Raw genomic sequence first — 60,948 nt, forward strand, 5'->3', positions numbered from 1 at the left:
TGAAGGTTGAGGAGCCATCGGTGGAGGAAGTGAAGGTGGAAGGAAATGTGGAGTTTTCACTGGTGGAAGAAGTGAAGTCAGAGTTTCCACTAGTGGAGGAAGTGAAGGTGGATCTGCCACTGGTGGAGGAAGTACAATGGTGGTTGTTGAACAACCAAATCTAGAGATTCAAGACAAAAACTTGGCCGAAACAAGTGTCATTGCTGCTTATTGATAAGGGTAAAGTCATAGCGGTCGAGGAGGAGAAGAAGGAGAAGAAAAGTATCCACCAAAAGTCTCACCAAGAAAAATCGTTGATGCTATGGAGTTTTTACCTTTCAAAAAGAATGAGAGACTTTGGGGTGAGCCAACAAATCTATCCGTCTTGTTTGGTTACTGGTCATGATGGGATGCTAGGGTTTGTGCCATAAAGGTAATAAATCAAATTTAACATATGTTATTTTAATTTTATTATGGGTTGTTAATTGCACAACTCAATTTTTTTTATTGTTTGTAGTTTCCCGATAAAACGGTCCCTAAACTGAAACATCAACAAGGAAATTTTTGACCGTTGGATAAATAGCATTAAGATGTGGTAGCCTTAGTAAAAGCTTTGGGGTTATGGTTTGAAATCGAGGCTTTGCAGAAGACCTATGATGTTGTAACTGTTTGTGGGTTTTAAGAAAAATTTTGGCCGAAAATCATGACTTTTGTTACTTCTTTACATCCAATGAAGACATTCTTGGATGTTCCATTACAAGTACTACGTACTATTCGGTTTTGTGCGAGGTTCAGTTTTGTACTTGATTAGGGTCGAAGGAAGTAGCTACAAGTGATCAAATCAGAGATGCAATGAAAAATAAAATTAGCAAGGAGCGAATTGGTGAGGAAACTAGTCTCATCATGTCTGAGCTTATCCTCTGCCATACCGATGTGTTCCTTGAGTAGCTTTTACATGATAATCTTACACAAATTAAACAAAAACAAAAATTTAAGTTAGACTACCTCATTTTGTATTTATATCCTTAACCTACTACTTAAGACATTAAACTCACTGGAAACATTCATCACACTTCAAAAACCTAGAATTAGCAAGCAATTGACAGAAAAAAATAGAAATCTTCTACGCGTTTCGTCAAACAGTCTACATGTCTTCTTACGATTTTGACATTCAATCAAAATTACAACTAACGGAACACATAAAAAAATGGATGAAATCAACATACCTAACCTCTGTATTAGTGTATCTATTTCGTTAGAATTCATTAAAGAAGTTAGAATTCATTAAAGTGGGTTTAGCAGCACATTTCACAATTCGGAGGAATTACAAATTTCGGGATTTAATGCAAATCCATGGTATGTTCGGTAATTCAATCAAATACTAGATAATACTGGCCGGGCCTCACGGGTTTGATCAGGCTATATGTCATAGGGCTTTGCAAGATGACCCCAATTCAAAATTGGAAATCTCTATCATCAAACAGAACCTCTCCTTCTCCATCTCTCTCTCAGCATATCTGCTATGTGATTGAAATGAAGTTTTCGCTCTGCAAAATCGGTAAATGAATTACGTGTTCTTGAACGAGATATTGGTCTCCGGTGATACTAGATTCCCCGCCAGAATACTAAAATTTTCAATTTGAGGATGTGACAACCAGCAAAACTATTCTGGTCGGGCGGAGAGAAATACGAACTGGAGTCTGGTTACTAATCTCAAGAATTAACCTAGGATTTGCAGTCTCAGATTTGTTATTTGGTCGTAGATCAAAATTAACATCGATATCACTGACTTGACAAACAATAAATATATTAATCAATGATAAAATAACAAGATAAATAAATTTACATATCAAAATGAAATAGGAGACGATATACGTGGTTCGGTCGATTCGACCTATGTCCACGAAAAAATCCTTAAGAATTCGATTGTATTAATCTTAAGAGCTTGATCATTCTTGGATAGTTTTCTATTTACACTACACTTTGTATTTATAGTGTTGACAAGATATAAAAGATACTGTAGAATTGAATGTGAATAATTATCTATAAATATAAAATATTAGAAATTAATAACATAATATTTTTAGATTTATTCTCCTAATGATTATATCTTCACTTTACATTTACTACACGGTCACTTAACTTTCTACTACTCATCTTCACAATCAACTCGGTTCAGTGCACGAGTATGGACGAACATAATATTCCAATAGATTTGATGTGTGCTAAATTTTTTCAATTTGTTTGCAAGCAAAATCCTCATTGTTGGAAGAAGCAAAGTAATGAAGAATTGAAAACAAATGAAGGAATGTTATATCAAGGTATGTGTCTATTTCCTTGTCCCACCAAAGATTTAATTTTGATTATTTTGCAAAACCACGAGAAAAATGATGAATGAATTTCTGAGATAATGGGAAGAAAAAAAAAAACCTTATTCTAATTGATTTCATTTTGATTATTCAGGGTTTGCCTGATTACTATTTGTGTAAAGTTAGATTAACTCAGTTTAAAATCACTGTAAACATTCTTCCTATCAAACATTAAGATTAAACTAAGATGCTTCTGAGACACTCATTCAAATGCGCAGATGATCTTATCTGAGTCAGAACTGGTGTCTACTTTTTTGGAAAAGGTAAAACTGGTGAATATTAGACTATGAAATGTCCCATCCACAAAATGAAGGGTACAACAAGGCAACTGCACTAGGCAGTATCATCTTGACCATGTGTGTCTATTTATTTGTCCCGTCAAAGACTTGTTTTTCTTTCATTTTGATTATTCTTCATTGAATCATCAACTTTAGTCAACCATGCACAACCACAAAAATATTACTGATGACTAACATTGAAAAAAAAAGTGCTTATTCTAATACGGTGGAACACCAATATGTTGATTTCAAGGAATAAGGCAAATACCAATTTGGGTCTGTTATTAAATCACAATGACAGAACCTTGGATTTGGGCTCTGGAACTTGGTTTGTGCCAGCGCCTGCTCAGTTTTTTAATTTGTTTGTAGCTTGTAGGCGGAATCCTAGCTCATTTTTGAAGGATGCAAATAATCAAAGCAAAGAATAAATGAAAACAAATTAATAAGTTGGTAAATAAAGCCAACTGCATACACTAGGGCGGTGCATGTATATGTCTATTTCTTTGTCCCACCCAAGACTTGATTTTCTTTCATTTTGATTTATCTTCATTGAAATGCACACAACCACAATAAAAATGATGGATGACTTACATTTTATTGAGTCAATGCGGAAAAAAGTAATAAAAAAAAATGCTTACTCTAATTTCTTTCATTTTGATTAATCTGGGTTTGCCTTTGTGTAAAAAAGATGGATAGAATAAGAAAATATTCATGGGTTTTTCTTTGTGTTCTACTTAATGGTTTTGTCATGTGCAGTATACCCCATCATACAATTGCAGAGGATACAATCCCTGTAGGTGAATCTCTATCTGGAAATCAAAAAATTGTATCAAGGGGTGGAAGATTTGAATTGGGCTTCTTCAAACCAGGTAAACACTCTCAGAATCACTATATAGGTATTTGGTATAAATTCTCAGTTCAAACTATCGTTTGGGTGGCTAACAGAGATGCACCAATTCTTGATCCATTTGCTTCAATGTTTAAAATATTAAATGGGGACTTAGTTTTACTTAATAATTTAAGTCAAATGCCAATTTGGTCTACTTATTTAGTTTCAAATACTCTGAATGCAAATGAAGTAGTTCTTGGTGATGATGGAAATCTGGTTTTAAGAGATGGGTCGAATCCGACGGTTGTCATTTGGCAGAGTTTTGATTATCCAACTGATACTTGGTTACCTGGTGGAAAACTTGGGTTCAGTAAAAAAACTAATCAAAGTCAGAAACTTACATCATGGAGAAGTCGAGAAGATCCAGCCACAGGACTTTACAGCATAGTAGCAGATCCGGGACAAAATGGAAATAGTCAGTATCATACATATTGGAACAACTCTAAACCATACTGGAATAGTGGGAAGTGGGATGAAAAATCAAAAACTTTTCTTTTGGTTCCTGAGATGAGATTAAATTTTATTTTCAATTATAGTTATATTTCAAATGTAAATGAGAGTTATTTTACTTATTCAGTTTACAACAACTCTATTATTTCAAGATTTGTTATAGATTTTACTGGCCAAATCAATCAACTTAGATGGTCAGAGAGAACGAAAAAAGAGTGGAATTTGTTTTGGTCTAAACCCGAACAACCATGTGACGTTTATGGTATTTGTGGACCTTTTGGAAATTGTAACCAGGATACAGGAAATTGTGAATGTTTGCCGGGTTTCGTCTCTCAGTCTTCTGCAGATTGGAGTCTCAGAGATTCAACTGGAGGCTGTGTTAGGGAAACACCTTTGAAATGTGGGAACAAAGATATGTTTTTACCAATCCCAACATTAAATTTACCAGATAACCCTCAGTCTTCGGATAGGAATAGCTCAGAAGAATGCAAATCAGCTTGTGAGGATACATGTACTTGCAGTGGTTACACATTTGACCGTCAATGTCAATTGTGGGATGGAGATATAAAGAATTTCAAGTTTTTCAACCAATTTCCATCATCTCGCAAACAAGTTACGTTTTATCTCAGAAAAGCAGCTACGGATGTTCGCAGCCCCGACCCCCGCTCTACTACTGGAGGTTAGTAATATGTTATGAGAAGAAGATATATACCATCAATATAGACAATTCTCACTACCAGAGGGGGTTCCTTACTACAGTTTAAAAATTTTCAGGCAGAAAGATGCAGGCAATAGGTCGGAAGATTATCATACCTGTTTGCGTTTTGGTGGCAGCTATCATGGGCGTCTTAGGATACATTTATCTGTTTAAGAAAAATAAGGCCAACAAGAGAGGTAAATATACCTTTTCCTTTATTTTGGGAAGGATTACATTTATCTGTAATGTTGTTTGAAAGGTATAAATTTTATCTCCACTTTCTTCCTTTATTCATGAATTCTCAGGAAGATTGAAAGGTATCCAAGAGGTGTTGACTAATCTCTTCAAATCCAACACTCCAAATACAAGCATGTTTGATGATCGAGAAACACAGGAATTGCGAATATTCAACCTTGCCTGTTTAGTAATCGCTACAAATAACTTCTGCTTGAAAAATAAATTGGGAGAAGGAGGTTTTGGGCCAGTCTATAAGGTAAGCTGTGCTTGATTCCTTATATCACTGTTGATCAAATTATAACACAGTCTAAATCACTGAATCCTTAAATGTGCGATGGAGGACGGATTTTAGGGAAAATTGCAGAACGAGCAAGAAATAGCAGTGAAAAGACTGTCTACAAACTCTAGACAGGGTATTGAAGAGTTCAAGAACGAGGTTGAATTGATTTCCAAACTTCAACACCGTAACCTTGTGAAACTGTTGGGTTGTTGCGTTGAAGGAGAAGAAAACATGTTAGTTTACGAGTATATGCCAAAGCGAAGCCTGGACGCATTTTTATTTGGTTTGTTTCCTTTCTACTTTTCTATATGCAGACTTGCATGGTGACGTATTCTAAAAATTTCATTCCACTTAGTTCTAAAATTTATCACAAATCAAATTCTGACGCTGCTAATTCAAGGATACCTGTGCTGATGGCAGATCCAAGGAAGAAAGTACATCTAGATTGGGACACACGCTTTAATATTATTGGAGGAATTGCGCGGGGCCTTCTTTACCTTCACCGCGATTCTCGCTTAAGAGTTATTCATAGAGACCTGAAGGTCGGTAACATTTTATTGGATGATAACATGACCCCGAAAATTTCAGATTTTGGAATGGCACGGATATTTGGTGCCGACCAAATTATAGCTAACACTAACAGGGTTGTTGGTACATTGTAAGCTCCATATTTCCTTAACCGTGCTCTTACATTTCAATAACTCACCTTAGTTATCTATGTGATGTATAACGTGTCTTCACAATCAAATGCAGCGGTTACATGTCTCCGGAGTATATAATGGGAGGCATATTTTCGGAAAAGTCGGATGTGTTTAGTTTCGGAGTGTTAATACTAGAAATTGTGAGTAGTAAGAGAAATAACAGCTTTTACAATCCTGAACAACCTCTAAACCTCCTACTTTATGTAAGTATCTATATCCATCAACTATTCAAAACATTGTTTTTCTTTTTACTTGGTCAATTTTATTATTGATGTGTTATGAATTAATGAGAATTAATAGCTTAAATAATTTGATTTTTGTGTTTCAGACTTGGAGACTTTGGAATGAAGGCAAATGGACGGAAGTTGTGGATGAGGCTTTGGGTTATTTGTATTCTCCATTAGAAGTGATAAAATGCATACATATTGGTCTCTTATGTGTTCAAAATAGAGCAATAGATAGGCCAACCATGGCTGAAGTCGATCTCATGCTTAGTAGTGAAACTGATCGTCCAGCTCCGGAAGAACCTCCGTATAATTTACCAGCATCATCAGATAAGCTTGGTTTTCACTGCTCAAATAACAATGTCACTTTAACTGCTGTTGTGGGTCGATAGGATATTTTAAAAATTGACAGATATCCCTTATACGGTGGAATACGTTTTAAACTATAAGGTACTGAAAATATTTGAATCCATACATTGACATCTGGAGTTGTTAGATCCCACATTGAGAGAGCATTATTCAACAGATGAAGTTCTGAAGTGCATCCAAACTGTATTATTGTGACTTTTGTCTATTGCAGAACCTTTAAAACAATCTGCACCTTCATTGCTAAACCCTATACCAAACAATTAACAAGAATAAAATTTTGAACGCTCACCAGTTCAGTATCCAATGCAGGAGGGAATTACTACGATTTAAGTAATTTTGCAATATGTATTAGAGAATCCATTTAAACCTTTTCCCTTGTTGCTAGGGGAAAATAATCAGAGCACAGAAGCCAACTGCAATAAGGCGCCATATCGTCTAGAATTGCTAGCTAGATCCCACATTGATTGAGAGAACATTATCAGTTCACTCACACTACTCATGCCTGGCGTGATATGGAGATGAAATCCATGCCCAACCAACAGACGGAAGTATTAGTTGCGTAGATTAAAGTTACGCCTTACAACATGCGAACGTTATAACAGTACCCCACTTGGGTGGAGATTGTAACTACGCCTGTTGCGAATGTATTAGATGTCCTGTGTTCAGAGATGTAAGGGCAGTTGCAGTCTTCTTTTCGGCATGAAACATGATTACGGTTGTGGTGGATTTAGTTAACTCTGTAGTATTATCCTAATATGAGGCGTTATCTGGATTTAGCTAGCAGGGTTGTTGGCACATTCTCTGTTCCATGTTCCTTAATTATCCTTTTGAATTTTAATAAATCACCTTACTGATCAATATCCTTCTTTATAATTAGGACATTCCGGTCCTCGCCAGAACGGTCAATTTGATTGGTCCACATCATCGTACCCTTTAAGTATATAATGGACAAATCATCGATATCAAAGTGAAGAGGCACAATATCTCACGTTAGATCTCAATGGAGAAAGATCTAATACAGACACACAAACAAGAACTGGAAATTCTGAGTCGAGGACAAGTAGAAGCTCGTCAAGAAGAAGAGGTTCACGCCCGAGGGATGATGATGAAGGTAAAAGAGAGCGAAGAAGAAGACGACACAGAGAATAGAGAATATAGCGAGGAAAGATATTATGGAGAGTAATAAAAGAAAGCAGAAGAGAGGCAGAAAGGAGAGAGACGGAAAAAAAAGGCAAAAAGAGACGCTGAAGCGATAAGCGAAACAAGATGATGAAGCGAGATATGCTGATGGAACGAGGCAAGCCAACAAAGGAAACTTAGATCAAATGGTGTTGAATGAGTTGCGAGACATGAGATCGCTAATAAATAACTCACGGGGAGGAGAAAGGATGCAGTTGGCAGATGCAATAGAAGGGAAATCACCTTTTACTTACGAGATTCTGCATGTGAGAATTCCAGCGAAGTGTACATTACCAATATTTGGAAGCATATTTAGCGGGACTGAAAGTGCGGTTCAACACCTTAACCAGTATTCCCTTTCGTTGCTACAGTGGGGACACGATGATGCTGTTATGTGAAAATACTTCCCTGCGAGTCTGGCAGCAGAAAGTTTAGCATGGTTCGACGGCTTACCAGAGGGATCCATTTCAGCTTTTAAAAAATTCCAAAGGGTATTTCTTGTAAGTTGTAACGTACATAAGCAATAACTTGTTGAAGCCTAGGATTGAAATGTTATTTAATTTGAAGCGAATACCGAATGAAAGTTTGCAAAGTCTGGTAACAAGGTGGAGAAAAATCTGTAGTGAACCCGCTGGAAGGGTAGAAGAAAGAAATTTTATTCTCGCATTTGTTAATGCTATGTTTGCAACAGATCTCCTATACACTCAAATATTCAGACTAAAAGACACTTTACAAATGAAGGAGTTGAGGGAGTATCAAGAGGAATATATTTCTTTGGAGGAGAAGCTGGGAGAGATGAATGGAAGCACGATTCCATTGAAAGAAGGAACTTCGCGACTTCTCCCGCGAGCAACTAACGCAGTGGAAAATGTTTCTATGTTAGGAAAAGTCGAACCCTCATACGCTAATCAGTCGAAACATGTTGCAATGTCGAGTGGGGATATGAAGAATGGATCAACCAAGAATATAAACGAAATATGGAGAAGGAAATCAAGGGAGAATGTAAGAAGAACCAAGAGGGAAGAATTATGATCAGCGAGGAAATTACTCGGAAGATCAGCGAAGGAACTACCAGAATCAACAATATGGGGAACAAAGACTTAAAGCTCCAATGTTTGAAGATGTAACCCTCCCTCGGCTCAATATCACTGTGGAAAAGATCTGGGAAGCAATTATTTTAATGCAAGAAATCCATATACCCCCAAATATAAGAGTGGAGTCACCACCCTGAAGGAGTCACGAATTTTGTAAATATCATCACTTCCACGGGGACAATACAAATGATTGCCGGAACATCCAGAGAATCATACTTTGTCTGATTGAGCAAGGGAAACTGAACCATTTCTTGGAAAATCAAGCGTTGCCACCACCCCTACCACAGCAGACGATTCAAGATCATGCACAGTAAACATCACCACTATACCACATCGAATTTGCGAGAGATATACGACGCTTACACTACAATTCTGTTAAAACTTTGGTAAATTCTTTTGTTATTTTTATTCATAGTATTCCATAGATATTTATACATGACCGATAACTTGAGACTTAAAACTTTCCTAAGACACGGATTTGAGACTTTCCTTATAAGTCTCAAATTCATGACTTACATGGACAATCCTTTCCTAATATATTACCACACTTTCCTAATATATCACTTACCTTATCGGTCTCAAATTAGTGACTTACATGGACAATACTTTCCATAGACTGACCACTACGGTCTTGGAAAGTATTACGACATTTCCTAATATATCACTTTCCTTAATACCCCCCCTCAAGACGGAGCATGCAGGTCACAAATGCCCATCTTGGACAAAAGACCTTGAAACTGAACTCGGCCTAATGATTTGGTGAAGATATCCGTCAACTGCAACCCCGTAGGCGTATAAGGGGGAGAAATAATTTTCTGTACTATCGCATCCCTGATGAGATGACTATCACAGAGAAGACTTATTCCCTGTGTATGACAAACCCCCAAATCACTTAGTAATTGCTTGAACCACTTCAATTCACAAGTAGCTGCAGCCATAGATCTGTATTCTGCTTCAGCTGAACTCCGAGAAACTGTGTACTGCTTTTTGGTCTTCCAAGACACTGGTGAATCTCCAAGAAGCACAAACCATCCTGTCAACGATCGTCTAGTCAAAGGACAGCTTGCCCAATCTGAATCACACCAGCCTTTTAAACTTAGACTACTATCAGAGCGCAACAAAATTCCTTGCCCAGGATTCTTTTTCAAATATCTAACTACCCGAAGTGCAGCTTCCCAATGTTCTTGTCTTGGATGCTGCATAAACTGTGACAAAATATGCACAAAATAAGCTAGATCCGGTCTAGTCACAGCCAGATAAATCAATCTTCCGATCAGTCGTCGATACCTTTCTGCATGACTCAGTAACGGCCCTGTTGCCAAAGCTAGACGATGATTAGTTTCCATTGGAAACTCTGCTGGTTTTGCTCCTAATAACCCCGTCTCCATAATAATGTCCAATGCATATTTCCGTTGACAAACATAAATGCCTTGCTTACTGCGAGCTATCTCCAAGCCCAGAAAATATTTTAATTTTCCCAAATCTTTCATCTTGAAACACTGTCCCAAATATGTTTTAAATTTATTTAACTCTACTATATTATTTCCTGCAACAATCAAATCATCCACATACACCAAAACATTTAGTTGCATCTTTCCTTTGATCATAGTGAAGAGAGAATAGTCTGAATAAGATTGCCGAAAACCATAATTCTTCAAAGTTGTTGATAGTTTTGCAAACCAACAACGTGGAGCCTGTTTCAAACTATACAACGATTTCTTCATTCTACATACCATATTAGGATTACCTTTCGCAAATCCAGGTGGTATTTTCATATACACCTCTTCCTCCAAATCTCCATGTAGAAACGCATTGTGTACATCCATCTGATGTACTTCCCAATTTTTAACAGCTGCAAAAGCTAGAAAAGTGCGCACTGTTGTCATTTTTGCTACAGGTGCAAATGTCTCTTTGTAATCTAAGCCTTCCACCTGATGATTTCGAAAGATCACCAATCTTGCTTTCAAACGAACCAAATTCCCATTTTCATCATACTTCTCTGTATATATCCATTTACTTCCTAGTGCTCTCTTGCCCTCCGGCAATTCTTGCAAAGCCCAGGTATCTTGTTCTTCTAGTGCTCGTATTTCTTCTTCCATGGCTTTCCGCCATCCTGGATGTTTCATTGCCTCTTTAAAGTTGCGAGGTGCAGAACCCGCAGTTATAGCTGCAAGAAATTTCTTATACGGTGTAGAAAATTTATCACAACTAACATAATATGTCAAAGGATACGGCGTACCTGAGGAGATGATTGTGATGGATGAAGATGAGATGGACTATTTTCTCTAATGGTGTGCGTCACAAATCCCTTAAGCCTACTGATGGAATTTTCGTACGCTTTCCTTTACCCATATCACCTTCTACTGCAACATCAATGCCCGGACTCATAAGTTCAGCAGATCTCTCGTGAACTGCTACACGTTCTCCTTCGTCGCAGTCACATCTTGAACTGCTACCTTCTCCTGTTGTCGCAGTCACATCTTGAACTGCTACACCTTCTCCTGTTGTCGCAGTTACCTGGTATGCCTACAGCGTCTCCTGCTGTCGCTGTTACGCCTGGTACTGCCACATTTCTCCTGCTGTCGCTGTTACATCTTCATCATCACTCCAGTCAAACTGGATTCAACTGATCAGTCTCAGCTGATACACCAGTCACCTCGGTCTCAATAGAATGACCAGGCTGATCACTCTCGGTGCGAGTCGAAACTGTTGGCTGCTGCAACACAGATGTTTCATTCTTATATGGGAAACTATTCTCACAAAACTGGACGTCTCTTGACACTAGAAATTTTCTTTCATCCAAGTCATATACTTGCCATGCCTTTTTACCAAACGGATATCCAAGAAAAACACACCTCCTTCCTCTACTTGCAAATTTATCCCCTTTATTACTTTGATCATGCACATAACACAGGCATCCAAACACTTTCAACTGATTATACGGAGGTTGCTTTCCAAACAATATTTCATACGGCGTTTTATTTTCCAGAATAGGTGTAGGAGTACGATTAATCAAATACGCAGCTGTCAATGCGCATTCTCCCCAAAACCGTATTGGCAAGTTGGCTTGAAATCTCAAAGCCCTTGCCACATTCTATGTTGATGCTTTCTCTCCACTCTTCCATTTTGTTGCGGAGTGCCTACACACGATGTTTCAAAAACTATCCCATTAGTCTTAAAATATCCACGCAATGAATTAAACTCGGTACCATTATCACTTCTAACAATTTTGATATCTTTATCAAATTGTCGTTTCACAAGAGCAATGAAATCAAGAAACGTTCGTTCAACTGCCGTTTTATTTTGAAGTAAATGAATCCACACACCTCTTGAAAAATCATCTACTATTGTTAAAAAATATGTGCTCCACAAGACGATGTAGCCCTATAAGGAGCCCATAAATCTATATGAATCAACTCAAAAATACAACTGGATTTACTTAGACTACTAGCAAAGCTACTCCTATGTTGTTTCGCTCTTGGGCAAATGTCACAAACTTCATTATGCTTCTTCAATCTACTCACACCCGGCAACCTTTGCAATACTTTTTCTGATGGATGTCCCATTCGTCGATGCCACAGCTCGTATGATTCTCCACTGACTGCCATAACTTCAACTTGAGGCACACCACAGAAAATATACAGTCCACCTTGTCGTTCACCCATTCCAATCACCTTCTTCGTCAACCGGTCCTGTATAAGACATAAACTGTTAGTACATTGTACCGTACATACTAATTCATCAATAAGTTGTGTGACTGAAATTAGGTTACAAGTTATTTGAGGCACATAAAGCACATTATCAAGTCTCAAACCGCCCTGCAGAATAATAGTCCCTATTTTCTCAGATTGTGCATATTTTCCATCTGGGAGTCCAGCAGTACACTTCACAATATCTTTCACATCAATCATGTCATCTCTTCTACACGTGACATGATTTGTAGCTCCCGTGTCAATAATCCAATTTGGTTTAGTTTGCTTACCTTGAAGTTGGGACGTATTTTTCTTTGCATTCAAAAACTCAAGCACCTGTCTGAGTTGTGTTGCGGTTACTCCCATCAAATCTGAGCCGTCTGAGGAATATGTACCATTTGACTGCTTTGTCTCTGATATATTTAGATTATGTGCTCGAACTTGATTGCTCGTTCCTTGTCCTCTACCTCCTCTGCCATTCGCAAATCCACCACGACCTCTACCACCGGTTCTTCCACCTCGACCATATCCTCTTCCACTTCTAGGTTTATCTCCCCACCATTCAGGGTATCCAATAAGCTGAAAACAACCTTCATACGAGTGTCCTTGTCTGCTACAGTGCTTGCAATATTTATTAGGATCATAAGTGTTATTGAAAGTACGTTGATCAGATTGTACCTTGAACGCCATCACATTGTCATGAACTTCCGGTGTGGCAGCTACATCTCCTCTTCTGAGACGCTCCGAGTTTATCATTGTTTGATATGCTACATCTATTGAAGGCAGTGGATCTCTTGCCAACAATTGTTCACGCAAGGAACCATAGACAGCATCTAGTCCAATTAAGAAATAATGTAGTAAATCTTCTTCTCTCAAAGTACTAACCTGTGTTGCAATATCACACTCGCACTTGCCACACTTACACGTTGGTACCTTCATATATGTGATCATCTCATCCCATATCTTATTCAATCAACCAAAATAAGCAGCCACACTTTCTGTTTGCTTTTGTTTACACTCACTTAAAGATGTCTTTAGCTGGCATGTCCGTGTTCCACTTACAACACAAAACCGTCTCTTCAAGTGGTTCCATAATAAGTTGGCATCATCATAGTCTCCCAAACTCGATCTGAGTGATGACTCCAATGTGTTGCTGATCCAAGAGACAAGCATTGACTGAATTGCCACCCATTCTTCCAACTGTTCACTTTCTTTAGGTTCTTGGATTGTTCCATCAATGAAACCAAACTTCCTCTTAGCTATTAATGATCTTCTTATGGCTCTAGCCCATTCATCATAGTTATGTCCTTTTAGAACAACCGGTGTGATAATTATACCTGGACCATCACTTGATCCTAGGTGATATACTGGATTCTTCTTTTGCGTATCATAATATATATTCTTGTCTTTGCTTGATTCTCCATCACCACCCATTCTCAATGATTTTTTTATTTTTTCGGTTTTCAACTGGCTCGTGATGCCATGTTAAAACTTTGGTAAATTCTTTTCTTATTTTTATTCATAGTATTCCATAGATATTTATACATGACCGATAACTTGAGACTTAAAACTTTCCTAAGACACGGATTTGAGACTTTCCTTATAAGTCTCAAATTCATGACTTACATGGACAATCCTTTCCTAATATATTACCACATTTTCTTAATATATCACTTACCTTATCGGTCTCAAATTAGTGACTTACATGGACAATACTTTCCATAGACTGACCACTACGGTCTTGGAAAGTATTACGACATTTCCTAATATATCACTTTCCTTAATAAATTCCATTATACATTCAGTGGAAAATATCGAAGATTTTCATGATAATGTGTTAAGGAGAGTACACAAAAGAGATTTCAACGGAAACGGGATATTCAGCGTTGCAAAGGTTGCGCCATTGAAAGATTGGCAGAAGCGAGCAATTTCGTTTTCAGCCGAAAACGTACCCGACGGAGGAGCATCACATACTGACCCACTAGTGGTAACCTTGTCCATCGGAAGACATTCTCACTGGGATATTGACATACCTAAAGAAAGAAAGATCTGGGAAATAGGCAGGATTCTCGCGGATACAGGAAGCTCAGTGGGTATCCTCTTTTATCATGCATTTAAAACTATGGGATGTTGGTAGGATGGTCAAGCACTAGATTAGGAAATCTAGTTGGTTAAGGAAACCAAGTACGTGTGTCCTAAGTATGAAAGCTTAAGAGGTTTGTTCTTAGAACTAAGATTAGGAAACCCTATACTTGTAGGAAAGTATTCCTTGTTAAGGAATTTGTCCACTCCTATTGATGTGTATAAATACCCATAGAGAAAACTAGAGAAAACACACCAGAACTAAGTAAGAGTTCTCTTGTTCTCGTCTAAAGGCTTTGTATATTCCAACCTATACGGTGATATATAAAATTGCTTATTCCTTCCCGAGGATTAAACCTCGTTAAATTACTTGTTCTTCTTGTGTATGTGATTGTGTTCTTGGCGATATTGAGATACCTCGTAGTAGTGCAAACCTAACGCTTCGGAGGGCTTTGGCGCAAAAATTGGTATCAGAGCAAGGAGACACTCTTGGATACGGGTTACTCATATTGAAATTGAAGTGAAGGTATTTTTCTGAAGATTACTTGAGGTAATACTAATCTCAAAGGTTCTGTTTTTTTTATCTATATTTGGTTGTTTAAGAACAATGGTTGACGGAGATAAACCAGTTGATTCCAAAGATCTTTTAGGAGAACATTCGGAGTCCACAAGTAAAGATAAAGAAACAAAAGAATAAATACTTCATTCACATAGATCACAACTCAAAGTAGAAAAGTTTACAAGAACCAATAACTTTGGTTTATGGAGAACAAACGTAATGGATGCTCTTGTTCATCTTGACCTAGAAGAAGCTCTAAAAGGTCATCCAGTGGAGATGTCTGACGAGCAGTGGAACAAGATGAATAAATTATGTCTTGCTTCGATACGAGGGTGTTTAGCAACTGCAGTAAGAGTTAATTATCAGCACGAGACTTCAGCTAAGGATCTTTGGAGAAAAGCTAGAGAAGGAATACCTTGTAAAAAATGTGGCCAACATGATACATCTTAAAAGGAATTTGTATCGCTATAACATGAAGAGAGGTGCAGTACACTCTAAGAATAAAAAGCAAAAATATCATGTCCAGGAGAAATACCAAAACTTGAATGGAAGAAGAAAAAACATGCGGAAAATCAACTAATTGTGATAGGTGAAATCAAAAGTAGACAAAATCATGGCACCACTCGTAATTAAAATTGAGAGATCACACATATGTGGAGCAAACTTAACTAGTATGGTAGTACGATCACAGCAGGATTTAGTGTAGAAGGATATGATGGTTGAGAAACACAAAATATAGGTTTACAGAGGAACCCTCCCTCAAAGCAAAGACTAACAGAGGAGCCTAACCCTCAAACGATACAAGTGTGACTCTTTAGATAAAACACCAAAACGATAACTTCCATTGATAACACATATAATGTATATAGAGATTACATGAACCGTTTCTAGATAATAACTGACCACTAATAACATAACTGCACAAGTTCACCCTAACTTCTATTGATCCTGAACTCTAGCAAAAGCCTACAAACAAGGAACTGGGAAAGACTTAATAGTAGGAAATCAAATACTTAAGTAAACAGAAAGTGGATTGTTACAACTTCTTCCCTCTTTAAATCAAGCCTTGTCCTCAAGGCTTTGGCTATCAGTCTCCTGGTGATATCTCTCTATATCTTCCATTATTGGACTTATCATAAATAGTTTCTTGCATCGGTGACCCGGCTTGAACATCTCATCACATGTGAAGCAAAGGCCTTGTTTCCTCCGTTCTTGTAACTCTTGCGTCGTTAACTGTTTTACTAGATTCTTCCCTTGATTTGTCGTAGAAGTGATAGCTTCCTGTTGAGACTTATCACGAGCCTCAAATAAACGTGATAACCAAATTGCCGCTGACAACGTTGTTGGCTTATTGGCTTGTACATCAGTGCAGATTGATTCTCGCAAACCACTAACAAATAAACTTACCTGTCTCATTGGTGACACTGAACCAGACTTTGCCAATAAATTTTCAAAATCATTTCTATAATCTTCAACACTTCCGGTTTGCTTTAGTTTACTGAGTTCTCCAAAAAAATCAAGAAAGATATTTGCTCCATAACGAGTTTGAAAAGATGATTTAAATTCTTCCCAAGTGATGTACACCATTTCTTGCTTCAATAATTGATACCAAATTTGTGCAACATCATCAAGATGATAAGAAGCATAAGAAAGTCGTTCACTTTCAGGAATCTCGTGCAGACAAAAAAATTGCTCTTCCCTACACAACCAACTAGTAGGATCTTCTGTGCCTTTGTCTTTTGAAAAAACTAATTTAGCATTACCAAATTTTTAAGGAATACCTGAAGAACCTCGGCTTTGATTTGATTGTCTTCCATCACCTTCAAAAGAGTTTTTTAATTAATAACTTGGATAAAGATATTTAGCTTTTCATTACTTCCCAATTTCGTAGCTCAAAAGACAAATAATTGTTCCATAAGAAAATTTTAGAAATGTTGTCAATGACTTTGATAGAGATATTATTACAGTAAAAATGTTATTAATGACTTCATAAATAGATTCCCACATAATGCTCGAGTAACTGTAATTGGGATCAGAAGATTAAATTCCAAAACACAGGTGAACAAATAATCTTGCAATAGCTTACAAGATAACATTTCTAACGGTATTAGTATATATTCCAATGTGTATGACAAAAGGAGAATCAAGCCAAAGAAGATTAAAGAGACAAAAAGTATTACATGCTAGAAGATCATCTTCTCAACACTTTACTTCAAGTATGGTACTGAACCTTATTGTTAGTTACAACAATTGAAAATCATGGTGTCACATTTAATGCATAATCATCCAACTATTCATTGAATTGCAGTACATATATGAGTAATGAGTTTACGCTCAAACGAAAGGGAAATCCGTCGACCAATCATCAACCTTATACTGTGAGCCCATTCTATTGGAGTACAATTCGAGAAATGAAATTTGATTCCAAAATGACAGGTAAGTATAAATCCTACACCAACTTACATGATAATATTTCTAATGCCGTTAATATCGCTATTAATTTATTTCATCAACCAATATGTATGGAAGTAGGAAAATCAAGATAAGAAATATCACAAAGGAAGGAGGCAAGCATGCGCCAGGAGATCATCTTCACAAAACTTAATTCATAGAACGGTAATGAACTTTTTAGTTTACAACAATCCTTCCTAATTAATCTTTACACAACTAAATTATTTAGGTCTCCATGCGCAGTGATGGGATACACTTAACTTATAATATCGTCAAGAACTAGGTTAGTACCATTAAGTCTTATTCAAGTCATTTTAATACACTAAAAGCATTATACCCTGTGAAACTTTTAGGATTGCCTGTGCATGAATAGTCATGCTATTTCAACCATGGATATGGATTTACAAGAATCGACTAACTTTGAGATGATGCTGCAGCAAATGCCACAAGATGGAAAGGTTGTCAATTTTACCATTAGGTTGTAAGAGACTAAATGTTGTCAATTTTACCTACAACATTCCTACAGCAAATTCCCGATATGCTATCAAGATGGAAAGGTTGAATTTTTCTCGGGTGAAAGAACCTCCAGAATTTTTGAAGGAATTGTTGGATTACAAGGGCATACAAAATACAGTTTGATATTTGCTTTCACATAGATGGGCGAAACATTTGATTAAACAAAACTAATGATTGAAATGGACCTTATTTGCGCAGGAAACAGATTGAAGGAAAGAACCTTATGTAGGTAATCATCATAAAATCTCAAACATGACACTGAAAATGAAAGTTAAGGTCTACAATTGGTAGGGGAACTTATCCATTTGCACAGGGGTTCAGAATGGCAGGAGATAGTCATGGAGAATCTGAAAGGGGACAAGTCATATTAAGGTTCCTTGACATAAAGATTCATGTCAAGTATAACTCACCAACTATATCACAGGTGGCTGCTTTAATTGGCAAAACAAAATAAGTTCGTATTGTGGATTCATGTTACAGTATGAAGAAAGAAATGATAAAAGCAAGAAAACCTCAAAGCCCATATGTTTGATATGTTGTCAAGAAGAAAAGTCTAAGTTATAAAACCTCCATTTTTGAAGGAAAATGTGGACTGTGATAGCAGACCAAGGTCAAAAAAAGATTATGGAACAACATTAGAGACTACAATTCGATATTTTCTTTTACACCGATGGATGCAACATATACTTCTATACTTTGCCTTAGTTGCACGTCATCTCTGCATTACAAACCAAGGTATACTTTTCCTTTGTTGCATACCATCTCTGCATCACAAACCAAGGTACCGAGTTTTCTGATGAGTTCGTAGTTCAAATTAATTACGTAGGGTTATTTAATGTCAATTTGGAGGTTTATTTAATAATGTACGATTGATGATTTACCAAAAATACCGCATGGCGCAACCATAATCATTCTCATACATAGTGAAGCCATGTCAGCATTATTGTACATGTCATCTCCATGTCATCACACACTTTCACCCTAATAAGCAGCAACGAACAGTTGCCTAATCTTAATAGGCTATGGATATCACACACTTATTGGATGAAAAGAGGAATGAAGTCTCCCTTTTGTTAATAAACGTCTAAAAATTAAATCGCAACTATCGTCACTTTTTACAATTTCGGAGATCAATATAAGTATTATATTTTATATATATACATAACTATATATAATGGTTAGATCTTGAACAAACATGATAATCACATCATAAGCATAGTTGTGTTAAAAATTAAGAGTACCTGAGGATGCCATTGATTGAATCCAATATGTCCTCCAAGAACACCCCTAGCACAGAATAGTTTGTAGAACTTTTGGTTTCTCCTTCTTGACCCTTTTGTGTAATGAAATAACAATAATTCATAAAACTCTATTCTGATGGTAATAGAGTTCCTTTTATAGGTAGAAGGAGGACCAAGGTTCATAGGATTAAAATTAACATTCAATCTCATCTGTCCATCAAGGAAGAGGGAATTTGAAAGGATCCCAAAATATTCTTACATTAATATTTAGCATCAAGAATATATTTATATATGCATAAATATTCTCACATTACATATTTAGCATAATTCATAATTAACCAAGTTATTGCATGGACCAAGAGTATATTTATATGTGTATAAATATTCTTACTTTCTCCCACTGGTCCATGTGATAATCTATTTAACGGTTAATCGTAGAAAAACATAAGCGCGCATAATTGCTAAACAAATATAATGGCTAAACGTAATACCTCAACCAAGTAAATTACTTATGCGAGTCATGGCGGTGGCACGTTGTCTTGTTATCAATATGTTCCCTTCCATGTACCACAACACAAGAAAATTACTTAATCAAGCCTTAAATAGGGATATCATAATGGTCCAGTAATGTCTTCAAAAGAAAACAATTTCTGTAACATTCATCAAATAACATAAAAGTATACTAAAATGGATACAGAAATAAGTTCAGAATAATAACAATAATAAGATCTCAATAAGTGTTCAAACATAAGCAAAAGTCTAAGTGAAACTAATTATTTGTTACTCCATCAAGACCCATGTTTCCAACATGTTCCAGAAAAGTCTTGGGAGGTAACGCCTTCGTAAATGCATCTGCAATCATAAGTTTTGTGCCTATGTGTTCAATGAACAACTTTTTTATCTGAACAGCTTGCTTCACGTATAGGTACTTTAGATCCATGTGTCTTGAACCCTTAGTATATCTAGCGTGCTTTGAAAAAAATACTGCTGCGGCATTATCACAGTAAAGTTTCACAAGTGCGGAGGCAAAATTTAGGTCTCCAAACATTGAGATGAAATTCCGCAGCCATGAACAGTGATTTGTAGCCTCATAACATGCTAAAAATTCAGCTTCCATTGTTGATCCAGTGAGAATAGACTCTTTTGCACTTTTCCATGATATTGCTCCTCCAGCTAATAGAAAAAGATATCCAAAAGTGCTCTTTCGAGTATCATTACATCCCATGAAATCGGAATCTGAATAGCCAACCAACTCAAACTGATCTGACTTCGTAAATATGAGACGATGATCCTTCGTTCCTTGTAGGTACCTTAAAACTTTCTTTGCAGCTTTCCAGTGTTCCATTCCAGGATTCACAAGGTATCTTCCTAGCATACCAACTATATAGATGATATCTTCTTAAGGCTGGTTCTTCTGATTGTTCTACAATATCTTCATTGGCAATAGTTTCATCATGAAGCTCCGGTACCGTTATTTGTGTTTCTCCCTCATTAATCGGTTCAACAACCGGAGGAGTCACAATATCTGTAGAAACCCGAGGTAAAGGGATTATTACTCTGATTTCTTGAACAGATTTTTCTTGCACCGGTGTACTCACACTAACTTCGCCATCCTTAATGAATTTTGCATTTCCAGTTTCAATAGTTATCATACTATGGTTAAGACAATAAATAATATACCCCTTGGATTTTTCAGGTAAACCAATAAAGTGACAGCTAACAGTTTTCATATCCAATTTCTTTTCTTTGGGATTATACACTTTCGCTTCTGCTGAACAACCCCAAACTTGCAGGTGTTTTAAACTAGGTTTCCAGCCCTTCCATATTTCAAAAGGAGTCTTTGGAACTGCTTTGCTTGGAACTCTATTTAAAATATACACAGCATAACGAAGAGCATACATCCACAAACTTAAGGGTAAACTCGCATGACTAATCATGCTTCTAACCATTTCCATTATAATACGATTTCGCCTTTCTTCTACACCATTCTGCCAAGGTGAACCTGGCGTTGTGTATTGAGCAACAATTCCAAGCTTTTTAAGAAGTAAAGCGAAAGGTCCAGGATGTTGTCCTGTTTCGTCATACCTTCCATAATATTCTCCACCCCTATCAGACCTAATGATTTTCACCTTCTTTTCTAATTTCCTCTCAACTTCGGTAATGAATTGCTCTACAGCATTCACAGCTTGAGATTTATCATGCAATAAGTAAAGATAACAGTAACGTGAAAAATTATCAATAAAGGTAATAAAATATTTTTCTCCTCCAAAAGTTGGAACGTCGAAGGGTCCATAAATATCTCTATGTATTACTTCAAGGAGTTCTGAACTTCTTGTGGCACATTTCTTTGTGTGTTTTGTCATCTTTCCTTTAATACAATCCACACAACTTTTATAATTGGTAAAATCAAGGTTCTGTAAAATCCCATATTTTACCAATCAATGAAGCTTTTCACGAGATATATGTCCCAACTTCTTATGCCATAAGAATGAGGAATTACCCTCAACATGTTCAGTTCTGTCATTATGATGCATGGTTAAATAGGTTCTAGGTATTGATGATGAAGATAAATTTAACTTATAAAGACCATCAGAAAGATAACCAGAACCAATAACTTTAAAATCTTTAAACAAACTAAAACATCCATTGGCAATTTGAAATTGAAAACCTTGTCTATCTAGTTGAGAAACTGAAATTAAATTGCGAGAAATAGTTGGAACATAAAGAGTGTTTTCCAAATCAAGAAAGTATCCATGATCTAGAATCAAACGATAAGTGCCTATAGCATTAACAGGGGCTTTATTGCCATTGCCCATAAAAAGAAAGTTTTCATTCTGGTTTGTGATTTGGGTTGAAAGGTATCCCTGCATCGAATTAGAAACATGAACATTAGCACCAGAATCAAACCACCATGATAAAGAAGATTCTTTAATAGTCAAATTTGTTTCAAAATAACTTATGAATCCCAAAGGATTACCTTTCTTTTCGAACCATTTTTGACACTTAGTGCAATCTTTCTGAAAATGACCAGGTTTCTTACAGAAACGACACTTATTGTCATCTTGTTTTGCCTTCTTCTTTTCAGGTTGACCAGAATTACTCTGTGGTGCTCCCTTATTGCCCTTTGCAGGCTTACGCTTATTGTTCACTCCTCGGTTGACAAAATGCGCTTGATTAAGACCTTGCTGGTTTAGCCTATCTTCCTCTTGAACCAACATGTTTGCCAATTCATTTGCAGTCCACTTTTCCTTAATAGTGTTGTAATGCACTTGAAAAGCAGCATATTGGGGTGGGAGCGAGTTGAGAATGAATCCACAGTTAATTTCATCTCAGTAAGCTTAGAAGCAATGTTACGCATTTCTATCACGTGCTGGTGCATTGACCTGACACCGGTATACTTCATGGTTGTCAGATCAGCCATCAACTTCCCAGCTAGAGACTTGTCCGCTGTCTTAAAGCGTTCCTTTACGATTTCCATAAAGTCCTTAGCATTTTTAGGTTCGGGAAGCGATCCTTTAATGTTTGCATCAATGTGCATTCGCATCAGCTGTATGCTCAGCCTGTCACTTCTCTCCCACTTTTTCAAGAGATCCTTATCTTCAGGGGTACTCTTATCATTCATAATTGACTTTTCAATTAGGAGAGCAAGGTCAATATCCTGCACACCCAAAGTGAACTCAACATTCTCTTTCCATTCTGAGAAGTTGGTGCCATTGAAGAATGGGATAGAAGAAGTATACAAATGCAAAGACTTAGAACTAGAAGCTGTAAAACATGACAAAGATACACAAAGTCAAATTCACACATATACAAATTAAGAAACTCCCGTGGGTAGAATCTTAAATAAAACAACAATCATGTCATAAAGTCATAAAACATTCGCACATATATAAGCAAGCAAAGACAAACATCTGTGGACATTATGCCTTTCATGGTTACATACATAATCATAATATTTATTCAAACATGTGAATTAGAGTTACCTGTGGGTAACTTTTCATTCTAATATGTATGACTAAATAGCTAATTTCTTTATGTTTATATATACAAACACTTGAACAAACATCTCCTGTGAGTGATATTTATTCTTATGTGATTGCACAAAACGATGTTGACTTACAATGACATGTTAATATAGCATAATACTTTAGTATCACTGTGGTGATAGTTAAAGAGAAAACAATTCAAACATTTCAATAACTTACGCATGTTATATTTATTGTCACACAACAACATTCAAATTCATGAATTACATGCTCATATCAGATCACATTTAAAACCAAAATCAAACAGACACTTCAAAGTCAACAAAGAAAGTCAAACAGACACTTCAAAGTCAAACAGAGGGAAGTCAAACAGACACTTCAAAGTCAAACAGAGGGAAGTCAAACAGACACTTCAAGTTTCCTCTTCATGTCAGACGAACATCTAATGTCCGACCTTCGAAAACATGCGTACATCATCCTATCGGGCCAAGCCCAACAAAAAATAACAACACTTTACAGTGAGCCCATACATAATTTTAGATCGGAAAAAATGGAAAAAAAAATAAAAAAAATGAAACTAATTAACGTATCATTAAAAACCCTAGCCGCATACGTTACAAGTATCATAAAAATGTTTCGAGTACTTTACCCATTAATCATACAAAAGAGACTTTTGATCATGAATTAATCACATCATATCATGTTAAGCAAAAAATCCACACAAAATCATGTTATATATTTCAAACAGATCAAACAACATGGATGCCTTTTATTCATTTTAATAAAACTTAGCTGTATCAATGGATTTCTAATACAGTAAGGGAGAAGACAATCAACAAGCATACATACAACTTTGATATTGTACCAAATCAGTAAAACCATGGTATTCATAAACGATTAAAACAACATATATGTTATTTTCATGTTAACCAAAATAAACATGATGATATATTCATATCAACACAATTATACACACAGCATAATGGAAAATCATGGAGTTCTAAACCAGGCTCTCGATGCCAAAATATAAGTATTATATTTTATATATATACATAACTATATATAATGGTTAGATCTTGAACAAACATGATAATCACATCATAAGCATAGTTGTGTTAAAAATTAAGAGTACCTGAGGATGCCATTGATTGAATCCAATATGTCCTCCAAGAACACCCCTAGCACAGAATAGTTTGTAGAATTTTTGGTTTCTCCTTCTTGACCCTTTTGTGGAATGAAATAATAATAATTCATAAAACTCTATTCTGATGGTAATAGAGTTCCTTTTATAGGTAGAAGGAGGACCAATGTTCATAGGATTAAAATTAACATTCAATCTCATTTGTCCATCAAGGAAGAGGGAATTTGAAAGGATCCCAAAATATTCTTACATTAATATTTAGCATCAAGAATATATTTATATATGTATAAATATTCTCACATTACATATTTAGCATAATTCATAATTAAGCAAGTTATTGCATGGTTCAAGAGTATATTTATATGTGTATAAATATTCTTACAATCAAGTCCTCCGAGTCTAATATGATGATGATGATGCCAACAAGTAACTCCTTGTCGCTTACAAAAATGAAGAGTTTCATTTTGTGTACAAAGAGACACATTTTAAGTTGTGATGAACATGAAAAGATACAGGTTAAAAATATACGGACACACCATTTCACCAACAAGTAACAATGTTTTGGTCATGAAGCAAGATATTAACACCTTTTCAAATTTCATTTTTCTCTTGGATAAGAATTGCCATTTCACCAATCGTTCCGAATCTTATCGCCTATGTTAATCATCAACAGATAACAACGTTTTGTCCATGAAAATAAGACCAATCGTCCGAAATGTAACCACCCATGTTCATCACCAACGGGTGACAACGTTTTTGTTACTTCAGTAAGAAACCTTTTCAGATTTCATTTGTCTTGGATAAGAAAAACTGTTTCACCAATCGTCCTTCGACACTTATGTCCATCCAAGGTAGTGGTCGGGTAAATATATAAGTAGGAAAACATTCTATCTAGGCTCAATCTAGAAGCAAAACATCCATTTTTTTACTGTGTTCTTTTCCTTAACAAAAGTTTGGTACTCATTGTTTATATTGCCTGTCAAACGTAGTTGTACACATTAGTGTAAATTAACATTTTTATAAACATGAAAATTATCTAGTGATATGGTACTCTTTTTGTAGATTATGAAAAGAGCTATCCAAATATATAAAATTTGTGAATTTTGGATGAGCGGTTCAAAAGATAAATTGGTATTTAACTATTTTTACATTATTTAAAACTGTTGACATCATCATGAGTAACCTTGGAATAAACTGTAAATATTTGGACTAAATTGTAAATCAGAAAGGTTATTTGTATATTTCAATATGTAAAAAAAAATTTAGACTAGTTTTTTTTTTGGATCGGAAAAGAGGAAATAAATTAGAAATGAAGAATGTACAAAAGTCTACCCAAGTAGACTAAAAGAAAAGGAGTAACAGACTAGGCGAAACACAAAAAAAAAAACAAGACTAGTTACAAGAATAAATTTTCCCAATCCGTCGTCACTAAACTTGAGAAGTTCACATGCACTCTTTTCCCTGCTGCAGAAGACCATAGGAGAATTAAGGTTTTAGCCTCAGTACCTAGGTCATCATCTGTCTTGTAGACGTGATTGACATTGAAGATGCGGTTGTTTCGTTCAGTCCATAAACACCAGAATATAGCTGCTGGGATTAAGCTCCAGATGTAATTTCCATTGGATGTGAAATTCGGGTGATACCAATAATTAGCCAGCGACTTAATATTCCTTGGCGTGACCCAAGTGCAACACGAACTTGGAAATAGTAGTGACCAAACCCTGAAGGCAACCCTGCAATTAAGAAAAAGGTGATCTTGTGTCTCATCATTGCAACCACAAAGCGCACAGAAGTTATCTACTTCCATTCCTTTGCGTAAGAGCATATCCTTCGTGTTTAATTTCCCATGAACCAAACTCCAGACGAAGATATTTACCTTAGGAGGGATCGACGTTTTCCAAACGAACAAAAGTGGGAAATTTTCGACACCCGCAGACTCAACCAGTTTCAAGTATAGGGTTTTAATAGAAAATACACCCGAAGAATGCAAGGTCCAAAGTGGGAAATTTTGGACTAGTTTGCACCTAGTTAACTGGACCCGACTAAATTGACTCTTTGACGTGTTTTTGGACTAAACTGTATTTTTCTCTTTATAAAAAATAATTCGACTAAATTACTCTGATTAATTAGAGGTTACCCTAGACAGGGATACGCCTCCAAAATGTTCCAAATCACCAGCTTTAGAAGAAACACATAAAGATGAATTTAATGTCTTGAAAAAAATTGTACACGCATATATTATCTTGTTAAAATCTTGCCAAGACAAATCCACGATCGTAAAGCCTTGGCGAATAAAAAAGAGTACCAAACTCGCTTGAACTTGAGGAAACTTTAGTGGAAATGTAAACTGAATAATGATCACCAAATCTTAGTTGGACTTTTATAAGCTTCGTACAAGTTATAGCGCGCAAAAACCAGAGCACAAGAATTTAACAAGTCAGTACTGAAATGTCAAGAGACTATTACTTGCCCACCACAATGAGGCAGTATTTCACTGTCCCTACCAAATTGATTATCGAACTGCAATTTATGATAACTAAATGCAAGCCAACTGCACTCGGCGGCATTATTTTTCATTTTGACTATGACCGAGAAATTGGTTCATAATGAGATCATCAACTGCACACCACACCACACAAATAAAATAAAATAACAATAATAAAACAAATTGAATGCTAATTTCTACTTAGTTGTTTATTGCTTTGAAAGAAAAAAAATAAAAATTTGCCTTGCGGCCAGATTTTTGCTTGTACAAAGAATGGATACAAGAAGAAACAAATCATGGGCTTTCCTTTGTGTTCTAGTTTTTGGTTTTGTCATCTGCAGTAAACCCCATAATACAATTGCAGCGGATACGATCTCCTTCCGTGACTCTCTAAGTGGAAATCAGACCATTACATCAAGGGGTGATAATTTTGAGCTGGGATTCTTCAAACCAGGTAATACGTCTAAGAATTACTATATAGGCATTTGGTACAAAAAAGTCTCTGTTCAAACTGTTGTCTGGGTTGCTAACAGGGATGCACCTATTCTTGATCCATATTCTTCGAAGTTGACGGTTTTAGATGGGAAATTAGCTTTACTCCAAGAAAATAAAAAACCAATTTGGTCTTCTTATATAGCTTCAAGTACTGTGAATGCAAATGAAGTAGTTCTTGGTGATGATAGAAATCTTGTTTTAAGAGATGGCTCTAATCCTGCAGTTGTATATTGGTAGAGTTTTGATTATCCAACTGATACTTTGTTACCAGGTGGAAAAATTGGATTGAATAGAAAAACTAAGTAAAAATTGGGTTGAATAGAAAAATTGAGTTCCGAAGAATACCAGGTTTCAACTCATAACTAGCCATAGAGGCTGACAATTTAATGCACGATGGTCGGTTGGTCCTAGTTGGATACATGTACTCCGGCAAAATTTTCATTGTTGGCACAATAAAAATCCTAAGGGTGAACGCCTTACTAAGACTTAAATTCTCAAAATTGAAGTTTCCAAAAACAGGGCTCTCCAAAGAAGAGTCTTCGAGCTCCCTGTCTATAAAAGAAAAACCTTTAGGCTCGTCACTAATCAAACGACCAAAAGTGCCTCTTTTCCAAGCATGCTCACTAGTGGTCTTGAGTGATTTTGGCATATACTAAAAAAAAAAAAAAAAAAAAAAAAAAAAAATCCTAAGTAAGGGAGGTTCTAAGCAAACACACAGCAGGATGACTCCACCAAAACAAATCTAAAGATTTCTAACAAACAACAAGCATGATGGCTCCACTTAGATTGTTTCTAGACCAGCTTCTAATCCTTCGAAAAGGAATTCCTTACAATCTAAGAAAACCTTTATGGATCTATCCGAATAAAGTGAGTCGAAGAGAAGTAGGGGAAGCTCAGAGGATCTTTGATACCCCCACCTCTTTGGAAACGCTTCCCTGGGTTACAAGGAGGCTCTAATCGAATTACAGTAATCTTCTTGAACTTCAAAGTATGCTTAAAAGAGCTACCAATATTTTTCGAACGACTTTCCTATTAAGCTCGTTACCCTATATGTGTCATTCTAGTCAATATTTGAGGCTTGGGTTCGCGTAGGTTATGTTTTACTAAGGCGGGAAAGAAGAGAATGGTGATGAAATCCGAACCCTTATCTTGTATGGCCTGTCCTTGCCCTTTACTAGGAAATTAAAATCCGTATTCAGTCCTCAACATATATTCACCTTAAGGAAGACAGTAAACCCGCTGACAAGGGATTCGCGGGTGTTTCGAAAAACTTACCTCCCGTACCAGACGGGCGAAGAACCGTTGAAGTCGACTCGGTCCACGACTCCTATGTCATGTACGAACCCGAGGGACCGAGACGATATTGTAATCGTCGTCCTGCCCTGCAAACAGTTTATATTTAAAACTACCCTTCCGTATGGTTTAAAATTAAAAGAATAGTGTCCAAATTTCACAGTCCAAAGTCCAAAACTAAAGTGCAAAAGAAAAAAAATTACAGAAATAAAAGATATCCTAATACAATTTCTAAAAAGAAAATCTAAAGAAATAAAAACTAAAATAAAAGTAATATTTAAAAACCTAATAAAATAAAATAAAAATTTATTTGTCTTTATTTTCCTTTTTCTAGCTTTTATCTTTGGCTCCTAATCTCTTAGTCACCAAAGTCTTTGGCTTAAATTCTTTTCGGTCCAAACTCCAAACCTGTAGCACAAAGAAATGTATACCCAAAGAAACGTAAAATAGAAAAAAGAGAAAATAATAAAAATCTAAAAGAGAAAAAACAGAAAAAAAAAACTAATTTTTTTATGTAAAAAACTCTAACTTAGAAACAAGTCCGCGTTGACGACGCCAAAAATTGATGTTATTTCAACTTTGTTGTAGTAAAAGGTTCGTTGAGACTTGTGAATGAAACTGATTTTAGACTTACTTAAACTAAAAATAGAGAAAATTTAAATCCAAATTTGTTTTCAAGATTGAAAATAACCAAGACACTAGATTCCACTACTACACATGAATGAATGATGGTAAAAATTCCAAAACTCTAATTATCTTTAAAATCTCTTATTTCTTAATTCACAATTATCAGGCATATTCTCAAACATTAATTGTATTCCTTAAGCATAGATTATCTAAACAAAGTATAACCTATCTAATTGAATCACAACTAATTAAGAAAACTATGCAAACAATTAAAATTCTGCAAAGCAGTGATTTGAGTGAATTATAAAATGCAAATTAGAGAACAGTAAAATAGTTACCAATTATTCGTGCATCAATAGCTTCCTCCGTGCCTTGATTATGCGAGAAATAGCTCATCATCATCATGGAAACATGCTCAAAATTCACCTTTATTAATGCTCAAAAATGGTTTACAAATGATGAAATGGGAGAAAAATTATTAAAACCGGGTTTATAACACTTATATTTGTTAGTTACATGAAACGATAAGAAATATCCGTCACTAGTACTGTTGAAGACTGACTGTCTTTGAGTGTCTTATGTTCTTCGTACGTTCTTCAGCAGCAGAAAAAATATCCTTCCTGTAACTTTGATTTTCCGGCTCTCTACTGCTCCAAATTCTCCCTCCTCCTATATATTACTCCTCTACACATTATATAGCCTCACACCACAGAGAATACTCATATATAACTCAAACAAATCTTCCATTACGCGGCAGTGAATGAATATCTTCTCAGGAATATTTTCTTTCCTTTCTTCTCTTCTCGAGCTGTCAGCGGCCAAGCTTTATCCAAACACGAGCATCACACGTAAAATCACGTTGTAATCCCGTGATTATCTCATCCGCACACTACTCCCTATTGTGTAGAAATTTAACGTATTCAACCCAAGTTTTTCAAATAAGAAGGACTTACCGGTCCTGTGAATGTAAAAGGATGGAATGAGTCGATTGGAGTGATTGAATAACGCCACAGCTCCTCCAAATTCAAAACAGAAAACTCCGCAGGTGACAAAATTCGAACCTGCACTTTCCCGCCAATTTTTTTCTCAAACCGTGAAAAAGAGGGGTGTACCCCTAACCAAATCGAGAGTGTGAATAGCAGGTGCTCAACTGAGGTGCCCCTTATTCATACTGAGAGTCCGAATAACAAATATCCTCCAGGGGTGCTCCACATAATTTTTTGTGCGGATTTTTCCAAAAATGTTTATTTCTCAAAAATACCTACAAACACATAAAACACCATAATAAATACAAAAATTGGTACTAACAGTATACACAATAAAGATGAAAATAGACACATAAATGCGTCTATTAGTAACCTGACGAGAATTGGCCTCCAACAACCCACTCGTACAAGATTTGTGTTAATGTCTTCGTCCCATCCATCAAAGGCTTGTTTTTCTTTCATTCAGATCATTGATCATGTTGACATACACTCATTGAGTCATTGTAAAAATAATTAATGCTTTCTCTACTTGCTTTCATTCTGATTATTCTCGGTTATTGTTTGTGTAAAGATGGATGCCAAACCACCTGTTCCTGCAGGAATGCTGATATTGTTCACCACGTGAGTTTTCTGTAGGAAAAATGAATTATCACCCAATATTTTTATCACTACAATGTTAGTTTGTGGTATTATTGTTAGAATACAGGCATTCAACTTAAAATTAATTGGCAATGAATGGAGAGGCCCTAAGGATAACACGTCTCTCACGTGTAGTCTCGTTGGGTCTAACACGTGGGTAATAATAAATCGGGTGACACGGAATAAAGGTACATGCTCTGATACTATGTTAGAATATGAGCATCCACCTCAAAACCAATTAACAATGAGTGGAGAGGCCCTAAACATAACAATTATGATGACATAGTGCCATCTTTACTAAATTCACCCACTCTCCAAAGTCTAATGAACACCCGATATATTAGATCCACTGTAAGAACGTTAAATTTGGGAGGTCAACAATTTAGTTGGATTATTTACCATGAATGTCATGCAGGGAAGCACAGACACACCGGTATTGGCGCCGTGTCCAAGACAGACGCGCGACGGACACACGACACACGTGGGACACCGACACGACACATGTGGAAAAATGTATACTCCATTTTAGTAGTTTGGTGACCTAGTGTATCAAGGAAATCACTATAATAGTTAATTTTTCTATATGTGAGCTAACCTAACGGCATAAAATTGAGTTTTTTTCATGTATTTGCGTGATTAATGTATTTGATATACTATAACACTATGGTCTTAGTATATAAAAACCATTTTATTAATGTATATATGGACGTGTACGTGTCCTGATGATTTTGGATTTTTGCCGATCCCTGTGTCCGTGTCGTGTCGTGTCCGTGTCCCGTGTCAGTGTCCGTGCCTCGCAGATGTCATGTCATGTGTGTAGAGATGATTAGCAAGTCTTAGCTGAATTCACAAACTAACAAGTCTGAAGTCTCAGTACTGTTACTTACCCACTACACTTCTCACTCCTTACGGATAATAATCATATAATGATATTAACTCGAAGATAAAAATAATTTTAGTTTTTACAGACTGAAATTAGGCGGTACGTCTATTTCTCTGTCCATAACAAATTTGATTATATGAACTGTGATAACTAAATGCAGCCAACTGCACTCGCCAGTATTTTCTTACATTTTGACTATGACCGAGATATTGGTTCTTAATGGGATCATCAACTGGACACTACTAAAAAAAGAAAAGAAAAGAAAAAAGAATTCTCATTCTATTTAGTTGTTTATTGCTTCGAAAGAACAGAAAATTGCTTTTCCTGATTATTAATTTATTTTGGTATATAGAATGGATACTATAAGAAACCATTCATCGTTTTTTCTTTGTGTTTTGGTTTTTGGTTTTTTCATGTGTGGTAAACCCCACCGTACAATTGCAGAAGATACAATCTCTTTTGGTGATTCTCTAAGCGGAGATCAGACTATTACATCAAGGGGTGAGAATTTCGAGCTGGGATTCTTCAAACCAGGTACTACGACTCAGAATTACTATATAGGTATTTGGTACAAAAAAGTGTCAGTTCAAACTGTTGTCTGGGTTGCTAACAGAGATGTACCAATTCTTGATCCATATTCTTCCAAGTTTACAGTTTTAGATGGGAACTTAGTTATACTTAGCAGTAAGTTAGATGCAACACCAATTTGGTCTACTAATTTAGCTTCAAGTGCTTTGAATACAACTCAAGTAGTTCTTTGTGATGATGGAAATCTGGTTTTAAGAGATAGGTCTAATCCAGCAGTTGTATATTGGCAGAGTTTTGATTATCCAACTGATACTTTGTTACCAGGTGGAAAAATTGGGTTCAATACAAAAACTAACCAAGTGCAGCAACTCACCTCATGGAGAAGTCGAGAAGATCCTGCCACGGGATTTTACAACCTAAAATTAGGACCAAATAGAAAAATTCAGCTCGCTATATATTGGAATGAGTCCAAAGAAATCTGGAAAACTGGGGAGTGGGAAGAAAAAGAAAAAAGATTTCGCTTACTTCCTGAGATGAGATTATATCATTTCTTAAATTTTAGTTTAATTTCAAATGTAAATGAGAGTTACTTTACTTATTCAGTTGCCAACAAATCTACGAATACTATTTATAGATATGTTATGGATATTTCTGGCCAAATCAAGGAATTTACATGGTTAGAAAGAAAGACTACCTGGAATTTGATTTGGCGTCAACCCAAACGATTGTGTGATGTTTATAGTATTTGTGGACCATTCGGAAACTGTAACCAGGGTACTCAGAAGTGTGAGTGTTTGCCGGGTTTTGTCCCGCAGTCTCCTAGAGATTGGAGTCTACAGGACTCAACTGGCGGATGTGTTAGGAAAACGCCCTTGGAATGTGGGAATATAGATGGGTTTTTACCAATATCAAACTCAAAATTTCCTGATAAACACCAGCTGTTTCCAAAAATCTATGGCATAGAAGAATGCAAAGCAGCTTGCGAAGGTTCGTGCGGTTGCATTGCTTACGCTGTCTTCAACAATGGATGTCGATATTGGGATAAAGATATTATAAATTTCAGTCAATTTAATAAATCATCTGGCGGACAAACAACTTTATATCTCAAACTTGCGGCTACAGATATTCGCAGCCTTGTCCCCGTCTCTAGCAGTCCCGCGCACGCCTCTAATGATCAAGGTAAGTAACAAAAATGCAAGGGCGTCTTTAAAATGAAAAAGTGAATGGGTCCATAAATATTATGATGGGTAAGATATTACATGTGCTTAGGGCGTCTTTATAATTTTCAGACAGAAAGAGAATGGCAAAAGTTTGGAAGATCGTCTTACCTGTTTTCATTCTGGTGGTAACTATCGTGGGCGTCTTAGGATACATTTATCTGTTCAAGAGAAATAAGGCTAATAAAAGAGGTACACATATCTTTCCTTTTCTTTATGCAGGAAATACTGCATCATAACTGTCACCAATAATTTCAGCCTAGTTGTATCTCGGAATTACATTGTCTAATCATCTCTTCACTTTCGTCTTTTGTCCATGATATACCCAGGAGGATTGAAAGGACTCCAAGGGGTGTTGGCTGAATTACTGAAATCCAAGGCTACCTACAACGACTCTCCAAATACATGCATATTTGATGATGGCAACACAGAAGGAGAAACACAAGAATTACAAATATTTAACCTTGCTTGTTTAGCTAATGCTACGAACAACTTCCGCTTGACAAACAAGTTGGGAGAGGGAGGTTTTGGCCCAGTTTATAAGGTCAGTTTACGTGTGCTTGATTATTATGTATAATATCAGTAGTGGTCAAGTTATTAGACATTCCTAAACATAATATAATTACATGGAGGTTGGTTCCAGGGTAAACTACAAAACGGGCAGGAAATAGCAGTGAAAAGACTGTCTACAAATTCTGGCCAGGGTATCAAAGAGTTCAAGAACGAGGTCGTGTTGATATCAAAACTGCAACACCGAAACCTTGTGAAACTGTTGGGTTGTTGCATTGAAGGAGAAGAAAACATGTTAATTTATGAGTATATGCCCAAGGGAAGCCTGGATGCATATTTATTTGGTTTGTGTTCTTTTCTACTTAGCTATCTTATCTAGACTGCATGCCTTACATGTGGACATTTTGATAATTTCTTTCAAATTATTTCTATTTCCAAACACTTCTATGTTCATCGCCAACTAACTTTCTACCACTGCTAATTCAAGATGTCTGCACTGATTGCAGATCCAAGAAACAAAGCACAACTAGATTGGGATAAGCGCTTCAATATTATTGGAGGGATCTCTCGGGGCCTTCTTTACCTTCACCGCGATTCTCGTTTAAGAGTTATTCATAGAGATCTGAAAGTCAGTAACATTCTATTGGATGAAAATATGACCCCGAAAATTTCAGATTTTGGAATGGCACGGATATTTGGTGGTGACCAAACTATAGCTAATACTAACAGGGTCGCTGGTACATTGTGAGCTCCATGTTCTCTTAATTGTCTTCTCAGATTTTCAATAACTCTCCTTACCAGTTTATTGTATAACATGTCGTCACAATCAAATGCAGTGGTTACATGTCTCCCGAGTATATCACGAGAGGCACATTCTCGGAAAAATCAGACGTCTTTAGTTTTGGCGTGCTGATATTAGAAATTGTGAGCGGCAAGAAAAATAACAGCTTTTACAATCCTGAAGAACCTCTTATAAACCTTCTACTTCATGTAAGTATTTACTACCTCCCTTTCTAAGAAAAAATAGGTTTGTTTTCTTATTCAGATGTTTCAAAAAAATAAGTTTTTTTCCTTATTTGGAAAATTAAATGTTATTAGTTTATTAATTTATTCATGAAGGGGCCACTTTTCTTTTTTCTTTTTCTCCCTAAATATGAAGGGAGGACCACTATTCTCTCCATTTTCTGTGTAATATCAAATATGGGGTCATGGATAAAAAATGAAAAAGTATGAAAAACTGGCTATAATGATTAGATCTCTTAATCCTTGCATAAACCAAACAAGCCTGTTTTTTTATAAATGGAGGGAGTATATCCATAAACTCTTCATTAGTATATTGACGTGCTATGAGTTATTATTAGTTTACATAATTTGAAACTTGTGTTTTGTGTTTCAGACTTGGAGACTTTGGAAGGAAGGAAAATGGTCAGAGGTTATCGATGAGACTTTAGGTGATTTGTATTCTCCATTAGAAGTAATAAAATGTGTACATATTGGTCTGTTATGCGTTCAGACTAGAGCAATAGATAGGCCAACCATGGCTGAAGTGGATAATATGCTTGGAAATGAAACTGATCGTCCAACACCGAAAGAACCTCTATCTACTTTCCCAGCATCATCAGATCCGGATTTTGGGAGAAATTGCTGCTCAAATAATAATGTTACTTGCACTGCAGTAGAAGGTCGATAGGTTTGCAAATGGGAGAACCAATTTCAATGGTGTACTTTAGTTCTTCTATTATAAGTTGTTTTCATTCTTGTAAATTTCAGTTAAACGGCTTGTAATGCATGTGGTGTTATTATATAAACTGTAATGATATATTTACTTTACAACAACGTTACTTTCATCCTCTGACGGAGAGAGTATTCCAATACTAAATCTATAACCATATAGAACCACGAAATACTAATGCCAATAGGAAGGATATATGCAACTGTATGATGTGAAAATCAGCATATTTTAGAACACCGATATTTGATTTCTTAGAAATGATAGATGCAAATAATCAAAACAAAAAAAGAGGTGAAAAAAATGCAGAGGAATGGGTAAATTACACGTGGTGATGAATAAATCCGCCTGGAGGAGCATCAAAACAGACTCCGTTGATTCCGTTGTTGGCTTCACCCTCTCTGAGGTATCTTTTCCCATATTTCGTCATGTAGTCAGCAATCTTGTTATCATATCTTGGAATTGTTTCAGCAAGGGACGTATAACCAGTAAAGTTATGTACCGCCAACTCTAATATCTCTTTAAGGATAGGCCAGAGAAGTGAAAAAGACTGGCCAAGGAATTGCTGTTCCTGTACACAAATCTCGCAAATGAGATGATGGTCTTTGTTGTTGAGGTCTGTAGAACATTTGGTACGCGCTGTATAGTCAAAACTGTCGAGGACATCATGAGCCCAGCAATGATTACAGACAACTTGCAGTATCTTGATTCCTAAGTGTTTGGATAAGCTTCTAGAATACCTTGAACCTGATGGTAGAGGGGGGAAACTGGTTTTTCTGTAAATCCAGAGCAGGCAATAATTGGGTTGCCAACAAGATGATCTCTTACGAAAAGTCCATACCCTGCAATGTTTCCATTTTCTCTATAAGTAGCCATCAGTGTTGATCCAGTACAAGTAATCAGGGTTAATACTAGGGCTTGAGTGGAACTCATGGGTTGACTTGCGGACCTTCTCAGAGGATTTAGGTCTAGATAAAAGTTTTTTCTTCTTGGAGATGTTTTTTGTGATCGTTGAAAACAAATTCAATTTATGAGTTTTTCTTACCAGTTCAGATGCAGCACCATTATTATCATCAAAAGAATCAGAAGGATCGGAAGAATCAGAAGAATACCTCCGATCCGGAGATCGAGAATACCTCCGATCCGGAGATCGAGATGAAGGAGAACCACCATAAAGCACCCTATCACCGGGTAATTCCCTATCACCATAAAGCGCCATATCACTGGTTAAATCCCTATCACCTGGTAAAAAATTTGTTCTTCTTTTCCTAATTGTCTCTGTTGAGATTATTAGTCCCACATTGTATGGGCAATCTAAGATCCTGCGGTTTATAATCTCTTAGGGCCTCTCCACTCATTGCCAAAGGTTTTGAGTTGGATGCCCGTATTCTAATATGGTATCAGAGCAGGCTATTTGCGACGAGTCGTTTGACCGCGCCTTTACTCCGTGTCACCCAATTTATTGTCCACGTGTTAGACCCAACGAGGCTACACGTGAGGGGGCGTGTTGAGATTATTAGTCTCACATAGTATGGGCAATCTATGATCCTGCGGTTTATAACTCTACGGGCCTCTCTACTCATTGCCAATTGGTTTTGAGTTGGATGCCCGTATTCTAACATGGTATCAGAGCAGGCTATTTGCAACGAGTCATTGACCGCGCCTTTACTCCGCGTCACCCGATTTATTGTCCACGTGTTAGACCCAACGAGGCTATACGTGAGGGGGCATGTTGAGACTATTAGTCCCACATTGTATGGGTTTCTAAGATCCTGCGGTTTATAATTTCTTAGGGCCTCTCCACTCATTGCCAATTGGTTTTGAGTTGGATGCCCATATTCTAACATGGTATCAGAGCAGGCTATATTTGCGACGAGTCATTGACTGCGCCTTTACTCCGCATCACCCGATTTATTGTCCACGTGTTAGACCCAATGAGACTAAACGTGAGGGGGCTTGTTGAGATTATTAGTCCCACATTGTATGGGAAATCTAAGATCCTGCGGTTTATAATCTCTTAGGGCCTCTCCACTCATTGCCAGTTAATTTTGAGTTGGATGCCCGTATTCTAACAATCTCAACCTCATCATCCTCATCATAATTCTCATCGTCAGTCTGACCCTCATCTCTGTCATAATAACCAGGAAAATCGCGATAATCATAATCGGCATAGACCTTGGTTTTGTTAACAGTATTTTGGGAGACTACCGACTGAGAGCATGACCCTCGGGGATCAACTGCATTAGTCAGGGAAGACTCCGAAAGTTTATCACAACTGCCAAACAAAAACAAAAAATTGACATTTTTAAAGTATATAGAATAACAACTGCAACTCAACTTTAGGAGTATTCCAAATTAAAGTTTAGGTTAAGGGGATTTGAGTTCTAACCCTAACCCTAATCAAAATTTACCAAGGAAAGGAAAGATCATACCTTTTGGACGGATCCATTATGTAAAAGCGATGGTACTTGGATCAAAGTTGTATATCACTTCTTCGTTCCCCAAAACACTCCTTCTCTCTAAGGAACAAACAACAATTACACTAATCGGTCGGGTAGATTTGATTGTCGATAAATACCTAAATAAAAATGTTATTAGGAAATTACTATAAATAGAGCAGGAGACATAAATAGGGAGGAAGTGAGAAGAAGAATTTGTTTACTAACGTGTACCGATTACAAAGATTTAAGGCTTGATTTATAGGTATATATATTTTGTGCCCGAGTATAGGGTCCTATTAAATTAGAAAACTATTATAGGAGTTCTAAGGAATTGGTTTTGAGGGTTCCTATGGATTCAACTATTCTAAATGTGGATGAGGGGACCTATTTTGTTACCAAAAATACAAAAATATCGGTTGATATCCAAACCAATTACTAAACCTAAATCTAATTAAGTCAAAAACTAAAATTAAACCCAATAAAAACAAAAATTGTCTCTTCTTCTTTCGCTCTTTTTCTCCTTCATCGCCCCTTCTTCCTTTTTTTTTTCTTCAATGACGATCAATCGTCAATTCTCAGCTAGTAATAATCTTAGTTATGTAAGAATCGAAAAACCAATTAGTTTTGACCCATAAATAGGTTAGATTTGTTAAAACGAGGAATTAAAATTAGTTTCAGAACTAATTACGATTGGGAAAATATGAACTCCCAACCGTAACCAATGTTTACGGTTAGGTTTTCTTATCGATGTTAAATTTTCAAAAAAAATAATCAAAACCAAAATTTACTTTGTGCAGCGTAAGAAAAACACACCGTATATTTTTCGTGTGAATGAGAACCCCACCGTAACCTAAACTCAATTTAAATACGGTTTGATTTTTATACCGTAAATCCCCCGAATTTTAGCTACGATTAGAAATCCCACCGTAGCTTTCCCTAATGATTCTAGGTCACTGCTACCAGCCACGACGGCTCACAATAGCTTTATAAGCTAGCAACCTTGGAACCGTAGGATGTAAAGCATCTCCGTATTTTGTTTCTTTCTATGAAACTCTAACGGTGACCGCTGTTAAGAAATATATAATTTATATAAGGTCATCAAATTTAATTAATACATCCTCCTTTTAGAAAAATTGATACTTTTACTTTTTATAATTTGATTTACTTTTAGACAAAAATGAAAAAGTGAAAGTATCATTTTTTTTTCTAAAACGGAGGTAGTATTTATTAATCACTCTATTATCCGTTATTGTTTTCCTTCTGGAGCTTTTATCATACATTTATAACGATGAGATGCAAAAACTAGTCGGCCTATTTCTTTTTATGCATACCAACGAGATGAGAGCTAATTGGCCTGTCTTTTTTCCATAACATGTTCAACTAGCTAGTTGAATTCTGCACCAAACTCATTGGCGGCTTCTACACGATAAGATTTTTACCCCCTATTTCAAGCCGACAACGACATTTTCCCTTATATATGTCTGGCTTTGGCCTGTTAATCACATGTTAATAGTACAAAGATGAAGACTCTAGGTCTTTCACGCTGGATTATGTGCATCGTTAAGTTATATGTTTAACTGTCAAGTTTTGTTTATGTTTAATGCTCAAACAAGAAATCAGGAGGTAGTTGGATCTGATAGTCCAAGCAAACATCTCATGGAAAGCACTTTCGTTATCCCAGCACATCATGAACAAGTATGCAGATACAATGAATGGAACGATGATATGAACCAAAAACTTCAGTTATTATTCAAATAAGGAAGGGACCTCAATGTGGCTAATCTGTTTGAGTAATTTCAGTGGTTATCAATGGAAAAATTTGAACTGAAAGAGAAACCAATTGCTCATTTAAAAAAAAAAAAATCCAAGTGGTCGACTGTCATCTGATGGTATTCTTGTATCTAATTTAGAGACCTGCATGTTGCCATTGCATGTTTCACATTTCAGGTTGGTGGTTGTATATTTCAGGTTGATGGCTGTTTAGTTCTCTAAAAGCACCTTTGCTTGGGCCTGCCGTAATTAAAATGCATGAACTCCAAGCGTAAAGGATGGGTAATGGAGAAATAAACGAAAACAACTCTACGCTGAAAATGAATCTTTAAATGAGAGAAAAGCAAGAACGTTTTTTGTTTGTCATTGGTTGTGTGTTTTGAGTGGTGTGTCCAACCTGCAAACAACACAACTATGTGAAATTACCAGTATCAAAACTAATAGTATTGTTGTAGGTACGAACACGGTTGACAATATACATGCGGGATTGTTATCAGTAATGTATATCATTTTTGTCTGGTGATATCTCCCAATTGTTATCAGCAATAGGTTTACAAGAGCCGAACTCTTTTGTAATATCTCGACAAGGATTCATTGTTGTTGAAAGCACCGAACAAATACCCTAAACCGAGAAAGCGAAAAACGTGTTAAAGATATAAAGTTTTACTTTTCTAAATGAAAAGGTTTTCTAAATAAAATATTAAAATCTATAGGGGTTGTTTCAAACTTACTAAAATAATTAGAGGGCGTATTGAAAAATATATAAACTAAGAGTGGTCTATTAATCATCAACGCCTGTAAACAAATGAAAATTGATATCCAACCGCTGTCCCGCGCTAACTTATAAGCACTGCCGCGCGAGACCGCATTTCCTTTGATTCTAAACTCATAGCGAAAATACACCGTTCCTAACATATAACCCGGCTTCTAATCTCTGTTTCCATACCCATTTTCGAATTATCCATCCCCTTTCTCTTCATAGCTCTATCATTCACAGTTCTGTCAACAACAACTCCATCTATTTCCATCACCGTCAACCTAATCATCATCATACTGTCATGAACTCCATTAGCATACACCAATCAATCACTCTTAAAAACTGGCACAACCAACATCATCAATCGCCTGTGTTTGCAAACCGGATTCTAGAGAATGTGGGAAACGTTGGGTAATTGGGTGAACTGAAGATCTCACAAACATGATTCGATTTAGCAACAACGATTTATCGAGCTTGCCCAATTACGATAGTTTAGTTATGCCTTTACTTAAAACAAGTTTAATTTGTGTTCGACTGGTTAGAAAAAAATAGTGTGGATCTGCATCTTCACCATTAATGGAAGCACAACCTTTCCCTGTAATTCAAATGATTAGCCAAATTTTATTAGTGATTTTGTTTAATTTAATTAACCTAATCATTGGGACAAGGGGTTTTAAAATTACTATTTGATGATCCAATTTTTTATCATTTCGTGTGACCTTAATACCAAAATCTTTGAGCCCTATAATAGGTTCCAACATAATGAACTTCTATTTATAACATTCCCACTCGTTGACCGAAGTATCTAATTAAACCTCTGAAGCACGTATACTGCAAAACCGATGACGTATTCGTATCGGACGCCGTATTAGGGTTAGGTACTTGAGGATATTTGGGGATACATATTGGATACTCCATTTAAGTTATCTCTTTTATTAATTACGAAAAGGGTAGGAGATATCTTGCGATACTTTTATGTACTCTAAGTGGTGATACTTCCCAAAAATATAATTGGAGCATATATAATTTTATCCATTCATTGAAGAGAAACGCGATTGTACCCCGACGTGTTGAGGATTTAGTATTATTCAATGGAAATAAATTTGATCCACTAGAAGGTGTTGGAGAACCTGAAGTTGCAAATCTTTCACTTGACGAGCCAGAGATAGAAGCGATGCTCCTTGATGAAGACAATATTGATGAGTGATGGATGAGCAAGATGTTAGATAGCTTTTATCTGTTTTATTTTAATATTCCGATAGTTTTTAAGATCCTTTTTATTTTTGTTGTTCTTTTTATTAAAATGAATTATTATAAAATAAAATAATTTTAATAAATACACGTATCCCCTACGTATTCCATATCCCTATTTTTTGAAAATCGAAGAATCCTCATATCAGTTATCTGGTATGCGTATCCTCGTATCAGTATCTGTGCTTCATAGGTTAAAACCTTGTCAAGAAAACCGAACAGACAACTTTGACAATCAGACATGCATATTTTAGCTCATTAAAATCTTGACAAAAAAAACCCAACGGAAAAAACCTTAGCGCTTCATTAAAACCTTGACGAAAAAAACCCAATAAAAAGAACCTTAACAAATAAAAAAGTACACTTCGATGAATCCAGTAAATGCACCTTAAATTTGATGATGGCCTTTCTCCCTCAAGCACTTCAACTGAATATTGGCTTGCAAATATTTGATTAGAGACCCCTTAATTTTAATAATTTAATTTCTTTGAATGCATAAGATTATAATCCTTTTGTGAAGAACTCTGTTAGTTGATAAAACTTTCTCTAAAGCTAAACAAGCGGTATTATCTTTGAATAAAACTCTTGCTGAGTCTATGTTCTTCGGTTGCTAGCTTTTTATGATTTGAATTAATTGATGTAGTTTATTCAATAAGGTGCCAAAATATTGACATTTCACTCTAAACGGACCAAACTATATTTGTGGTCGTTTTTTATGCTGGTCGAAATGACATTGAAATTCCTAAGGGCCTGTTCTATTGGTTTGGTCTAACAAAATAACATAGTAAGTGGAGAGAACCCGCCAAAACAAACAAGCTAGTCTCCTTGAAATTTCAAGAGCATGCTGCCGCGCATTGGAGCCAAGTTAGCTAACCGTACTCATTTTCACTGAAAAATGTTTTTGCCGGTCATGTACATTCATCACTATGATTTTGAAATCCAACCACACTTGTAATTTACCAAATAAAAGATCAATGCACAACCACAAAACTATTATCGCTGACTTACAATTTTATTGAGTCTGATTATCGTTACTGTAAAGAATGGATCGAAGAATCAACTCATGGCATTATCTACCTGATGGGTCATGTGGTTACGGAGAATGGGCTGGTTGGTTGCCTTGCTTGGCGGGTATGCCACTATGTGTGTCTACTTGTTGGAGAATGGGTTGGTTTCCTGCCTTTGCGGGTATATCACCATTGTGTCTACTGTATACAACCATCTGTGTCTATTTGTTTGTCTCACATTAGAACATCATTGCGCACTGCAAAACCACCCAAAAAAAAGAAAGAAAAAACCTAGATTTTAGTGAGCCAGTGGGAGAAAAATGCACTAGTGATTAGTGTCGTTCGTTCATTTACCGGTTCCTGTTGGTGTCCGTTATTCTTATTAGCAGACTATTTTGAATTTGGGCCGAAGGTTTAGCTGCATCGTAGAGAATATCATTTTGAGTCCAATTACTATTACCAAGTTGTCTCCACATATTACTTTTTCACATGAAGTCGATATGAAATTTTACTCCCAACATCTTTTTGATTTAATTAAGTCGAAAAAGTTACATAGAAGAATTGTTTGTGAGAGAATTTGATGGTTAGTCCTAGGTCCATATAGTTGTTTATAGTAGGGTCCAGCCGGAAGTTATAGTTATCTGGAGGTCCAAAGTTAATTAAAAGATGGAAATTATTTACCTATCCTTAACATTAAGTGTGTGAAGAAATCAGTCTCGTTCCATGATTTCATTTTTCTACTTTCTCTTCCCCACAAACACCACCTCCACAACCAGAAACCAAAAAGTTAATTTCTCATGAAATCCTTGCGATTCAATCAGAGATTCACAGACCAAAAATCTAGATTCCGATTTAAGAGAAGCCAAAACCAAATCATAAAAACCAAAACCTAGATTATGATGAATCAAATTTTTCTAGACGAAGAATAAAAATCGAGAAAAACAATCAAAACAAGAAGAATTTGTATAAAGATTCAATAAGTAATAGAGGAAGATGGTAGTGCTTCCATATCAAAAAAAGATGATTATGAAGAATCACCAACACCAAAAACCAAATCAGCGAGAAAAAAATAAAAATAAAAGAGAACTGAAATCAAAACAAAGGTATTATATTATGTTTTATCTCTAATTTTTGTTTCCAAGACAAAGATCCACCGGTACATATCTCCCATACTGGTGAAAAACGTAGTTTATTCTTGACAAAATCATGAAAAAGTAATATGTTGCTCGTTTTTTTGTTCCCGAGACAATGATCCACCAGTACATATCTCTCATACCGGTGTAAAACATAGTTTATGCTTGAAAAACTTTAGAAAGTAACATGCTACTTGTTATTTTTGTTTCCGAGAACACTAATCCACCAGTACATATCTGCGTTACTAGTGAAAAACAATTTTTTTTGGAAAAATTGTAATGTTGCTTGTTATTTTCTGTTATGTGACAATGATCCACCAGTACATATCTTTGATACTCAATTTTTAATCTTTCATTTATGACTATCTTTATTTTAGACACCGTGAATTTGTGGTACATAACTCCCATACTGATGAATTAAGTCGTTTTATGCTTCATTTATGACTCTCTTTGTATTAGGACTACGAATTTGCAGTACATTATACCCGTACTGATTAAATAAGTAATTTTATGCTTTTGTGTATGATTGTATGTGTGTTAAACACTATGAATTTGCTTTTGACAGTCTAATTTAGTAGTACATATATGTTGTACTAAAAAAAACTGGTTTATTTTGACTAACATGATCTATCGGTGCATATACGATAATTTCTTTTGATTTTGATAGTGTGAATTAGCAATACATATCTGTCATACTATAAAAACCTAGTTCAATTTGACTAATATGATCCGTTGGAATATATATAACAATCTCTTTTTCTTTTGACAGTTTAAATCACCAGTATTATCTATTGTATTGCGATAAACCTTGTTCATTTTTTTATACACTATGAACTTTGAGTACATAAATCATATATTGAACCAAAACTATGAGGTAGATTGTGTTAAGTTTTATACACTATGAACTTCCAGTACATAAATAAAATACTGAAACAAAACAATGATTGTGTTTAATTTTATATCCTATGAACTTCCAGTACATAAATGGTATACTGAAAAAAATGTATGATGTAGATTGTGTTTATTTTATGTATACCATGAACTCCCAATACATAAACGATATACTGAATAAAACTAGGTTTCATTTTGCAGGTAAGGTTGTGAAGAAATCCAAAAAGAAGTTATTTAGATCTGGTCTGACTGCATTACATACCCTTGTACATAAAATTAGAACGAGTAACTATACTTTGAGTGACGCCCAGTCGCAGAATATTAGTGAACCCTCTTATGAAAATCTATTCTTAATGATGTGGTATACTAACTATGTGTGCATGTGGTCGTTTCTCATGATTAAAGTCTGCATCTGCCTGGAAGATGTTGGATTGAAAGCAGTCTATTCTTTGATAAGGGGACATATAAAGTGCATTTGAAAAAAAAATGGTTTAGTTTTGTTATTTTCGTTGATTCGTCGCTTATTTTATAAAAAAGATTTTTGGGTATCTAACTTAAGTGAAAGAATATGATAATGAAGTCACTCAATTCCCAATTAGCCCACTAATGATTGTGTTGTAATATTGGATGGTTATTAGAATTCGAGTGCAGTTGTTCCACAATGTGGTACTTGAGTAAAATGTTGTAATGCTTTGAATTTTCTTTGTACATATCTATAAAGTTCCAATATATGTAGGAATGTTCAGTGCATTTATATTGTTACTGCTCAGGAAGCTACATCGCTTATAATAGTGAAATATTTTAGTACGTAACTGATGTACTGTTTTGATTTCAGTTCACAATGTTCGAGAACTATAAATTGAATCTCTTGTTCTCCCCCTCGACAAAGTCTTAATCATTCACCAAGTTGTTTGCATAAAATGTATCAAAATGCACCCAATTTTTCACTGCCAAAAATAAATAAACGTAGAAGACAACATCCATATGCATATATGGAATTTATATGAATTTACAAGAGTTTTTTTGTAACCATTAACTTCCTTTTTTCTCTTCCTACTATTTTTTTTTTGCATGTCTTGGTAAATACAATATTGGTATTCTGAAAATTCAAATTGCAAATAGGAAAAACCACTGAATTTATACAAAATTTGCATAGTTGTTGTATCGTAGAACTGAGATGAGAACTTTCCCAAGCTTTGCAGCACCCTCAGAAAATAATTGAGGCTAAATCAATAAAGGGATTGCAAGTAGCATGAATCTAGATTCTGAAATCAATGAATAAAATCAATAAACAATCGATATATATGCACTTCAAAAAATGAGTACATAAAGAACACACTCTTAAAGAACTGGATGTACATAACATGCGCACTCCTAAAAAAGTAAAAAGATATTAATAGTGAAGCTCCAAACAGTTTCTTTTATAAAAATAGACTCCGAAAACATATTCCTTAATGCAAGAGCACATAAAAATGAGAACATAAAGAACACACTCTGTGAATCTGAGAGTACATAAAAAGCGCACTCCCAAAAAAAATTAAAAATATTAACATCAAAGCTCCAAACCCCCTTTATACTACAGTACATTAGATTATCATCAGATCTTCTCCTACTAAAGTATCATTAAGCATATTCGTTTAAAAACCATACTAGTTATATAAATTCATTCACAATCAATCCCCTTAAATGTAAGATATTACCAAGAGGGCATCTATATCTAGGTAGCAACCTCTAGCAAGTAATTAGGCGCATATAAGATTCTTGTTTTATGGGCACTACTGTCAACTAATCATTTCAATGACCTCTAACACACTGGATTAGACCATTTCTGACAATAATGAAATTAGCGATAGTGAACCTGTATATGAAGGCTTCGCCAAGTACAAATTCAACACATATTAAGCTACTACTGCACTGTCATAGATCCATGTAGAAGACATCTATGCAGGAAATATCTTCGCATGCCTGCAAAGAAAGAAGAGAATACAAAATGAGAACAATGTATAAAGAATGTACTTCAAATTATGGGTACATAAATAACGTACTCTAAGATACTGACAGTACATAAAAGGCAAACTCCCAAATATTTAAAAGATATCACAAATCAAATATGGAGATAGAAAGCACATATATCAGTATTACACATACATACTCATGAATCAAACCCAAAAACATTGGCAAGAACTCTGAATAAAAGAAAATCAGAACACCGTATTTCAGTATTACACATACATACTTATGGATCAAACCCAAAAACAGTGACAAAATTCCGAATATAACCGAATCAAAGCACATACTTCAATATTACACATATGTACTCATGGATCGAACCCAAAAACAATAGAAAAACTCTGAATATAACCGAATCAAAGCATATATTTCAGTATTACACATACTACTCATAGATTGAACCAAAAAAAAGTGGCAAAACATTGAATATAACCGAATCATAAGAATTTTATATAAGTACGTCGTATACGTGCTGTCAATTCATACACAAAAACAAATTGTATCAAACCTAAAAAAATAATAGCATCATGAAAATAGATTTGATCTTCATAATATAATCGAAAAACAAATCAAATGAAAAAAAAATGAACAAAAATATCAAAGAAGGTGATTAGAAAACATAGCCGGAAACACAAACAAATCTTCTCGTCGTAAATCATAACGATGCATCATCATTATCTTCTTCTTCTTCTTAATAAATTGGGTTTCTGTCGGTACGGGAAATACATATTGTTGCTTCATATACAAAAAAAAACTGAAACACATCTAGAACCAACAAAATGGAAGTGATATAAGTAAATCTAATAATAAAATGAACAAAAAATATGATTATTCATCTAGATCTAGTAAAATAATCAACAAATCAAATACGGAGATAGAAAGCGTAATCAAACACAACAACGATTCGATCGTGAAACCCTAAAATAAACATTGATTTGATAGAATTGAGAAAGATTGAAGAATTTTTTTGAATTTGTTCAGAATCCATTCGCAGCAGCAGTGAGAAGAAAGAAAAGAAGAAAACGAATATGAACGGTTATTGTTCTTCTCATGCTTATAATCCCTGTTAAATAGGGAAGTTTATTTGTGGTATTTTTAAATTTCGGATACCTGATCCCGCACGTGTACAGAACCTGGGCTTAAAAAATTTGGTCAATTTTTATGTTTTCTTTTAATTATGGACATCTGGTTACTGGGCATTAGTGGGTGGACCTGCCACTAACTAGTATCACTAACTAGTACCTACAGGTAATTCCTACTTGTTTGTGTGTGTGCCAGTGGTAGTGCTAGTGCCGGTCCATTATTTTCAGTTTGTTTGTAAGCCGAATCCTCATTATCCTGGGTTCGGAGATGGGCACGCCTAATGGGCTTGATCAGGTCATGTCTTCCTAGGGTTTAGTTAGATGACCACTGACCACTTATATAAACGTGGAGATCTCTCTCTATCGTCATTCTCAATAACCTACATTGCCGTCCTCTCCACCTCTCTTTTCTCTGTAGGTCTACGACTACTCGTAATTACGTTTGAAGTTTCCTATCGCGAAATGATGCTAATGGAGATATTGGTTTATTATAAGAATCCTACTCATAATTAAATCATTTTCGATATAATGACTTTTCCTCTAAGAGCATCTCCAATGTTAGGGGTGAAGGTCTTAAAAAGACAAGACACCTAGGATTTAGCACTTTTCTAACCAAGAATTTATCTCCAATGCCAAGGTCAAGGTAAGGTAAAAGCATGACATGGATGCCATCTCATAAGAAAGGGTAAAGGAGAAAGTCATATCTTTACCTTCTCCATGACCCAAGGTCTTTTGACACATAATCAATTCTTTATTCCAAAATTAATTTGTCTCTAAGTTGTAGGGTAGTAATATCTTGGCATTGGAGATGAAATTTGAGGTAGAAAGTATAACTTTCATTTTTTTTAGCCACATAGTAATGACCCATAACAAAAAGGTATTAATAGGACCTCCACCTAGGATTACCTTCATCCCTAGTATTGGAGATGCTCTAAATACTATTTTCTCCCTCCTAACAATAAATCACATGGATTTCGGCTGGGCTTCATATTCTGTTTTCTTAATCATCCGTTTCTGGGAGGAGCTCGAAGTTTGATCAACTTGAAAGGCAATCAGATATCTTTTCATGGTATATCTGGTAGTGTTCCAAGGACGGTGGCATAAGAATTAGTTTATACATAAGAATCAGTTTATGTAATTCGGACAGTGGCACAAGGACGGTGGTAAAATGCGACGGAACTACATTTTATTGTCATACAGTAGCATAAGAATCAGTTTATGTATTTAGGAATCAATTAAGTTGATTCGATTGTTTGCATCTGGAATTTGAATGACTTTCATGTTGATTATATGTAACAATTTTTCATTAATCAACACAATTTTATGAAAAATGAAACTGCGTGATCCATAATATTTCTGTATTTATGTAAAATAATTCTCCATATAAAAAGAGAGTTTGTTCGAGCGTTGTGGTTTACCGGAGATTATGGTTCCTACACCTTACACCCAAGTTAATCTATCAAATTAATTTAAGACATCATAAAGAAACTCTAAATCATTTCATTAAAAGATAGATCAAATACAAAGTTGATGTATGAAAACCCTAACTTGGACAATAATACAATTTTTTCTCTCCTAAAATTCTTATCTAAACTTTCAAAAACATCTCTCTCTTTCAAAGGCTTCTTGTCCCTTTTACAGGGGTTACATAGTAGAAGATAGCTAATAAAATTCTTATTTTCGGATCTGGGAGGATGCTATTATCGTCTTGCTTTATATATGTCGCGCTTGACCTTTTAAATACCGCGCTGGTCTTCACACTTTCGGTCTGACTTGGTGACGTCATCTCATTCATCATCATAAATATAAAGAGCGCGTGACATTCGCCTGCTATCAAATGTATTCTTTCTCCTTACTATCGAGTGTGCGCCCACATTTTGGCTCTTCTATTATCCTTCTTTTTGAAGGAAAGGACGATCAGAGAAGCCTTATTTTCGCATCTACTCGTTTCTTTGTATGCCTTTAATCAACCGACATTTTTCCGGAATCCCTATGTAACTGTCTACACGTGTTGACCTTTCACTTTTGACTAACACGTTCCCCTATCTGACCGGTTACCTCTCTCTTTGCAGTTTTTCCTACTAATAACTGTGGTGGAGAGAGAAATTCTTTCTTATATCTCTCCCTCTTTTCGGTCGATTTTCTTCGTCTTCTCAAAAAATTTATCATCTTCTTAGAATCTTCTTTTGTACCAATCTTTTCTTGATCCATGGATTCACCCAGCGGGTTAGTTGATTCTTCCATAATAGTTATTATTTTTCTAAAAAATTTTAATCTTCAATTTTTTCCACAACCGTTATTGTTTTGCTGTTATTCTTCTGCTACTGTTTTGTTCTTTATATTCCCATTCTATTTTTGTTTCAGTAAGGATCCTCAATCTGGAAAATTAGTTATCAAGGTGACGAAGCCTAATTCTTTTGCTAGTTCAGGAGGCAACGATTCTCTCAAAGGGAAGCCTTCGCAAGAAAAGAGAGTAAGTACCTTATACTTAATTTTTTTGCCTTTGGGAAAAAATAATATTGTTACTTCCGTTTCTTATGTGTCTTGTTTGTGAAGGATTCTGAAGACGAAGTTAACCGAGGAAAGAAGAGAATTAAAAAGTCTCATCCTTATTTTTAACTTAAATTACATGTTTAATTTTGTTAATTTTGATATCGAAATGCAATTTTATTTCTAGGGTTCATAAGAATTAGGGGTTTTTCTGTTTTTTATATTAATTAGGGTTTATAATTGAAATTTAAGATTTTGATTGAGTGAAATTGAATGATATAAATTGTAATTACAATGAGTGAAAATTGATGCCCATGTACATGATATGAACTCAGTTATTGGTGGTGGTTTGCAATCATGGTTGACGGTTGTGCTGTTGCTTGTTGGTGTTGGAACTCAGGTGATGAATTCAGGGTTTGATTTAATTGAAGAAGATAGAAGAGAAATAGATGATTAGTTCAGATTAGCAGAGATGGGGGTTTGATTTGAATGGGATTATGTCAGTGTTACCAGCGAAAAATGAAGGAGGAAATAAAGGTTAAGATTGGGATTTGGAAATAAAGTGGATGAGTTCTTGTAAGGGTAAGGGTTTTGAATGAAAGATGCTGTCGAGATTTGGATGATTGGTGAAGCTTCAAATGGATACGAATTCTGGTGATGTGTGCAGCCGAGATTACCAAGGGGTTCTGATGATGTTGTGGTTGAATTTGAAAAGCAGAGATGGTGGTGTTGCAGGTGATTATAATTGGTTGGTGTTATTGGTTGGAAGATGATGGTCAAAGCTTAAACAAAACCACAAATTAACATTTTTTTAATAATCAAAAACAAATTAACTTAATTAAGTTTTAATTTTAAAATTAATTAAACAAACCGGGCTAACCCGTGAACTCGTAAGCTTTACCCGTTATGCGCGTAGGTTTAAGAAATAACCACCAATGAAGAATATCAACCCGCGGGTTTTGGCCTGTATTAACTTGAACCCGTGTAAGCCGTAACAAGCCAGGTCCGCCCGTTTTCCAGCACTAAGAGCGTCCACAATGGACGACTAGACCCAGATATTTGGTCCAAATACATGACATAAGAGCAACTGCAGTGGTGCGACCAAAACCAAAGACCAAAGACTAAAAAAAAAGATCAAATTTGGGTTTAGTCCGTCGTGTGGGGTAGAAGGAGAAGAGTAAATTTGGTCGCGCGTTGATATAAAGTTCGCCTGGACATCGAGCGTTGGTAAAGTTTACGCCTGGAATCAGGCGTTGATAAAGATAACGCCTGAAATGAGGCGTTTGTAAAGATTACGCCTGAAATCAGGCGTTAATAAAGATTACGCTCGGAGGAATTCAAACAGAAAATAAAAAATAATAATAATAATAATAATAATAATAATGGGGCGGAGGTATAAAGCCCGCCCCATGTGATGGTGGTCTTAATTGTAAGCTTGGGGCGTAATGTATATCAACGCCCACTGAAGGCGTTAAGTTTATCCCCGCCTGGTAGTCAGGCGTAATGTATATCAACGCCCAGTGGGGCGTACATTTAACCTCCACCCGTTCCAGGCGAATTCTTTACGAACGCCCCTACATCAGGCGTTAACTTTACAAACGCTCGATAAATTGCGGACATTATGTCAACGCCCGTTGTGTAGGCGGACATTATATAAACGCCCGACTATATTTGGGTTTGGTCTTGGTCGCAGACCAAATTTGGTCTGGTTTTTAATCTTTGATCAAATTTTGATCGATAGTCCGTCCCACTACGCCTATACACTGGACCTAATATTTGGGTTTGGTCGTCCATTGTGGACGCTCTAATGGAAGAGAGTAAAGATCAAAAAAACAGACTAAACTCAAATTCCAGACTATATTTGGTCCAAGACCAAGACCAAAACCAAATTTGGTCGAACGAAGATTAAAAATTCGTCTGGAATGGGGCGTCGGTATAATAATTTTTTGGAGTGGGGCGTAAGTATAAAGTGAGCCTGACGGTGGGGCGAAGATTATCGTTATGCTTGAATTAAAAAAAAAGTATAAAATGGGAAGTACTTATAAAGTGCGCCTGATGAAAGTATAAAATGGGACACACTTATAAAGTCCGCCTGATGAAAGTATAAAATGGGGTGCACTTATAAAGTTCGCCTGATAAAATTTTAATCGTATACTGTTACGTGGCATCACTGTTGTTGCTCTAACCACCGACCACTACGGTATAACTGTGGATATCTCTCTATCGGCTCTTATTCTTATCAAACAAAACCTAGCCGTCTTTCTCCACCACTCTTCGTTTCTCTCTTTAGATCTCCTACTACTCTGTAATTCAAATTTGAAATTTTAATTTTCCAAAATGATACCAATGGAGATATTGGTTTATTATAAGATCCTACACGCAATTAAATCATTTTCGGTAGAATGATTTTTCCTCTCAAAAGTATTTTCTCACTTCCTTAAATCTTGCAGTTTTAGGTGGGCTTCATCTTCGGTTTTCTTAATCATCCGTTTCTGAGATGAGCTCGAAGATTTTGGTATTTATCATCTACAGATTGATCAGCTTAATGATGCAATCAGATATCTTTCCATGGTATATCCAGTAGTGTTTCATGGACGGTGGTAAAATGAAATGGAATTACATTTTATTGCAATACAGTAATAGGAATCAGTTTATGTATTTAGGAATCAATTAAGTTGAATGGGTTGTTTGCATCTGGAATCTGAATGATTGTCATGTTGATTATATCTAACAATTTTTAATTAATCTACACCATCTTATGAAAAATGAAACTGCATGATCCCGGATATTTTTGTAATTATGTAATAGTAATAGAAATTACACAAAATTGGTTAAAAAGACCAAAATCAACAATTCCTGGGTGAAATGGACAGTTAGATTTTGATATTGTTTAAATGGACAAAAATGTAAAAATAGGCAGGATGTAAACAGTTTCATCGTGCCCATTTTTAAATATATTTTTCTTATTTTTAATTTACACAGGATGTATCCAGTTTTATCCTTGCTATTTTTTAAATTTAAGCTAGGATGAAACTAGTTTCATCCTTACTATTTTTCTTTTTTTGGCCATTTTACCAAAATTATTTTTTACTCGTCCATTTGAACCGTGATTTAAAATATTTGGACAAATGACCCATTTTCCGTAAAAATTAATAAAAAAAAGTTTAATGATTAATTTAAATTATGTATATGTTGGAAACACGTCTTCATATAATCTGCTATGTTAGTCTTTTCTTCCTCTGATTGAATTGGTAGAAAGACTTAATTACAAAAGATGGCGCTTGCATTCTAACCAGTATTAGCTAGTAGGAGCACTAATAAATTGAATTTGTGCTAGAATGATCACCAAGTCGTATCAAAGTTTTGTTAAACTCTAGTGTAAGTTATGCCAAATACCAGCTCAGAACAAATATCTACTTTCGCTGAAATGTCAAGTTCCTGTTGCCAAACAGAGGTCCAGTGCTGCCGTGCGATGGACGCTGTCCGCAATCCAACCTCGTTAATTTGTCACTAAAAGATAAAAAATTGGCCAGTTTCATCGTAGCATCCCTATGATTTTGACATTCAACAAGACTTGTTATTAACGTAGTAAAAGATCAATGTACAACCACAAAAACCTGATCAATGACTTACATTTTATTGAGTCAATGAGGAAAAAAAAAATTAATTCTAAATTTCTAATTTGCTGTATTTCATTTTTAATGGTTCATTCTGGGTTTGCTTGAGTATTGTTTGTGCAAAGATGGATACAATAAAAAACACTTCATGGCTTTTTCTTCTTTCTGTTCTAGTTTTTTGTTGTATCATGTGCAGTAAACTCCATCTTACGTCTGCAGCAGATACAATATCTTTGGGTGATTCTCTTACTGGTGATCAAACTATTATATCAAAGGATGGAAATTTTGAACTTGGTTTCTTCAAGCCAGGTAAGTCTCAGAATCACTACATAGGTATTTGGTACAAAAAAGTGTCACTTCAAACTGTTGTTTGGGTTGCTAACAGAGATGCACCTATTCTTGATCCATCTTCTTCGAAGTTTACGCTTTCAGGAAATGGGAACTTAGTTTTACTTAATAGTTTAATTAGAACTCCTATTTGGTCTACTCATTTAGATTCAAACACTCTAAATACGCCTGAAGCAGTTCTTGGTGATGACGGAAATCTTGTTTTAAGAGATGGGTCTAATCCATCAGTTGTCATTTGGCAGAGTTTTGATTATCCAACTGATACTTTGTTACCTGGTGCCAAACTTGGGTTCAGTAAAATAACAAACCAAATTCAGCAACTTACTTCATGGAGAAATCAAGAAGATCCAGCCACAGGACCTTACAATTGGTTGTTAGGACCGAATAGAACAAGACAGCTCGTTATATACTGGAACAAATCCGAAGAAATCTGGAAATCTGGGGAGTGGAATGAAAAAACAAAAACTTTTAGTTTTCTTCTTGAGATGAGATTAAATTATGAATTCAAGTTTAATGTCATTTCGAATATAAATGAAAGTTACTTTAGTTATTCACTTAATGACAAATCTATGATTGCTAGATTTGTTATGGACAGTTCTGGCCAAATCAAGGAGTTTACATGGTTAGAAAGCAAGCATGAGTGGATTGCGTTGTATGTTCAGCCCAAACGATTGTGTGATGTTTATAGTATTTGTGGACCTTTTGGCAACTGTAACCAGGATACTTGGAAGTGTGAGTGTTTGCCGGGTTTCGTCCCACGATCTCTTACAGATTGGAATCTCCGGGATTCAACTGGTGGGTGTACTAGGAAAACGCTTTTGCAATGTGAAAATAAAGATGGTTTTTTATCTATCACAGCCTCAAAATTGCCTGATATGCCCCGGTTTCCACCAATACTATCGGATATTTATCGGATATCCGACGGCTTAGCCTATCGGAATCGATATCTGATTTTGATATCCTATAGGATATTATCGGATATCGAATATTCAGTAGTGCTTAACATGTCGAATATCGGATTTCTAAATATCCGACGGATATTCTTCCATTGACAGGCGTATCCTTCTTCACTAAAACCCGATTCATGTTCTCCAAACAAAAAATAAGGAAAAAAATAAAATAAAATAAAAAATTAAGCCACGAAAATCCTACTCCCCCACATATATTGATTAACAATTCTTGTTAATGGGTGATGCTCTCGTCTTCTCATACGTACGCTCATGGGATTGGTTTCTGAACCAAGAAGAGATAATATGGAATAATATTAGGGAAGATGAAGATGGAATAATATAATTAACATTCTCTAAATAAAATGCCAATTAGTTCGGTAGGTATTTAATATTCTTAGATAGACTTAAATTCCTTCATTTTATAGGGTTGCATTTAGTTATTTTCAAAATGAACAGTACGAAAGTCTTTTGAAGTAGAATTTCAGTTGTATTTAATTAAAGTGTGGGTTGTATTTCCTGGCGTTTTTAGGAAAGATTCCAAAAAAATTAGGGGAGATATAAAAAGACAAAATAGGTTGAAAATACTTATATATTTTTTCATAATTGGTATTTTAGTTGTTTTTTTTATCTACCGATTGCAAAATCTCATTTCTGGGGCAACTCTATATGAGGTAGTTATATGAACTATTTTAACAACCAATAATAGACTCAATCAAATTAGAAAAATAAAGGATTTTTGCAAAATCTCATTTTGGGGCAACTCTATATTCGGTAATTATATGAACTATCTTGACTACCGATTATGCTAGGATTTCGGTAAAGAAGTCCATTGTATAATCGGAAGTCAGGATACCTTCATTTACTACCGATTATAGGCTCAACCAAAATTCAAAATATAGAGAATTTTTGCAAAATCTCATTTTTGGGGCTACTCTGTTATTCGGGAGTTAAATAACCTAAATTCTCTACTGATTATGGTAGCATTTTTGCCAAAGGTTTACTTTAATCGGGAGTCAAGATAACTTTATTTACTACCGATTATAGGATAATCAAAATTCAAAAGATAGAGAATTTTTGCAAAATCTCATTTTGGGGTACTCTATATTCGGGAGTTAAATAACCTAAATTCACTATCGATTATGGTAGCATCTTAGCCAAAGATCTACTTTAATCGAAAGTCAAGATAACTTTATTTACTACCGATTATAGGATAATCAAAATTCAAAAGATAAAGGATTTTATTTTGGAGATACTTTTTATTCGGAAGTTATATAAACTAAATTGATTCCCGATTGTGGATTAGCTTCGCGATTATAAAGTTATCTACCTATTGTAAAGGGTGTTTGGCTATTCAAAAAACAGGAGATCAGGAATGGCTACATTTTACGTTTGGGTTATCTTTTTTATCTTTTTGTATCACCCCTAATTTTGGAGTCGCCCTTAAAAATGCTAGGTTGTATTTAGTCAATGCATTTTGTATAAACAAATATTTTTAAAATCTAGTGGGACCGTCTTTATATAAACAAATATTTTTATAATATCAAGTGGGACCCTTTTATTAGAAAAATCTTACAAATATATATAAGACTAATTTAACTAACTTTAACTAATTTTTCCTTTTTTATTTCAATAGGTTATCCTCACCAATTGAGACGACGTGCTCAATTTGTATCGGGCATCGTCTTAACTTGAGACGAGACTCGGTTCATATTGAGTCGATCGTTTGAGAACTCAATTTCAGACGTGATGAACAAAATCTTTTATTTAAGAATTTGTTAATCTATTTTAGTGGTTTGCTAGTTCCACTACAAGTGAATGATCACCAAATCCGCCTGTTTGATGTGTCCATTGGAATTGTTCTAAGAAGGTCGGATTTAATGAATTGATTTAATATTTTAAGTTTTAATAATGAGGGTGATTTAATACTTTCTCCCTTTTTGAACGTCATGCTGTCCTATTATCTTTGTGGGTGAAACAAATGCTAGTCCTCAAATCGGCCAGGATCACTTGATATGTGTTTTACTTAAAAGGCGATGGACTGTTAAAACAAGAACGATATTTTGGGGACTACTCAAAAATGATGGGGGACTACTCTTTTATTTTGGGGTGGATATTTGAAGTAAATTTGAGCCACCCTTTAACTTAGTTTTTTTCTAATACCAAACTTGTTCTTGGTGATTAAATTAGTTAGTGTAATGTTAGCTTAATGATTGATTAGTGAGGTTAGATTAATTAGTTGAGTGTTTTTAAAAGAGTAATTTTTGAGAAGAATGGGTTGTTTTTTTTAAGATGCTTGATTTCGAAATGAGGGTTTTGGTTACTTAGTTATACTTCAAATTAAGTTAATGTTGCTTGAATTGACAAAAACTTTCGAAAAAATGAGAAATTTATAAACTGATTTCGACCATGGAAATAATGTTCGGCTACGACAACTGAAAAATAGGTAGCCGAACTCATCTACAAGTGTAGTTCGGCTAATGGTTCCGAAAACAAAGGTAGCCGAACTCAGCTTTAATGGAGTTTTTGTTTTCAGAGAAAAGTTCGGATGGGAAATTTTAAGTTGAGATGTAACCGAACTAAAAATTCGGTTGGGAAATTTTTTCTCGACGTAACCGAACTCAAAATATAGATTTTCAGAAAAACAGTTCGGTTAGTAGAAAAAAATTGCGACATAACCGAACTAAAAATTCGGCTAAGAAAAAACGAAAAAAAGTTGCGACGTAACCGATCTAAAAGCTCGACTGGAATTTTTTTTTGTGAGGTAACCAAACTTTTTTATGAAAGAAAAAACTCCATTAAAGGTGAGTTCGGCTAGTTCGACAAACTGTTTCACATAATTTCTAGCCGAACTTCTCTCTGCAACTTTCATTTTCAACTCATTTTGATGATTACTTCTCATTTCTTCAACCAAAAATGAATGATATGTAGTGGGTTTGTGAAAATATCTTCATTAATGATTTAAATTAAGCTATATACATAGAGGTGGTGGTGATAGTTCGAGGTGGTAGGTGATGGGCGGTGGTGTTGGGCGGAGGTGGTGGGAGGAGGTGGTGGTTATATATATATATAGGTGGTTATTAGGTTGGTTTTAAATTAAATTTGGCTAAGAATAGATTAGTCATTTCCATATTTAAGGACACCCTTAAAATTTAGGGTGGACATTCGTATAACAAAGTAGTCCCCCACTTTTTTGGGTAGTCCCCAAAACATCGTTCTAAAACAACCTGTTCCATATGCTCCAAGGATTTGAGGTTTCCTACATTGGCTATTTTCAACTGTGTTAGGCCATCTTAATCTAGTAGTAATACATGGACAGACCAAGTTAGGGACTAACACGAGCTATTGCCCGTCAAAAAAAATGAAGGATTTTTTTTGGGACCATGGTTTTTCCGGGGGACCATGGTTCTATTTTGGGTATAGACATTGAAAGTAATTCTAGGTCACCCCTTATCTAGATATTTATTTAATACCTAATTTACCCTCCTAATTAATTTTAGGTTATGATTTAGTTAATAATAATTAGTGAGATTAATTAAAAGATGGGTTTATTATTAGATGAGTGAATTTTTATGAGTAGAATTGTTGTGAGATTAGAGTTAGAGAAGATGAACGAGAAAAACATGGAAAATAAAAAATATTTCCAATTCACCCCATTTGAGTACTCAAGTGATGAATCTGATTCTTCATCTCCATCCTCTAATACTATATTTTTTAATCTTCAAAATGATCCCGATTTGGCTTATTTCTTAGATGGTGATTGTATTATTCAAGAAGAAACTCAAGATGAAACTCAAGATCAAAATGATGGATTTTATCAACCACAACTGGAGGATGAGTATTTGGGTGAACATGTATGATGTAAACGTACATAATGTATGTTAAATTGGTAAAACTGTTCCTAAAAATCATAATTTTTCAACTGGATTTGGGACTGTTCGGTTACATTATGTGAAGAAAATGTAACCGAACTCCCCTGAAGGTGTAGTTCGGTTTCCTTGTGAGGATGAACAAGTAACCGAACTCGTCTGAAGATGTAGTTCAGTTACTTTATCCAAACACGCAGGTTACCGAACTCCATATCAATGGAAGTTCTGGCATTCAGCGTTATGTTCGGTTGGTTCGCAACTAGCCGAACTTTATATACAAATTAATTTTATATAAGTGTATGAGGTTCGGTTGGATCGCAAAATGCATGCTTCTGCGATCCAACCGAACTCAGATTAGTCAGTTCGGTTGTTTCTTAAACTTGAACTTAGAGCGTAGCCAACCGAACCTAACAAGCCAAATAAATTCTTTCTATGTTTTTAACCCCAGAGTTCGGTTACGTGGATGTTTTAAAATGTTTGCGATCGAACCGAACTCGTGTTGTTGAGTTCGGTTTTAAGACTAATAAAACCAAAGGGAATAACAGTAAGGTTCGGTTACATAAAAAATATTCTTTCTATGTTTTTAATCCTAGAGTTCGGTTACATAGAGGTTTTATAATGTTTGCGATCGAACTGAACTCATAGGTCAGAGTTCGGTTTTAAGACTAATAAAATCAATGGAAATAACAGTAAGGTTCGGTTACATAAAAAAAAATTTGTCTAATTTTTTTAACCCTATAGTTCGGTTACATAGAAATTTTACAATTTCTATGCGATCGAACCGAACTCGTAGGTCATAGTTCGGTGCATACAGTACTCAAAATAATGGGAATAAAAACAAGGTTGGGTTACATAAAAAAAATTCTTTCTAAATTCTTTTAACCCTACAGTTCGGTTACATAGAAATTTTACCATTTCTTTGCGATCGAACCGAACTTAACCTTTAAAAAATTAGAAGTTCAAGGCTTGAGTTCGGTTACTTGTAAAATTGTGTAGGTAACCGAACTCTAGAGTTTGGTTAGGAAATTGTTTTGCGAACTAACAGAACCTTAGTTTGGTTAGGAAATTGTTTTTGCGACGTAACCGAATTTTTCTCTGAAAGCAAAATCTCCATTAAAACCAGGTTCGGCCCTGCGTTTTCATGAACATTAGCCGAATTATTGTATATGAAAGAAGTTCGTTAGGAAATTAAAAGTTCGGTTAGGAAATATTTTTTTTTGTGAAACAACCGAACTGTTCTTCATTTTCAGCAAGTTCGGCTAGTTCGACAAAGTTTTTCCACAAAATTCCTAACTGAACTTACTACTGTAACTTCCATTTTCAACCTATTTTGATGACTACTACTCAAAATTTTCAATCAAAAACGAATTAGAAATTAGAAGTAATGGGTTTGTGAGAAAGTACTTATGGATGAGTTTGTTTACAAAAAATTGATTAATCGACGATAAAAATTCAATGAAATGACGACGATGAAAATTTAATGATTTTGATTAAATATGATCAGGTTTAGATGATCATAAATTGATGAA

At 35.5% G+C, this 60,948-nt stretch overlaps 3 protein-coding genes and 1 long non-coding RNA gene across 6 annotated transcripts; all 4 read left to right on the top strand.

The window, feature by feature from the left end:
* Window positions 1–3,243: 3,243 nt before the first annotated feature.
* On the top strand, window positions 3,244–6,730 carry LOC113344664 (G-type lectin S-receptor-like serine/threonine-protein kinase At1g11300). Of its 3 annotated transcripts, none has more exons than XM_026588594.1 (8): window positions 3,244–3,495; window positions 3,706–4,644; window positions 4,740–4,859; window positions 4,968–5,155; window positions 5,252–5,462; window positions 5,600–5,837; window positions 5,933–6,083; window positions 6,209–6,729. In XM_026588594.1, the coding sequence occupies exons 1-8, from the start codon at window positions 3,315–3,317 to the stop codon at window positions 6,494–6,496; spliced, it is 2,316 nt and encodes a 771-aa protein (XP_026444379.1). In that variant the 5' UTR covers window positions 3,244–3,314; the 3' UTR covers window positions 6,497–6,729. The 3 variants fall into 3 exon arrangements, with proteins under 3 accessions (XP_026444379.1, XP_026444380.1, XP_026444378.1); XM_026588595.1 differs by having other exon boundaries at window positions 3,709–4,644; XM_026588593.1 differs by having other exon boundaries at window positions 3,244–4,644; window positions 6,209–6,730.
* Window positions 6,731–27,172: 20,442 nt separating this feature from the next.
* LOC113344601 (G-type lectin S-receptor-like serine/threonine-protein kinase RKS1) lies at window positions 27,173–35,833 on the top strand. Its single transcript, XM_026588542.1, has 9 exons — window positions 27,173–27,627; window positions 31,355–31,372; window positions 32,175–33,529; window positions 33,640–33,759; window positions 33,897–34,111; window positions 34,211–34,421; window positions 34,584–34,821; window positions 34,914–35,067; window positions 35,474–35,833. The coding sequence occupies exons 1-9, from the start codon at window positions 27,173–27,175 to the stop codon at window positions 35,765–35,767; spliced, it is 3,060 nt and encodes a 1,019-aa protein (XP_026444327.1). The 3' UTR covers window positions 35,768–35,833.
* A 14,403-nt stretch (window positions 35,834–50,236) lies between these two features.
* Window positions 50,237–50,897, top strand: LOC113344669. The gene is made up of 3 exons (XR_003357894.1): window positions 50,237–50,374; window positions 50,513–50,621; window positions 50,705–50,897. It is a non-coding gene; the product is annotated as an uncharacterized LOC113344669 (long non-coding RNA).
* A 66-nt stretch (window positions 50,898–50,963) lies between these two features.
* On the top strand, window positions 50,964–57,245 carry LOC113344603 (G-type lectin S-receptor-like serine/threonine-protein kinase At2g19130). The gene is made up of 4 exons (XM_026588543.1): window positions 50,964–51,038; window positions 51,306–51,373; window positions 54,452–55,398; window positions 57,187–57,245. Exons 1-4 carry the CDS (start codon window positions 50,964–50,966, stop codon window positions 57,243–57,245), a joined length of 1,149 nt encoding a protein of 382 aa, XP_026444328.1.
* Window positions 57,246–60,948: the final 3,703 nt, after the last annotated feature.

Source organism: Papaver somniferum, unplaced genomic scaffold (assembly GCF_003573695.1).
Source record: "Papaver somniferum cultivar HN1 unplaced genomic scaffold, ASM357369v1 unplaced-scaffold_79, whole genome shotgun sequence".
NCBI lineage: Eukaryota > Viridiplantae > Streptophyta > Magnoliopsida > Ranunculales > Papaveraceae > Papaver > Papaver somniferum.

What these genes read in the sequence shown, in the direction of transcription:
- LOC113344601 (XM_026588542.1), top strand. Translation starts at nt 27,173, where the DNA reads ATGGATACAAGAAGAAACAAATCATGGGCTTTCCTTTGTGTTCTAGTT. An exon ending in AACAGGGTCGCTGGTACATT is followed by an intron (nt 34,822 to 34,913) that starts GTGAGCTCCATG and finishes AATCAAATGCAG; the next exon opens with TGGTTACATGTCTCCCGAGT. An exon ending in TTATAAACCTTCTACTTCAT is followed by an intron (nt 35,068 to 35,473) that starts GTAAGTATTTAC and finishes TTTGTGTTTCAG; the next exon opens with ACTTGGAGACTTTGGAAGGA.
- LOC113344664 (XM_026588593.1), top strand. Translation starts at nt 3,315, where the DNA reads ATGGATAGAATAAGAAAATATTCATGGGTTTTTCTTTGTGTTCTACTT. An exon ending in GTTTTGGGCCAGTCTATAAG is followed by an intron (nt 5,156 to 5,251) that starts GTAAGCTGTGCT and finishes GACGGATTTTAG; the next exon opens with GGAAAATTGCAGAACGAGCA. An exon ending in AACAGGGTTGTTGGTACATT is followed by an intron (nt 5,838 to 5,932) that starts GTAAGCTCCATA and finishes AATCAAATGCAG; the next exon opens with CGGTTACATGTCTCCGGAGT.
- LOC113344603 (XM_026588543.1), top strand. Translation starts at nt 50,964, where the DNA reads ATGAACTCAGTTATTGGTGGTGGTTTGCAATCATGGTTGACGGTTGTG. An exon ending in TTGTTGGTGTTGGAACTCAG is followed by an intron (nt 51,039 to 51,305) that starts GTGATGAATTCA and finishes TGATGTGTGCAG; the next exon opens with CCGAGATTACCAAGGGGTTC. An exon ending in GAATCTCCGGGATTCAACTG is followed by an intron (nt 55,399 to 57,186) that starts GTGGGTGTACTA and finishes TTATTTCAATAG; the next exon opens with GTTATCCTCACCAATTGAGA.